At 39.5% G+C, this 72,089-nt stretch overlaps 1 protein-coding gene and 1 pseudogene across 1 annotated transcript; both read right to left on the reverse strand.

Annotated features, from left to right (window-relative positions):
• Nucleotides 1-5,231: 5,231 nt before the first annotated feature.
• On the reverse strand, nt 5,232-37,198 carry MINPP1 (multiple inositol-polyphosphate phosphatase 1). The gene is made up of 5 exons (XM_004607501.2): nt 36,400-37,198; nt 32,028-32,225; nt 28,066-28,163; nt 24,359-24,492; nt 5,232-6,933 (listed from the first exon to the last, which is right to left on the reverse strand). Exons 1-5 carry the CDS (start codon nt 37,013-37,015, stop codon nt 6,537-6,539), a joined length of 1,443 nt encoding a protein of 480 aa, XP_004607558.1. The 5' UTR covers nt 37,016-37,198; the 3' UTR covers nt 5,232-6,536.
• Nucleotides 37,199-65,760: 28,562 nt separating this feature from the next.
• LOC101536926 (60S ribosomal protein L23a-like) lies at nt 65,761-66,435 on the reverse strand (annotated as a pseudogene).
• Between the last annotated feature and the right edge of the window lie 5,654 nt (nt 66,436-72,089).

Below are 72,089 nucleotides of genomic sequence, written 5' to 3' on the forward strand. Positions count from 1 at the left end.
TAGCAAGGAAAGCTGCAAAATACTGTCCCTGCAAACACACACACACACACACACACACACACACACACACACATGCACACACACAGGATAGCACTTGGGTAGACTACAAAACTTGGGTAGATTATAAAACTACAGCTTCCTAAAATCACCAGATTAGAAGATGAGGCTCTCAATCTTCATAATGCAAAGAATGACAAAGTTACAAGGAGCAACATTTCATGAAGGAAGTAAAAAGCACTTATTTTTCTTACTAAGACTATTCTAACCTTCTCAAAATATAAGGAAAAGAGGAAGGAAAAAGGAAGAAAAAGGATCTAATGGAAGAGCTACTTTGGTTAGAGAAAAACCAGTAACCTTCCTGTCTGCAACAAAGAATGTGTCTTACTAGATAGGGATGTGGCTCAAGGGGTTGAGCCTGTGCCTTTGCATGTACAAGGCCCTAGGTTTGGTCCTAAGAACCAAGTATCCCCAACCTCTTCCCCTAGGTACCATGGAGTAACCCTAATAGTATTCCCAGGCCCTCAAGTACTACTGCTGGGTGACCCCACAACTGTCTCTTAACAACTAAATAGAACCTTTTCATCTGTCTGAATCAAGAGATATAATTCGACACCTTATATTTATATCGTTTACATAAAAAATATTTTTTTCTCCACAAGAAGAGTATTTGTTGAAAGTTTTTTAAAGCATCCAAACTTTTCAAGGAAATACTAAAGGTAATCAAAACTAAAGTTGGTAGCATAAAGTCTAATGAAATCTAAACATTTTCATCCCAACTAAATTTTCCTTAGAAGTTTCCCTCCCTGACTGAGAGAACATTCCTATTTGGTAGAATTTGGTGGTTTCAGATAGAAAAACCTGCTTGAGCTATTTCAGAGAGAATGTGAAAAAGAACTGGGAAGATATTTCAGTGGGTGGAGTTCAAGCCTGGCATGTTCAAAGCTCTAAGTTCCATCGCTAGTATCTCTCATCCCCCCCCCCTCTCTCTCTCTCTCTCTCTCTCTTTCTCTCTCTCTCTCTCTCTCTCTCTCTCTCTTTCTCTCTTTCTCACACACACACATACACACATCTTTAGTGTGGTCCTGATGGTCCTGAGTACAACTTAGTGAGCACCAAATTACTGGGCCTGAATACTGAATTTTTAGATACACAGGACTGAGTATTGCTGGGAGTGGTCCACGGACCCCCTCCCTCGCCTTCTGGGGTACCCCACACAAAAGAATATAAAATATTGAATATTCAAATGAAAAAAATTCATTATACTCAGAGTAGCATTCAGTTTGGAGGTTATTATTTTAACATACTTGTTCTCCCAGTACAACAAATAATGAACACAAACTGCTTAAATCTAAATAATAGCTTAATGAGTAACAAATACTGGATGACCGTTCTCATCTGTGGTATACAGAAAGAGACAGGGAAATGGAAGGTATCAAATGAGGTCAAGTCCTTGGCTCTGGGTGACACAAGCACGGTTGGATGCAATCCCAGAGGTCACCAGCGTACAGAGCTCCCTGGGTAAGCGCTGGTAGGGCACGTTAGAAGCAGCACCGCATTCTGGGCCTTCATTTCGAACTGATGGCCCTCGTGGTTGAAAATTGCTAGGAGGGGGCCCGGGACCTCCTCACCATCACTTGGGAGCCCCCCGCCCAAAAAATGATTAATAGACATCCCACAGCTGCCACCGAGTAGAGTCCCACCTGCCAAAGCCCGGCAGCCACACCCACAGCCGACAGCCACTGCCATGTAAACAGCCCAGCTTCTGCTTCTCAACTAGTCTCAGGAAAGATGCCAAACCAAACTGATGAAACTCACCACTACGCCAGTGTTACGGTTGAAAACTCTGGGGCCCCCTCAAGAGGCTGGTTGGCTGAGAACTGTCCCAGTTCTACAGGTCCTAGAACGAGCAGTTGCATACCTGGTCATGTGGCATCTTCAAATCCACAACACTGACAGCCCAGTAGTAGCACAGCAACTTAGATGGGAAAGTAGCACAGAAGCCAACTAGGCTGAAAAGCAAAAATTGTAACTCGGAACTAGCAACAAACAGCTCAGCAAATCTTCAAGGGCTTTAATAAGCCCACTGTGAGCTATCACACATTTTCACAAATTTTCTTTTACTATTAATTGATGACTGGAGCAATAGCACAGCGGGTAGGGCGTTTGCCTTGCACATGGCCAACCGGGGTTCAATTCCTCCATCCCTCTCAGAGAGTCCGGCAAGTTACCGAGAGTATCTTGCCCGCACAGCAGAGCCTGGCAAGCTCCCCGTGGCGTATTTGATATGCCAAAAAGAATAACAACAAGTCTCACAATGGAGACGTCTCCCTCAGGCAAAGTATGTCCTCAGTCCTTTGAGCTATCTATTTGGTCCCAAAAGAAGGTTTCTTTTCTTTTTTCTTTTCTTTTTTTTTTTTTTTTTTTTGCTTTTTGGGTCACACTCGGCGATGCACAGGAGTTACTCCTGGCTCTGCATTCAGGAATTACCCCTGGCGCTGCTCAGTAACTGATTTTTTGATACTTCTACTTACTGTACTGGAGCCATAGCACAGAGGGTAGGGCGTTTGCCTTGCATGAGGCCAACCCAGGTTGGATTATTCTGCCCCTCTCGGAGAGCCGGGCAAGTTACCAAGAGTATCCCGCCCGCACGGCAGAGCCTGGCAAGCTACCCATGGTGTATTCAATATGCCAAAAACAGTAACAACAAGTCTCACGATGGAGACATTGTGCCGGTTCGAGCAATTTGATGAACAACAGGACAATAGTGGTACAGTGCTACTTACCATTTTGTTGTAACAAGCAATATGAAATAAATTATTTTGTGCCTGCTAAGGGGGTAAGCTTGGAGGGTGGGTGGGAAACTAGAATAATGGTGGAAGGAAGGTCACACTGGTGGTGGAACTGGTGTTGAGTATGGAGTGCTCGAAACACTGTATTATGAAAACTCTGTAAACCAGTGTTTAAATCAAATTTTTCACAAAGATTAAGAAAATGACTAAGGAGGTTCTTTATTAATTGGTCAAAACTGTCAGCATTAACTACAGTTTCACTGTTATGAATACACTCTATTAGTCAAAGATTTCTTTTTGAATGATGAAGGTTTAGGCAATAGTCTGCTGTGCATGGGGGTTAATCCAATGGGTGATCCAGGGAACACACCGTGCTGTGAATTGAACCTAGGTCTCCCTCAGGCAAAGCATGCACTCAGTCCTTTGAGCTATCTATTTGATCCCAAAAGATGGTTTCTTTTTTTTTTTCTTTTTTGCTTTTTGGGTCACACCCAGAGATGCATAGAGGTTACTCCTGGCTCTGCACTCAGGAATTACCCCTCGCGCTGCTCAGGGGACTATATGGGATACTGGGAATCGAACCCGGGTCGGCCGCGTGCAAGGCAAACGCCCTCCCCACTGTGCTATTGCTCCACCCCCAAGATGGTTTCTTTTATGTTGAACTTTCAATCTAGTTTTACCGTGAGTCTTGCTTCCAGTATTTTCTGAGAGAAAAATAATACCAGAATACCAAAACTTCTCTAATATTAAAAATGAACCTCCAAACAAATTAGTATAAAAAAAATGAACCTCCATCTTGAAATATTTGACATGTCCACGACTGTATGAGAACTGTATTAATTTATAAGACTGTCAAATGACTGTCTTGCCCCACTGAATACTAAAACTAAACAATTCCCATAAAAGTTTCAGTCTATGCAAAGTTTCTGAATAAAAATTTAATGTGTCAGATGCCAGGTAAATTTGGTACAAAGTTTTAAAAAATAACCCCTTTGAAAAAACTAATTTAACTTTATATGCCCACAGAACTAATGAAATGATGGTATAAACTTGTGATAAATGATCAGATCTGTTTTTTTTAGTTTGTTGGAAATCTCATGCCAGGGACCAACCTAGAGCTCCATACATGCAAGGCATGAAATTTATTCTTAAGGCACAGCCCCAAGGTAAGAACTTTTCTAGAAAATTTTAAGATTCTGACAATAGTACAAGTTTCTAGATTCGACATGAAATACTGAGTTATGCTGGTGATTACCTCTAGGGAAGGGGTAGGGATAAAAGCATGAGGGAAGTCATGTAGAAGTTCTCTATTGCTCTTACTTCAATTTAAAACAAATGTTAGTGTTAATTTTAATAAAACAGAATGATGAGCATGAATGTTTATTATTCTTTTCGTCATTATATATGGGGTGGAGGTGAGATAATACCAGATCTTTGTTAAAAAATAAAAAGAATCAGTATTAATGCATTAGCAATGTCTTACCAGTCATATATTCCACGAATGTGGTACATTTGAATATCACTGATTGACAAAACAATGGTCTATGCACATTATAATTTAAGTACATAGTTGTCATACTATTTGATTTTTAATAAAATGATTTCTATTTTATTAGCACCGTAGCACTATCGTCCAATTAACGTCTCCATTATGAAACTTGTTACTGTTTTTGGCATATGGAATACACCACGGGAAGCTTTCCAGGTTCTGCCATGCGGGCGGGATACTCTTGGTAGCTTGCTGGGCTCCCCGAGAGGGATGGAGGAATCAAACCCGGGTCGGCCGTGTGCAAGGCAAACGCCCTACCTGCTGTGCTATCACTCCAGTCCGTTTTATTAAGAAGTCAAAATTTAGCCCGGTGGTCACCCAGCTTCCCACCCGTCCATGGTGCTCCAGGGACCATGACTGATCCTCATCAAAACTGGTGTGGTGAAGTGATCAGTCAAAAAAAAAAAGTGGTATGGAAGACAGTGAAAATTATGCCATTAAAAGCCAGGCAGTAATTCCGCAACCTCTGATGATCTCAGACTGCCAATGCAGTGAAGTTCATATATGGATCTCCTGCAGATACGAGAAAAAAAACTTGGGAGAATCTGAGGAATATAAAGAAGCATGCTCAGTACTAGTCTCAGTGAAATTAGAAACAAGAAGGGTATTTTTGGTACATTTAATACTAGAATCCATTTTATAACTCAATATTTTGACCATGTGTTCAAGTACTATGTGTTCAAGTACCATGAGAATGTGATTCTCTTTATGAAATTTCATTTTTTTGGTCTTAATGTGTCAAATAAATAAATTTATCTAAGAAAGTTAAAACCTGAGAAAATTTCTATTAGAATAAAATCGGTCTTTATTGCCTGATTTAGAGAGAGCTACATGAAATTCCAAGCTTTAATTACTGATTTATACCAATATGGAGAACAAACAACACGGCAAAATCACAAAAATTCCATTTATTATTATATCAAACACTTTCACAGCATTCAGCATAAACTATTTCTTGAAAATGGTTTCATTACTACTTGTAAAACTGAGCAAGTTGTGACAAAATCTTGAAGAAAAAAAAAATCAAAGACATTTTCCATAGAGCCAAGTATAAAAATAGAAACAAAATGACAGGATGAGAGACAAATGCTAAGCAATCGATTTAAGAAACTCTGATTCTACCCACAATTTGCTCTTCCACTGGTGTGTGTCTGCATACGTGTATAATAGGATAATAATTAAGAGATAATTACAAACAGGCAGTGATCCTACAGGAGCCCCAGTGATGACCCCAGACTCCCAATGCAGAGTAGAAGTTCTATATGGTTCTCTGTAGACAAGAGAGTGAAAAAAGACTGGGAAGAAGTCTGGTCTTACCAGAACATAATAACTTAAAGCATATTTATGATAAAATGTTCCAATACTTAATAAGTACTTTTAACATATTTCTTGACACATTTTATTTTCCTTCAGTGAAACGTTCTCATAAATCAGACTGCTTGTTGTTTTTTTTTTTCCTTTTTGGTTTTGTTGGCTGTTTTTTTTTTTTTTTTTGGTTTTTTATTTTGTTTTTTCTTTTTGCCTTCTGGCCACACCCAGTAATGTTCAGGACTTACTCCTGGCTCTGTGCACAGGTAGCACTCCTGGTGACATTTCAGGGACCATCTCGGGTGCCAGGTATCAAGCCCAAATCAGCCACTTGTAAGGCAAGTGCCCTAACCCACTGTACTCTCTCTCCAGTCCCCAGGCTGTTTCTTAATATTATTTCAAATTCTTACTTTTCTCAGGTGCTAGCATTCTTCCTAAGTGGTTCCTTCTCTCAGTAGATCTTCATTTTCATGATCAGACAATCCCAGCGTGCTACCTGACAAAGAGAATATTATAGCACAACTGGCAAAGGCCTTAGCTTTGTTACATCAAGCAATGAATTCTCCAACTGACATATTTGTTACTCCAGCACTTTCAGATCATATTCTATATCTATCCACATGAGGTTTCTTATAAGAATAACAATTTCTGTAAACATTTGCAGTACAGCTGTTTCTTTGAATAGATACTTCCCTTAAGCTAAATGCTCCAGAGAAATGTTTTCTTACATAACCAGGTGCAGACCCCCAAAAGAAACATGTTTTCCTGTGAAAAAACAGAAATGTCCAAGTAACATGAAAGCTTTCTGGTAAATCAGGATTGCCCACCAACTTCAAGCATAGAATTATGTCCCAGAGATTCCTGATGAATTGAAAATGTTCTTCGGCAACTCAGAGCTCATCAGATGTGGTGTTCATTTTTGGAGAAGCACATTCTTCACTGGTATGACAATCCTGAAGGATGTCCTTATAGTGGGTCTTCAGATCCTCATACAAACAAACAGTTTCTTGTGAGTAAGCCAATGGTAACACCTTTTCGTTCAGTAACATCTGCACTTGGAATTCTTCTTTAGGGGTCTTAGCATTTTCACAGTGGTAAAGCACAAAGATGAGATTTGAGGCATAGGGTACAATGTGACCACTTCGGAACTTCCGATGTGTTTGCTCCTTGTAATTGTAAGCTGTTAGCGGTTCCTTGTCTTTGAAGTAGCCCATGAGAGAAAGCAGTGGAAGGAGGGTCTCTGCATGACCAAACTGCAGGACGACTGGAGAAGAAACTGGCTGAGACCTTAAAAGAAAAAGCAAGATGTGTTCATAAAAATACTCATGTCACATCACAGGATATTATGTGCAGAATGAAGTAGTATGCCACTTCCCTGTGTTGTTTTAATCTTGATAAACATATCACATATCAATATAGATGAATTTCTGTGTGTTAGAGAGAAGACCTTTTATAGTAAAAACTCAGCTCCCAAACTCAGAATCACTGCAGCATTGCAAGTGCACCTACAGCACTGCACCTGGGCATTATTCTTTAGGTTTGAAGAGAACATTCTTTACTTATAGGCTAAGGAACCTGGAATAGATATGGATTTCAAAGCTTTCTGTAAATGAAACTGAACAAAATGGCTCTTATAAATACTTGTAAGTTCAAAGTGTTCTGAATGAGCTTGCAGTATGATTTTATCTACAAAAAATAAGGATAAGCAATATTCAGTACATTAAAAATAACAAATTCCAAGTATAAACAGAAGATAATAACTCACTTCAGTATCTTTTTACCTGGCATTGATAGGAAGTTCAGAATCAAGTCACAAAATGGTAGAGAAAAAACCTTTTCTCATACAATGTGTCTTTTATTGAGAGTGAAGTTCATACATTGCCAGAAATACGACAGCTTTTGATAGTAGGAAACATGTCACCTGTATCTCCCTAAGATTTCCTTGATTTTTTTCCCCATCAAAACCTTTTTTAAAATAAACAGCAGCCAATGACTACTAAGTCTTTTCCTAACTTTTGGGGGAAAGAGTATAACTATTATTCTTAATCTATTGAAACACAATCATCTGATTGCTATCAACGCACACATTAGATTTAATGCATCTGAACTTTCTGGAAGGACAGTCACATTTGTAGCCATTTTAATCCTTCTGAACCCCCATAAATAATCATAAGGAGCAAGGAAAATCGTGGAAAACATAACTACGTGAAGAAGTATTCTCCAGGAATTTCGAACAGTCTTACTATCTGCTTATCCTTTGTAGAGAGTGAAAGAAAGCAAAGGGATTATGCAGACAGGTCAGAGATATGATTCCCAAAAAACCATCAGCTTTCACCAGGAAGTGCTGTGAGTCAAACTGAGACAGCACTCAAAGTGTAGAAGGTTTAGCCCACTTTAATGTTTGGTGAGTGCAAGGGAGGTCTACCATTAGATCTGTCCTGAGCCCGGAGAAATCTAGCCCTGTGAACTCTACAAATTGTCTAATGCTCCATTCCAGTCAAGAACGCAGTCAGGAATGGAGAAACCATTCTAAACTGAGTTAAAGAGTGGGCAGTATAGCAGATGAGGCAAAAGAGTGAATTAAACTCAAATTATGGTGGGAAAGGTTACCACAAGCATAAAATCTCAAGAAGCAACCCATCATGTTTTTTGTTTTTTTTTCCTCTGTCTCTGTATCTCTCTTCTGTGTCTGTCAGTCTGTCTGTCTGTCTGTCTGTCTCTCTTGCGCACCCCTTCCTCTACATAAAATTATTTTATTCTCTTCCTGAAATTGTTTTCTATAAGGATAAACAATAGACCTGGAATACTGGATGGCAATTAGGGATGATTTTCTCCTTCCTGCAAAGCTGAGGCCACAGCTCCCCAAGAATTCAAGTGGTGGGGTCAGACCCCCCACACTGTGTAGATCAAGTAGACCTCAAGTGCAGCTTGAGTGTGAGGCTAGTGCCCCTGCCATGGAGGGGACAGTGGCAGACATTATCAGCCTGCACCTCTGCAGGCACTTCTCCAGAGCAATAAGGTGGGCTGAGCAGGAGGGCTGGAGCACTTCCCACTCTCAAGGACATAATGCAGTAAACACTTTTATTTAAGGAAAGTTACAAGAGATTATGATGCCCGTGGGCCCCACGGGTGGCTTATGTGAAGTGGGAATGAGAAAGACGGTCACTTTCTCTTCATCTGTCTCTGCCACCAGGGACCCAGGGTTACTGGGTTCTTGTCTCACCTCACAGAAAAGAATTTCAGGAATAGACAAGCAGTGAAGTAAAACAGATTTTATTCGGAGGTTTTTGAAGGGGAGGAGGAAGAGAAAGTGGGAGAGAGTGGGAAGTAATGTGCTCAAGAGAGAACCCAGACTTCTCCAAGGGCAGAGAGCGCCCCTACATACATTCCAGCATCAGACATGAAAGCATGAAAGTACACATCTCAAGAGGGGAGATGTGGGCTACACATGTGCTCGGGTGCCACCTGTGCTCGGCCACTTGGGTGCAAGCAGCACATGGGCTTGGGCAGCAAATCGCCCCATCATGTTTTAGCAGCATGCGTGCACACACATGGAGCTTTGAGAGGTTAGGACAGCTTTCTTTTAAATATTCAAGGGAACCAAATTAACTTTAAAACGAGCAACTGAAAAGAAAATTAAAAATATAAAGCAGGAACACCTCCTGAGAGAAAATAAATGTGTACCAGAAATATAATGCTAAGAAATATACAAAACTGCCACCTATATAACAATACTCATATTTTGAAGATAATTTTATAAAAGTTGCGTGTAAAAAAATAATAAATCAACAGATGCCTCCCCCTTAACTGGAATTAGGAATATATAACAGTAATTTTCACCCCTGTAGGTCAGAACTAGCCCACAAGTGAGTGGTTTAAAACCACTCATCTGGGTCTGGGAGACAAGTCAAAGGACTGAGTATATGCTTTGCCTGTCAGACACCTGGGTTCAGTTCCCAGAAAAACAGGCTCCCCTGAGCCCTATGAGGAACCATACCCCAAACAGAGAACAAAGATCTCAGAAGAGACCCCTGAGCACTGCCAGCTGTGACTTTCCTAACATCTCCTTAGTAACTCCCCACCAGCCTCCCCAAAATAAGCAACTCACAGGTTTAAAGTTTCTAAAAATATGAGATTATTTCCAAAGAAGCAGCCCCTTAAACCCAAAGTTACTAAGCAGTACCATTCAGACCACACCTACTTTTGATCTGACCTAAAAGAAAATCTTAAAATTTTCGCAGTATTTTAAAATTGGGAGAACATTTTTTAAAATCCAGAGTGTTTTTTTCCATGAACACCTGAGAGATCTGGCCACATATACTACGATTGGGCAATAATCTGCTAGGAGGAGTAAGGGAGGGAGGACACACACACACAAACATCTGCTGCACAAGACACGTCATCACTCACACTAAGGATGAAATCATTCCTTTGTTACTGGCCTGGTCCCTTTATACATTTGTATATATGCAAGCCAAAGCTAGTGTGACTGCCATAATATAAATAAAGCGTAATTTAAAAGGAATACACATTAAGAAAAACAAGTAATTTTAAATTATTGATTTACACACTATAAGTGTCTCTAACCATAAGGTTTTAACCTCGCAGCCAGTAACAAATGTATGTTCTGACCCTATAGGCAACTTCAATATTCTATTATATTCTCCACAACTCTATGAGGACACACAAGTAGTCGAAATGAAAGCAGAATACTCCTATTGTCTCACACTTTGGGAGCAGTAGGTTTTGGTTTTGGGGTCATACCAGGCAATGCTCAGACCGCACCCGTGGCTCAGTGCTCAGAGATGACTCCAGATGGGGCTCAAGTGACCAAAAAAAGATTTCAGGGATCAAACCCAGATCAGGCATGTATAAGGTAAGTATCATGCTTCCGTACTATCTCTCTGCACCTTCATTTTCTCTTTTCCTCTTGGTCTTGAGGTCATAATTAGCAGGACTCACTCTTAGTGTCGCTTGCAATGCCAGGGAATCAGAGGAGGATCAGAAACATGCCAGACAGGCGTCCTCACTCTGCTCCTGCCACCGCTCGACTAGGTTAGGGATCACTAACCCTCTGCACTTTTCCCAGTGGAGCAGTCCAACATAGGGACAAGGCATCATAAAATATTCCAGGTGAACATGCAATTATCATAAAAATTATTTTAAAACTATTTTACTTTTTTCTTTTTCTAACAAGTTCTCAAAACCCAGCAATACTTTACTCTTAAGGCATGCCTCAATTTAATTCAAACTAGACATATTTTGTTTGTTTGGGGGCCATACCTGGCGGTGCTCTGTGCTTACTCCTGACTCTGCGATCAGGGATCACAGGCCCGAGGGGCCATATGGGGCGCCTGGGATCGAACCTGAGTTGGCCAGATGCAAGGCAAGTGGCCTATATGCTGTACTCTGGCCCCAAGACTTGCCCCATTTTTAAGCACTGAATTCCATAAGCAACTTAAAGAGAGAGTACTGTACATATTTGGATACTAAAGTCACCAGACAAAAAACACAGTTAAGAGGGCCCAGAATAATAAATAGTATAGTGGACAGGGCATCTACTTGCATGCTGCCAGTCTGGGTTTGAATCTCCAGGCCACATATGGTGCCCTGAGCACCATCAGGCATGATTCCTAAGTGCAGTACCAGGAGCAGTAAGCCCTGAGCACTGCCAGGCGTAGGGCTCTCACCAAAAAACACAGTTAAGAAATAAGGTATGGGAGGGAGTCAAGAAACATGAAAAAGAATGTGAACGAATTATAAATTCAAGGTCCTATTAATTTCATCTAAATTACAGAATAAATTAAATCTACATAATGACCTAAATTTTAGTTTTAAATCTAAAGTTTCCTTTGGCTTAAATCTGAAATGTTATTTTCTCTTTGCCTTTCTGCCAGTTATATGTTAAAATCAGCTATTTTTGAGTGCATGAGAAAACTGTACTTTTAAAATGCTCACTGGGAAAGTTATGGCAACTAAAATAAGCTTATATGTTAGATTTACACAGGAAGCAATATTAACAAAAGTTATTGTTTTATGCCATTTGGTGAATCTAAACTTGAAAAAGTGTATTTTAGAATTCTAGGCAATTCTCAGTAGAAGGAAAGTTTTCAAATAAATGTTGGGGCTGAGAATAGCTAAAGAATTAAGGAGATGAATTGCATATTACCATATCTGACACCAAATATGGTCTACTGAGCACAGAGCTAGGAGTACACCCTGAGCAAGTGTGGTCCCAAACCAATCCCCGAAAAAACAAAGATAAATATCATGAGTATTAATTTCATATAAAGATAAATTCTATTTCCGAAGCTTTTAGCATATAAAAAAGAATTTTTAAAGGTCTGATTAAAACCTTTAACAAAAATTTAGACATTATAGGTTAATTATAGTCTACAGAGCAAACACAGTCTTCTCAAAATAATCTAAAAAAACTAACAACTCCCGTTGGCTTAGAAACCTGGTATGACTACAGGAATTGACAATTTGAAACTCTTTATAGGTTAGATTTTCTAAAATAACAAAATTTAAATATATTCAGCTTATAAGACAATGCCAAATCCATAGAAGAAACAAGCATAATTATTTTCTTTCTTTCTTTTTTTTTTTTTTGCTTTTTGGGTCACACCCGGCAATGCACAGGGGTCACTCCTGGCTCATACACTCAGGAATCACCCCTGGCGGTGCTAAGAGGACCATATGGGATGCTGGGATTCAAACTCGGGTCGGCCACGTGCAAGGCAAACGCCCTACCCGCTGTGCTATCACTCCAGCCCCCAAACGTAATTATTTTCATAGATTTTTTTTTTTGTCGTCTTTATGACTTGAAAGTGTCTTGCACATATAGTAGGATTTGCAACTACAGGGAAAGAAGCTGGCCAATATTACACATTTTAATACAAAAGGACCTGGTACAAAATGAATGTGATCAATTGCCTGGAACAAAATGAAGATAAGACTTTTCCAAGATTCATTTCTACCAAGTGCCAGATACCATAGTTGTTTCTTTTACAAAGAAAGGGAAGAAAGCTGGATAAGGAAGATGACAAAGTGAAAGTACAAAAAGTATTAGCTGAGAACTTCTGTACACTCAGAATGGAGTTAGACTCGAGATCCAGGAAGTTCAAAAAGTTCCAAACAAAATAAACCTAAGAAGACACAAACCAATACACATTAAACTTAAAATATCAAAAATCAAAGATAAAGAAATAGCAAATAAAAAAGCATTTTTTTCATTTGCTGTAAAAATAGCAAATGAAAAAGCAAAGAGTCAAAGATAAGGTACCCGTCAGAAAACGGGTACCTTATCAGTAGATTTCTGTCAGTAGATTTCTCAAAATAAATTCTACAATTCAGAAGAGAGTGACAAGATGAAAACTGTGATGAATGGAAAAGATTTCCAATGAGCAATACTACTCCCAGTTTGGTTATCAATCAGATTGATTTGAGGGGTAAATAAAGAACAGACAAACAACAATTTAAGGAATTATTCATCACCACTAAATTAGCCCTACTAGAAATATTATATATATATATATACATATATATATGTGTGTGTGTATATGAAAATCTTACTTGGAACTAGCAAGATATCTAAAAAATATAAAGTGTGGCAGAGAAGATAATAGATACTCTTTTTTATTTCAAAATTTACTAATACTTCTCTTGTTATCTGCAACTCATTAAATTTAGAGAACTTTAAGTTACAGATACAGTATCTTTAAGTTCTTAAGTATCTTTAAGTTCTTTAAGTAAATTAAAGTTCTTAAGTGTCTTTAAGTTCTAAAATTTGCTATGGTTCTTTTGAAAATAGATTTTATGCTGGACAAGATCTGAGTGTTAAAAATAGGTAAAGGGATATTCTTGATAACCTTTCAGTATCAATATTGCAAGCCACAATGAAGGAGGGAGGGAGAAAGCCAGAGCCAGAGAGGGAGAGGGAGAGAGAGAGAGAGAGAGAGACAGAGACAGAGACACAGAGACACAGAGAGACAGAGACAGAGACACAGAGAGTGAGCTGCCATAAAAGCAGGCAGGGGGTCAGGGGTGATGGGAAGAAACCTGAGGACACTGGTGCTGGGAAATGTACACTGGTAGAGGGATGGGTGTTGTGATACTGTATGACTAAACTGCAATCATGAACAGCTTTGTAAGGATCTATCTCACAGTGATTCAATAAAAAAGTAAAAAACAATTAAAAAATAAATAAAATTTTGAAGAAATTAAAATAGATCTTATATTTCTATCAGAAAAAAAAATTAAGACTTTGTATCCTTTTCTGTATTCCTGAGATGAACTGGATTGATTTGAGAATTTTCCCCCTTAAAAAATAAATATTTGAAAACTTCTGTGGCATTGTTCAGCTATTGATTTACAGCTTAATTTTATTATGACTAGAGAATATATTCTGCCATGAGTTAAGTTCTTAAAAAATAAAAGGAAATACTTCTAACCCACTCTGTGGCTCAGTATTACGTTGATACCAAAATCAGACAAATATAAGAAAAATAGATATAAATCAATGTCCCCCATGAAACATGCAAAATTTCTGAACAAAATATTAGCACATCAAATTCAACAATGTAGGGGCTGGAGTGATAGCACAGCGGGTAGGGCATTTGCCTTGCACTCGGCCAACACAGGTTCGATTCCCAGCATCCCATATGGTCCCCTGAGCACCGCCAGGGGTAATTCCTGAGTGCAGAGCCAGGAGTGACCCCTATGCATTGCCGGGTGTGACCCAAAAAGAAAAAAAAATTCAACAATGTATAGAAAGAATTATACATCATGACCAAGCAAGATTTATCTCTCGTGATAAGAAAGGCAAATTCAGTATCAAAAAATCAATGAACAGAATCTGTCTGTGCTCAGGGATCATTCCTGGCAGTGCTTGGGCAACCATATATGATGACAGGGATCAAACCTGAGCCGGCTGCATGTAAGGGAAGCACATTACTTGTTGTACAATTTTTCTGGCCTCCATTTGTTATTTTAAAAAATCCTCATCAAACTATGAACAGAGAACTTCCTCAACTTGATAAAAAACAAATAACGCTTAAAAAAAAAAAATCTACGGTTAACATCAGACTTAATGGGGAGAAACCTGAAGTTTTCTTGCTATGATCAGACATAAGTCAAGGGAATCATTTCTCACTTTTCAACATTGTTCTGGCAAGCCTAGCTAAAAATGGAACAAAAAGGAAATAAAAGGTTACACATTGAAAAGAAAGAAATAAAGTTTTCTTTTTTGGGGGGGGGTTACACCCAGCGATGTTCAGGGGTTACTCCTGGCTCATGCACTCAGGAATTACTCCTGGGGGTGCTTGGGGGACCATATGGGATGCTGAGAATAGAACTTGGATCAGCCGTGTGCAAGGCAAATGCCCTACCTACTGTGCTATCGATCCAGCCCCCGAAATAAGGCTTTCTTTTAAAAAAATAATTTAAAAAATCTAAAAAGAAATAAAGTTATCTTTATTTGCAGGTGATAATGACCATCTCAAAACACATGAAACTAATAAGCACATACAGGAAGCTACAAGATATTAGGTTGATACATAAAGTCAAATGATTTTTTCTATAAATAAAAAGAAATTTGAAATTTAAAACCCATTACCATTTATATTAGCACCCCCAAAATATTATACTTTCCAAAATGAAATAGGTATAAAATTGAAAACTATGTACAAGATCTATATGAGGTAAACTGGTGAGTTTCAAAGATCTCAAATAAAACAACAGAAGATACTCCAAGTTCAGAGACAGGAAGACTCAATATTGTAAAAACCCCACTTCTCAACTAATTTTTAGATTAAACAAAATTACAGTAAAAAATCTTAATATTTTGCAGACAGAGGGAAACTGACTCTAAAGTCTATATAGATATGCAAAAGATGCAGAATAGCCAACTCAGTATTGAAGTAAAAGAGGACTTATGCTACTCAATGTCCAGATATGAGTATAAAGCCACATTAAGAACAAACAGATCAATAAAGCAGAAAACAGAGTCCAGAAACACAACCATAAAAGTATAGTTAGCTGACCTTTGACAAAAAAGCAGAGGTAAAACAATAAAGCAAGAAGTCTTTTCAGCTAATGGTCTGGGAATACTGAATGAACATTTGCATGCAAAACTAGACACAGACTCTACAGCCTTAAAAATAAAAATTAACTCAAAATGGATTATAGACCTAAAGAGAAGTGTCCACTCTATGATAAAGCTTCTAAAAATTAACCTAAGAAAAACCCAGTCAATCTAGGATATGGTAATGACTTTGTTTTTAAAAAACAGGGCTCTCTACCCACACATGATGGGGGAAGAAGGGGTAATAAGATGCTGGGATCAAATTCAGGCATTGTGCCTGCTAGCAAATATGCTACTTTACTTGACCTATTTTGACGTGGTAATGAATTTTTAGAGATGTCAATACCAATGGGTTCATATATTGTTCATAATTGACCAAAATAACTAATAAATTGGAATTTCACTTTTTATAATTTGTACCCCATGAAAGTCAATGACAATGAGGATACAAATCACAAACTGTGAGACAAAAAAAAAAAATTGCAGAACACATCTGATGGGGCTGGAATGATGTGGGAAAGACGCTTGCCTTGTAGGCAGCCAACCTGGGTTCCATTCCTGGTACTACACACAGTCCCCTGAACCTGCCAGGAGTGATCCCTCAGTGCAGAGTGCCCCCCACATCCAGCCCCATCCTGGCCAAATGCAGGTTTTTAGCAGGAAAATGTTTTTTTAAAGGAGTTATCAAAGCAATCGGTAATGATGCATATTCAATACTTGTGGCATCTGTGGCTTTTAACTTTTGAGGACATAAAACTATTTGTCTGACAAAAATCACACAAAAGAACTGGGACATCATTCAAGAGAAAAGCAGTTATCTATTAAATACCTGAGTACAATTTTACAAGTTCAGACTCTACATTACCCAAATCCCTTTGTTTCACATTATAATTTTACCCCAAATGATTCAATTATAATTCTGTCCTACAATGATTTATACTTCTTACATCATGTCCAGAGAAGCTTAATACTTTTATCCAAATGAAAGTCTTTATTTAAATTGTCTGAAGAGATTAGCTAAATTTACATTTGAATTGTTTTGGGGGTACAGAAAACAATCTCCTCCACAATTTTCTGGAAGCCCAGGGGCCCCTCCAGGCAAGGGCCTAAAGATGCAGTGTGCTCAGGCCTACAATGCTGGGAAATATCGGGATCACCTTATTTAGCAGTGCTCCGGTGCTCCAGGGGCACATCTGGAGATGCCTGGGGAACACGATGCATCAGAGATCAAACCAGCCATGTCCTCACATGCAAGGTATGTACTTTAACCTTAGTAGTATCGCTTGGCCTCTGAAATTTATATTTTAAATTTACATAGTCTACATCAAATTTATAATAGAAAGGATTTTTTAATAATATGTATGCTCTTTGGGGCTGGAGGAATAGCACAGCGGGTAGGGCATTTGCCTTGCACGTGGCCGACCCAGGTTCGAATCCCAGCATCCCATATGGTCCCCTGAGCACTGCCGGGGTGATTCCTGAGTGCAGAGCCAGAAGTAACCCCTGTGCATCGCCAGGTGTGACCCAAAAAGAAAATATACATATATATATGTATATATGCTCTGCACTTTCCTATTTTTCTTTTCTGTGGTTTCTGTATTCTATCAGTTCTAATTCAGCAAACATATTTTTTCCCTTATTAGTCACATTTCTCAATAAACTAAATATATCCTCCAATTACAATGACTACTCTTTCTTTAAAACTAGTAGAAGAAAAACCTCCCCAGGAACAAGTAATGCAAAGCATGAATTAGGACAACTTAGAGCCTCTCTTATTCTCTGATAAAAATGCAATAAGCTTAGGATATCATATTTTCTGTGAAATGGCAAAGTCACTTTAGGAGAGGTATATATTCAAGGGGCCAAGGAGGCAGCTCCAGTTGTATAACACATACATGCCTTGTGTGCACAAGATCTCAAGTATGATCCCGGGAACTGCATGGCCCCGGAGCACCCCAATGTGGCCCTACTGGTTTCTGAGCACCACTGGGGTGTCACTGGAGGCCCCCTGTATTGTCAGGCCCAAGCAGTGATGAACATGGACATCAAACTATTTCATGCCCTGCTGGGAAGGCGCTTATTAGAAATAATATTTTTTAAAAAGAACCTAAAATATATGAACTACTATGAAAAGTACTAAAAAAGCAAATAAATAACACTATGAACATATACATAAAGAAATGCACAGTTGAAATCACTATGCTTTAGGGCTGAAATAAGTTCAAATCTTCTCATTTTAAAAATAAGAGGGAAGGGGGCCAGAGAGCAAGTACAGGGGGTAAGGCATATGCCTTATAAGCAGCTGACCCTGGTTAGATCGCTGACAAAACATTTCGTTCCCCAACCACTGGCAGGCTTGAACCCTGAGAACAAAGCCAGGAGTTAGCCCTGAGCAGCGCTGACTGTGGTCCCCAAACAAAATAAATAAGAACAGGGGAAAAGTGAATTGCCTAATGATAGCTAACACGATATGAATGTAGTTTATCAAATTAGCACCCTTTTTATACGTATATATACATGAATGTCTGTAAGGAACGTTTGTTGTGAGAACCAGGGATATGGCTTAGTGATAAAGCATCTGCTTTGCAGATGTGAAACTCTAGGTTTGACTTCTAGAACATATGTGTGTGTATGCATATACACACACAAATATATACATATATATAATGTGTGTATGTATACACATACATATGTATATACATATATATGATGTAAAGGGATGGAGAAATAGTATAGAGGTTAAAGCACTTGTCTTGCATGTGGCTGAGCCAGATTAGATGCCCAGCACTGCATATGTCCCATGGAACACCACTAAGAGACCCCTGAGTTCAGATCCAGGAGTAGCCCAAGCACTGTTATAATTCAAATACCCCCCCTTAAATATTTAGCTAAAATACTTATACACAATTAAAATGTAATAAGTTAAATTATATTGCAAAATAAGGGTTGATGATTATGTTTTCAAAGCAGGTAAATCACTCCAAAAAAAGGGGCGTGAAGTTACTCAAAAAGTTAAACCAGAAAACAACAACAATTTAAAACTTTCTAAGCTCTCAGTTCATGTTTCACACTCAACTAATATTACTCAGGGTGTGTTCTTAAACATGATCCAGGGATATCAAATAGTTCTTTAGACTGCGCATATAATCCCCCATACTTATGTAAGTGCAATATAATCAACAGGAACTGCCAGTTACTGAGAAGAAAATCACCAAGGGAAAAAGTTTTTTTGTCTTTATACATCTTGAAATATCAGTTCCAATGAAACATTTGGCAAATGTCAGTTTGACCAACTAAGACAAAAATGTAGAACTAAAATATTTTCTCAAGCAAAAAGACAAAGAAATGAAATTACTTACGAGAAAGAGAGAGGAGGAACATGGTGTGGGGGTAATGAACTACTGATACCAGATCAATTGCTGGCCTAGGACAGTGGGGTGGGTAGTGAGAAGTATATATTAGAAGATCCAAAGAACCTTTTATGTGATGGTTATTTTGTCAACCTAACTGTGGTGATGATTTCATGAGTATCATGTATGCATATTCAAGTATGTGCCTTTTATCTTACATCAACAACATCCCAATCAGGATGCCAGCAGGACGTGGTTCCGCAGTGGAGCACCTGTCTTGGACATAAGGCCAAGTGCTCCAACCCCAATACCACTCCATACTTCTTAGTACAATCCCCAGCACTGTCAGATGCAACTTAGCACTCCAAGTACAACCCCAGTACATTACAACCACGTGTGTATGTGCGTGTGCATGCACACATGCACAAGCATGTGTGTGTACACACACACCACAACCAACTATGCTAGGGCTACAATAACAACAAAAATTGACACGTTGAAAACTGACAGGTTAAGGTTACTGAAAAACACCTTCAGTGACCCTATCTCAAAGGCTCCTCCACCCATAAAGCTTTTACCAAATGTCACATTTCAAATTAATCCTGAGCCCATTCAACCTTAGTGCTGTTATTAGAAGTATTGTCCCACTGCACTTATTTGTGGAGTATAGAATAACATAACATGAAACTGACACCCAAGGACAGTAGACACAAGGGCCAGGAAGAATGCTCTATAGTTGGAAGCCTGCCTCATGAGCTGGGGGAGAAGGCAGCTAGAAAAGAGAAGGGATCACTAAGAAAATGATGGTTGGAGGGATCGGTTGGGGTGGGAGATGTGTGTTGAAAGTAGATAAAGGACCAAACATGTTAACATCTCAGTATCTATATTGCAAACCATAATGCCCAAAAGTAGAGAGAGAGTATGGGGGAAATTGCCTGCCATGGAGGCAGTGGGAGGGTGGGAAAGGGTATACCTGGGATATTGGTGGTGGGGAATGTGCACTGGTAGAGGGATGGATGTTAGATCATTGTGTGATTGTAACTCAAACATGAAAGCTTGTAACAGTATCTCACGGTGATTCAATTAAAAAAAAATTTTTAAATAAAAAAAATAAAAACAAAACAAAACAAAAGTACTGTCCCTACTGAAACATGAGTTCCTTGAGATAATAATTTAAACATTTTCTTCTTCATATACCCAGTATTGCTACATAATAGGCTGTGTCGAAGAGGACCAGCAGTAGCACTAAATCAGAAGCACTTGGAAGCCAGTTGCTAGGATCTAGGAGAGGAACTGAAGTGGTAGCATGGAGGAACAAGAACAGCGCACAGACTTATATCTAAGTGGATACATCCCTTCCTTTCCTCCCACTCCCACCAATGTGGTGAGCAGATATAGAAGATGAAGAAGACTGAGGGTCAAGAAGAGATGTGTAGGTTTTCACTTGGATTTTTGAGAGGAGAACTGCAGAACTGACTAAACTAGGGGCAATAAGAGGAACAGGCAGACTTCAATACAGCAAGCACCAACTGCATGGAGATGTGTTCTAGGCTCTGAAGGGAAAGCGGTTAAAGAAACTTCCAGACATCACGCAGGATCTATAGTCTACCAAACAATAGCATCTTTCTAGGAGGCAACTGAACACCTGAACCTGAATCCAGCAGATAGTCAGGCTACTTATACAAATATTTACCTTATTTAGCCAATATGTTTCAAGAAATAGCACTATAAAAAACAATGCCACATATACCTAAAATCCATGAAACCTTTGGATTTCAGCAAGTTAGCCAAAAAGATAGGAAGGACATTTTTAAGAACCTAGACCAATGGTCATTTTTAATTATTTTAAAAGACAAAACTCCCACCTTACAATGAACTAAATTGGGATAAATAATGAACCACTGTGGTTTTTAACAATAATTACTTGGTGTCACCATATTTATCTCAATGCTGCCACCTTAGGTTCAAATTCAGAACTACATGACCTTAAAACCCTTAGTTTATTCATCAGTGAAATCTAAAACTACTGAAGATTTGAGCCAATGAAAAATTAGGGAACAGAACCTGAAAGCCCCTTTTTGTTTGTTTTTTGAGCCATAGTCAGCTGTGCTCAGGGCTTTCTCCTGGCTCTACAACCAAGGACTCAGGGACCAAATGCTCCATCTCTTTGGTCTGGTCTCTTTCAATCTGAATCCTTTTTCTGGCCTAGCTGCTCTGGGTCATTTGAATAAAGGAGGCTTGTTTCTAATCTCAGGAAATCTATCAACTTTTCACCGTCTGAGTATGTATGATGTTAGCTGTGGGCTCATCATATATTGTCTTTATTATGTGAGAAATGTTCCTTCTTAGCCACATTGCGGAGAATTATCACAAATGGATTTTAAATTTTTGAAATGCTTTTCTATTTTTTGCATCTGTTGAGATGGTCACATGATTAACCACCAAACTTCCCCTTTTCTTTTTTTTTTTTATTAGTTTATTTTTAATTAGAGAGTCATCGTGAGGGTACAGTTACAGATCTTTGTGCTCATGTTTCCCCCATACAAAGTTCGAGAACCCATCCCTTCACCAGTGCCCATTCTTCACCACCAGTAAACCCAACATCCCTCCCCCCCTCCCCAGTCCCGTCTCCCCCCACCCCACCCTGCCACTATGGCAGGGAATTCCCTTTTGTTCTCTCTCTCTGATTAGGTGTTGTGGTTTGCAATAAAGGTGTTGAGTGGCCATTGTGTTCAGTCTCTATAAACTTCCCCTTTTCTTGACTGTTAAGACAAATTTCAGTGAAGTGGCTGGGTATGTGTCCTTATAATCCTACTTGAAACAGTTCAACTGTCTTATAAAATCCCCTATATCCATTTACAGTCCAAGCTTACCCCCACACTCACCTAGTCCCCTAGATCTGGATCCAGGCAACTACTTATTATTTTTGCGGGGTAGAGGGGATTGGGGCTACACCTGGCAGTGCTTGGCTTTGTGCTCAGTGATCAATCCTGGCAGGTCTCAGAACATATGTGGTACCAGGGACTGAACCTAAATCAGCTGTGTACAAGGCAAATGCTTTATCCAATGTACTATTTATTTTTCCAGCCCACCCGATCTATTTTCATCTGTCAAGTTTTGTCTTCTCTAGAAATCCTAAACAAACAGAATCAGTCAAAAGCCCCATGCAACTAGATTCTTTCAGCTCTTGTAGTCTTTCATTTTGTTGTATCTACCAGTAATTCATTCTTTTTATTGCTGAACAGTATCCTGTTATATGGCTGTACATATGTATATGTTTTACAGATATTTTCTAATTCAGTTTATCTTGTTATGAATCACAAGAATTTTTAATTTTGATAAAGTTCACTTCATCAATTTTTATATACTGTGTTTTGGGTATGATATCTAAGAGAATTTGGTAAATGTAAGATCATGAAGATTTGTCCCTCTATTTTATTATTATAGTTTTGATTCTCATATTTGGATTGACAATCCAATTTTTCTTCTGCAAGTTTTAAATTTTTATATTGTACATAAAAATCTATAATTCATTTTTGTGGTTAGTGAGAAGTAAAAGTCATTTTGCAAGAGTTAAGATAAACTGAGTACCAACTGCTGAAAACTCTATTGTTTTTTCCAATGTATAACTGGCATCTTTGTCAAAACTGATTATATATATTTGAGTTTATTTATGAACATTCTATTTTGTTAATCTAATCGTCTACGTCTATAATTGCATATAGCTTTTAAAATCAGGTCATTATAACTCCTTTTCTTCTTCTCAAAGTTACTAGGGAGCAGGGGGTGGCACCTGCTACATACCCAGTGGTCGTCAGTGCTATAAGGGCTTGTTCCTGGTAGTGTCCACAGTGCCAGGACAGAGCCTGGGCCTCTGACACACAAAGCCTGTGCTTCCATCCACTGCAATAGCTCAGTGGTCCCTCAAAATCATTTCAGTTTGTCCAAGATCCTTTGTAACTGTGTACATTTTAGAATAAATATGTCAGCTTCCAGGGTGAGAGCGGGAGTAGGGTGTTCACCCTGAGGTCGTCAGCATGCCATACAGACCCACAAGTCCACCAGGAGTGATCCTGAGGGAGTGGTCAGCCCAGGAGGAAGCTCTGCACACCACTGGGTATGGCCCAAGTACAACAACAACAACAAAAAGTCGGTTTCTACAAAGAAACCTATTTGGACTAGGAAAAACACAGCACTTCAACCAGCAAATGAATCTTCCAGCCTAACATAAAGATATACTACCTCTTTTCAGCCTTTGAATCTTCTTAAATTTCTCTATGTATATATTTACAGTTTTCAGAATACAGAAATAATTATTTTATTTATAAAACAGTTTTCTTTGAAAGAAATTTAGAAATGTGTGAGGTAGGAGATGTTCAAAAGAGAACAAGGGCTTCTCCAGAGGGGTAAAAATTTCAGAAATAACTTATTTTAATGAAATACCAATGGTTACCTTTCTACTTAAGCTTTACATCTGGCATCAAATTATAAAAAAAAAATACCTTGCAAAAGCTACTTAAAAATCCTTCTTGTCTAAATTAAGCTTATTGTATATCTTGTATTCAACACAGGACAAATAATAGACATCTATAATGTCCAAGGGTCATAAATCATTGTAACACTAATCAGGAAATAAGTTCACTCCCAGGGCAAAGATGGTATTTGCTTAACCATTCTGTCCCATGACAATCTTTGGTAGCAGAAACTCAGTACTCAACCAGGATTTCTTCTCTAACTCTTGCAAAACTTCCCCAAATTCCATAACCTAGAGTTATACCCACACACATAAAATCTCTCCCTGTACTATAGACTCAACACGATGGTCACTCAATACCTCTACTGCAAACCACAATACCCAAAAGGAGAGAGAGAACAAAAGAGAATGCCCTGTCACAGAGGCCGGGTGGGGAGGGAAAAGGAGTTGGGGGAGTGGGACGATACTGAGATCACTGGTGGTGGAAAATGGGCACTGGTGGAGGGATGGGTAACCGATCACTGTGTGACTGAAGCGCAAACATGAACATTTGTAAGTAAGTAACAGTACCTCACAGTGATTCACTAATAAAAAAATTACAAAAAAAAATCCCTCCCTGTATATGTATATATAGCATTACTATTAGCAAAATAAAATATACCAATCTTCAATCTGTCTCAAGACTAACTTGGTTTTTCAATGAGAATCTGTCTTTTTAAAACACCCACCATGCAACCCTTTCCAAATTTTATTTGGTGAAAAGAATACACATTCCTTTTTTGAAAATTTAAGTTTAAGTTTTACCTCTGTTTCTCTGCAACTGCTTTGTCCATATGCTGAAAGATATCCTGAAACAGGGTGCAGCTGGATCGACTATTGATAGTATATCCATATCCTCTTTTCCAATACTGCTTTAGATCATTTAAATATTCTAACACCTAAAATAGAAATTTCAAAACTCAGTACTAGAACATTGCATCAATGTAAAAGATTCTCTAATTAATGATTTTCTCAGCAAATGTTACACTGGTTAATTATTACTCTGCACAAAGTACAACAGTCTCAGCATTCCTAGTGTATAGTTGCTCTTTCAAGAAAATAAAGTATAGTACAAGATCTTAACACATAAAGACTTATGTGCAGACACGAAAGGAATCAAGGCAATGTAGAAGCAGATATGCAAGAGCAAATTAACAGCACAGTCAGAATCTGTTATCAATTGTTCAGGAGAGTGGGTTAAAGGCATATACTCACTTCCCCTTTCTTCTAAAATTGTATCAAGATGCTAGCAAAGATATATACAGCAGAAAGAAAAGAAGACATATACTGAAGACTATCCAGTACAGTACACAAAAGGCCAGGAGTGGATGAGGAATTTTTAGGTATTTCAGAAAGGTAGAGACCAAAGAGAAATTAATTACTTTAGTTCATGTATTAATCTGCCATGGGGAGAGAGAGAGTTTAAAAGGCTGAGCATGCTTTGCAGGCAGGAGTCCTGGGTTCATTCCCAGTACCACATGGTCCCCTGAGCACTCTTCGAGCATCCCAAAGCACCAAACCCATAGTGGCCCCCAAGTACCAGTGGGTATGGTCGCCAAACCATAATACATATTTTTTTACCCTCTGGAAATTTGTTAACACAACAATTAGAAAAATATATAAAGAAAAAGGCCAAGCAGACAAAATTTTAAAAGGAAGGCTGTTAAATATAAAATGAAGTACATTAATGTTCAGAATTTGTATTATTTTTACAAATTCTGTCAATTTGAAAATTTTTGAAATAAGTTGCAAGGGCAGGGGAAAAGGAGTTGAGTTCATAAGCAGTAAGAGAAAAAGGAGAGTAATCCTAAAAAGGAAAAAAAAGCTAAAAAAGCACCAAAGTGCTATAAACATTGTAAGTGTTATAAATATTGTACGTTATAGTTGTATTCTTGAGTCACCATGACTTCATCATTAAAGGAAACTAAAACATAGATTGTTACTGTGATTCAGGCCTTCAGTTCTAGGATATTTGTACTGTACTAACGACCTCTCAGAAGACAAAGAGAAGATGCACAAAGAAACAAGAATTAAATGTTTGAAAGGAAAAGGATTCAACAACGGGGATAATTCAGGAAAGGAGGGAGAGATTAAGTCATGTGCAGGTCAATAAGCAAGGACTAAATTCAAAATTAAGGAGCCACAAGGTGAAATCCTAGTCAAGATAGGAAAAGGATGAGATCAGGTGGCCAGATGAGCACATGCCAAACAGTCTAACTATAATAATGTGGGGAAATAAGTCATTGTTTTGCTAAACGGCATTTCTCTTTTGGGAGCTAGAGAGATAGGACCGGGGTTAAAGCTTGTAACTTATATGCAGCTAAGTCCAGTTCAACCCCTGGGCACTCCTAGGAATGACATAAACTCCATCCATCCCGCCACAAAAAGTAAATTTCCCTTTTGTCAATTCAATACCCATCAGTCATTTACACAATATTGAAAACCACTTAAATTGTGTATCAGTTCCTTTCTCAAAACAAAGGGAAGTAAGGTCTTCTGACACTAATGAATGGTGATCCTAAGTCTCAATTCCAACCTACACAGGGCTTAATAATAGTGTCCATTTCATCTTTAAAGTATTCCAGTTTAAAAGATAAACTTTATATTCAAGGATTTTAGGAGGAAAGTTTCTGAAGTAACAAGTTTTGGACATTTTAAGGAGATTAAAAACTGGGGACAGTGGGACCCAAAAAGTATATAGTCTGGTGGCTGGAGTGATGGTACAGTGAGTAGGGCGTTTGCCATACAACAAATCCCTTATGGTCCCTCAAACACCACAAGGAGTAATTCTGGTGGTGCAGAACCCTGGTAACCCCTGAGCAATGCCAGGTATGACCCAAAAAGCCAAAAAAAAAAAAAAAAGTAAATAGTCTGGAAGCAATATAGGATCATGGAAACCAAATATAATACACCCAGTATTACTGTTGCTCTGCTTCCAAGAGCAATCATCCTGGAAGAGCCAAGCCCCTTCTCCAACTCAGCTACAAAGCATAATCTCAAACTAGCACAATACTTCAAAATTTTCATCACCTTAAATGCCCATGCAAGTCTTCGAGTAACAAAATTAAGCATTTATCTTCAAACGTGCATTAGCTTCTAAATGACAATAAGAACATTTTCAAACTTTGAAACACATCTTCCTCTCACCTACCAGAATTCTATCCAACATCATTACCCTAGATATTTCAGAAAATAATGAACACATGGGGCCAGAGTGACAGACAAAGGGCGGGGAGTTTGCCTTGCATGCAGCCGACCTGAGTTCAATCCCCTGCACCCCATACGGTACTCAGAGTCTGCCAGGAGTTATCCCTGAGCACAGAGATAGGAGTAAGCCCTGAGCATCCTCTGGGTGTTGCCCAAAACAAGAAAAAAAAAGGGGGAGGAAAAAAAACCATGAACACTTTTCCTATCCTACCTCTCTGACTCCCAACATCATTGGTGAGAATTGCTTCCAACTAATATCACTATCTATTAGAGCTCCCAGGTGGGTGCCAGCAGTCTCCACGCCCGATCTGTGTCATATTAAGGGCACACACCACATCTCCTGAAATGCATGGCCACTTATGCGGCAACAAAATAGATCCATTCAACAAGTTAATGCTGCTCACAGCTATTCTTCCTGCCATTTTATAAGGATGGGCAGAGAAGACAGAACACAACCTCTAGCTTAATCCCTTGGCATCTTTCAGGAAGATTAACTACAAAGACTCAGTCCCAGCACAGCCAGAACACTAGAAAAACAATGGGGAAAACACATAGAAGCCCACTAAGCTCAATGAATGAAAATATTATCTCCAAAGACATAAATAACACTAGGGTGAGGATGTTCAGAGAGTTCAAAGTAATAATAGCAAAGGTAGTTAGCAAAGCATAATAAAGTATGAGAATCGAAATGAAAAAGCCACTAGTCAGAAACGACAGAAATGAAGAACATGGCAGGTGATATAACAAAAGTCAATAGAAGTTCTGAACAATAGATTAACAGAAGCTGAGCAAAATGTCGAGGCACTCCAAGATAAGAAGGGGGAAACCACGAGGAACAGCAGATAATGGAAGCCAGTCTGAAAAGAGATGAACAGAATACCCAGGAGCTATGGGATGAATTCAAGGGGAATAATATAAGAATCATCGGAGTCCCTGAAGAACAGGAAGGCAAATGTGAAGAAACAATAGCTAAAAAAATCTAGGTAAGAACCTGCCTGTATTTGAGGATTACAGGCACCAAGATCCAAGAGGCCAAAGAGTCTCAGTGAAAAGAGATCCAAAAAGGAAAACTCTAAGTCATATTATACTCAAAATGACAGAAATTGAAAGATAGAGACAGATTACTGAATGCAGCAAGATCAAAAATTGCTTTTTATTTTAATCTGTTTCAAGTAAAAAACAACAATAATTATGAGGTTTAAGAAAACAGAAATGGCAAAAGCAATTTTTGCATACTTACAATTTTTTTTGCAATTTTTACTTACCTTTGCATCATCTACGTCAAAAACATCACACCAAGGAGATTTAACACCTTTAATTGCCAGGTCAAATGAGCAGGTAAAAAAAGCTACCTGAATTAAATCTGGTAGGGGCAGGAGAAGAAAAAAAGGAAAATTTTGTGACTTCTCCTATTTTCTACAATTTTTCAAAGACTATGAAATGTCTACAAAATGCCATGTGCAGTTAAGAAAATCATATACTTGAAGAGACTGTTAAGACCATTCAGTACTACCAGCGTCTCAAAGAATTAAGATTTACTCCAGGGGTAAGGCAGCTTAACAGGCTGGTGCACAAGCGCTGCGTGCAGAAAGCCCAGGTTTCATCCCGAGCACTGCACGGCCCCCCTGGGTATGGCTAAAAGTGACACCCAAGCACTGTCAGGAGAAGGGCCTGACCACCAGCAGATGTGGTTCAGAAACAAACAAAAATGAAAAACAGTCTGTCGGGAAGAAACTATAAGGAGGTAAAAATTTCAGTCAATGAAACAGTTGTGAAACTCTGACTTTCTTTCTACCTTAAACAGGGTGGTAAAACAGGAATCAACTATATGATGGTAGAGGAAATGAGACTTCTAGTGATGAACATGAAATACAGACAGGCGAATCAAAATGCCGGACACCTGAAACCATTTTATTTAATTGAGGTATGAATCAGTTACCTCAATTAAGTAAAAACGACTTTCAAATATGTTTATATGCATTTTTCCTGCAAACTCACAAAAAATTTTACTGAAGCATTTGCTGTATGATATATAAATTACTTCTGTTCATATTAGAGAGAATGGGATGAACGGAGGTAACATTTTAAGTGTAGTCCCAACTTAAAAATTAGAAGCACTATAGCACTATAGTACTGTCATACCATTGTTCATCGATTTGCTCAAGCAAGCACCAATAAAGTCTCCTTTATGAGACTTGTTGTTACTGTTTCTGGCATATTGAATATGCCATGGGTAGCTTGCCAGGCTCTGTTTTGTATAAATTAATCTCAAAAAATCTTTGTAATATTCCTGTGAAGTAAGTGCAATTTTATATTCATCTTACTGAGAAAGAAACTATGCCCTTAAGACAATATAGGGCTCATGGAACATCAAAATAAGTCAAGATTCAAAAACAAACCAATTCCGGAACACATGAATTTAATAACTGTACTTATGCTGCCTCAAAAATATTTTCTAAGTTACCCTATCAATAAAACATAAATAATCCTGTTTATTCAGAGGCTAAATAAAAGTGGGTTTTTTTTGTTGATGTTGTTCTTAAATAATTAAAATGGTCACAAACAAAAATAATGATTAGACACTGGAATATAAGTGCGTTCTGAAATTCTGTACAAAAATTTAAAATGTGGGACCAGAATTAAAGACATTAAATGAAAAATACAAAGTTGAACAAAAATAAAATTTCAGGCCAGTATCACATGCTGATACCTATTAATTTAAAATTCTGTGAAACACTAACCCCTTTATGCAAAGAAACACAAATATAAAGAGAGGGGTGGGATGGTTTAAATGCTCAAAGAACAATGGTTAGCTCTGGGAAGAAAAGGAGAGGAATATGATTCAAGAGAAGGACCGAGGCACTTCAATTTACTTCAACAACTGAAGCAAACTATTAAAAACTAATTAAGTCGTGGGTATATCACTGCTCATTACATGAGTCTTTATTAGTATCTGTAATTTGGTCACACTGGTGTCAGAACTCAGGTGTAAAAAGGTTGAAAAGGCAGAGATGTACATATTTCAATCATGTTCTAATAAATAATTTTTAAAGCTCCAAATGTGATCCCAATGTACAGCTAGTTTAAGGAAAGAGAAAAAGTTATATTCCAAACATTAGTCTAGTCCTCTTCCAGTTTTGATCCTTATAATACTCAAGCTTGGGGCTGGAGTGATAGCACAGTGGGGAGGGCGTTTGCCTTGCACACAGCAGACTAGGGTTCGATCCCCAGCATCCCATATGTATGGTCCCCCAAGCACTGCCAGGAGTAATTTCTGAGTGCAAAGCCAGGAGTAACCCCTAAGTATAGCTTGGGTGTGACCCAAAAAGAAAAAAAAAAAAGAAAAGAAAAAACCTCAGGCTTGACAGAGTCTAGTATACTTTGTTTGCTTCCTAACATCTAAGTCTCCTTGGAAAATGATTCTCAATATAGTGAAATGCACAATCGTTGTTAATAGATTTAGCAATATCTGCTCAAGAAATTATTTCTATAAAATGTGGAAAAGAATCCCTATTTTAAAAGAAAACTTCTCTATTGCTAGGCAATTACAGGCTGGTCTTCTATCAGCTTTCACAAAATAATCATAGTATATATTTTTATTCTCAAAAGTGCCAAGTAGCCCATTAAATCCATTCTACTGAAATACCTTATCAGAGAATGGCTGTGCATGTTCTCAGCATCTCTAAGGTTTAATAAAAAGGCTTAAAAGAAAAAAATACTATTTTTTCACTTTCTAAAATGCATACTCGGGAACCAGAGTAATAGTATAGCTGGTAAGGCATTTGCCTTGCATGCGGCCGATCTGGATTTGATCCCTGGCATCCCATATCGTCCCCTGGGTATCACCAGGAGTAATCTGGCTGCAGAAACAGGAGTTACCCCTGAGTATCACAGGTATGACCTAAAAAAGCAATAAAATAAAATGAAATGCATGCTCTGGGGTCTGGAGCAATTACACTGCAGGTAAGGCACTTGCCTTGCACACGGCTAATTTAGGTTCAATCCCCAGATCCCATGCAGTCCCCCTGAGCACGGCCAGGAGTGATTACTGAGTGCAGAGCCAGGAGTAACACCTGAAAATCACCAGGTGTGGCCAAAAACCAAACTAATTTTTTTAAAATTTTTAATAGTTTATTTTTAATTAGTGAATCACCGTGAGGGTACAGTTACAGATTTATACATTTTTGTGCTCATGTTTCACCCATACAGAGTTCGATAACCCATCCCTTCACCAGTGCCCATTCCCCACCACCAGTAAACGCAGGGTCCCTCCCACCCTCCCCAGTCCCGTCTCCCCCCACCCCGAACTGCCACTATGGCAGGGTATTCCCTTTAGTTCTCTCTCTCTGATTAGGTGTTGTGGTTTGTAATAAAGGTGTTGAGCGGCCATTGTGTTCAGTCTCTAGTCTACATTCGGCACGTGTCACTCCTCCCCCGCATGACCTCTGACCACATTTTACTTGGTGCTCCCTTCTCTGAGTTGCCCAGAATGAGAGATCAGCCTCCAAGCCATGGAGTCAACCTCCTAGTACTTATTTCTACTATTCTTGGGTATTAGACTCCTAGTCTATTATTCTATATTCCACAGATGAGTGCAATCTTTCTATGTCTGTCTCTCTCTTTCTGACTCATTTCACTTAGCATGATACTTTCCATGTTGATCCACTTATATGTAAACTTCATGACCTCATTTTTTCTAACAGCTGCATAGTATTCCATTGTATAGATGTATCAAAGTTTCTTCAACCAGTCATCTGTTCTAGGGCACTCGGAAAACCAAATTAATTTTATATTTTTTTAAATAAATAAAATAAAATGCTCTGTAAAACATTAACAAGTACTTCTGAACATCTTCAAAAACTTAAAAATGTTTATCATTTTTCATTTGAACCACACTTCATGAGTAGGTAATTCATAAGATAATTTGTTTGATAAATAATGCTTAGAATTGAAGATTTGTATACATCCATCCACTCCCCCCAAATCTAGTACACAGTAAGAATCTTGTATACTATATAAAACTCAAAGATATGAATCTGACAACAGTAAACAGTGTGTGCAATTTTTTAAATCCAGACCATATTATTTCCTTACTGTAAATTCACTCACAAGATTTTAAAAGTAATAATTTTCTCTTCCTTTTTTTTTCCATTTTCAGAACTCAAAAACTAAAATCTTTATAAAAACTAAAATCTGGCACTTAAATAAATAACAAACGGCATATTACCTGCATTTAAATTGTTGACTGGCACTTGCAAAGTAGCTGCAACTTTATTTAAAATTTTCTGCATTTCTGGTCCATTTTTAAAGGCTTCTACATGATAAAGAGCAGTAGTATTTTTTTCAACTTCAGTTAAAAACTTCTCACAATGGTCAAAGAATCTCATTAATTTATCATTAATTCTTGGAGGTCCACATTCCATGTCTGAAAGAGGTAGGTTATACATATATATTAATTGAGATAAACATCGACTTCAAAGTATTGAAAACTTTCTTTTCAAGTATGACAAAGATTACAAAAATACCCTATGCATTCTCATATCTGGAATACATATTGCTCACAAAAGGGTAAAACAAAAAATCCCCATATGCCAGAAAGACAGTACAGCAGGTAAGGTAAGGCATTTACCTTGCATACAACTGACTCAGGTTCAATTCCTGGTACCATAAATGGTCCCCAGCCTGAGCACCATCAGGATACCTGAGTGCAGGGCCCAGAATAAGCCCTGAGCATTACCAGGTGTGGCCCAAATGCAAAACCAAAAATTTGTAAAGCATCATTTTTAAGTATCTGTAATTCATAAAGTTACTTGTTAAAAAGACTACAGAAACAGATTATCAACGATACTGTAACTTTCTAAAATATGTTACAGGGACAGACAGATGACAGAGATGGTACAGGGGAAGGCCCTTGCCTTGCACATGGCTGACCCAGGTTCTATCCCCAGCACCTGAAACTACCAGGAGTGATCCCTGAGCACTGAGCAAAGAACAGCTCCCAAGTACCACTGGGTATGGCCCAAAACCAAAATGAAACAAAACAAAAACAAAAGACACACACACACACAACAACAACAAGTAATTTTAGGTCTAGAGAGTTAGTACAGGAGATAAGGTTTGCATGTGGTTATAGCAGTCAGTACTTCATAATAAATTTATGATAAGTTTTGATAAAATAATAAAATTATGATAAAATAAAGATCATTGAAATAAATGTTTTCGTTTCTTTTTCTACTTCTTTACTTACACGAATTTATTTACATTAATTAGTCATAGTTTGCATTTTGACATACGATGTTTCATCATCAATCCTAACACCATTGTTTCCAGGTTCTCTCTCCAACCCAAATCCCTTCCTGCGTCCCCCAAGCCGGGCCTGCTATCTTTTAAATTTGGATATCAAAGTGTGGGTCCCACAATTTCAGTGTTGTTAACTGTGGTTTGGATATTTAGTTCTATCACTCCTTAACACCACCAATGTTTTCTTAAGGAAACAAACAGGCTTGCTCTTCAAGGCCAGGTTCTCCTTTGAACACTTGCTTGTCAATTATGTTTCTTTGCTTATTTTCACCCTGGAGAAGGCTGTATTCTCTCTCAAATATATACTTCTCCCTCTCTCTCTCTCCCCTTCTATCTTTCTAAATAACATTCAATAAAAACTACCTTGTTTCACACATACACACAAAAAAGAAAAATAACCAGCCACAAAAAGGTCATTAGAAATGTAAAGAAGTATCATATAAATACTGTTTCTAATAGGCAGAAATAACCTGAAAAAAAAAAACAACACCCAAACATTAGCCAAATTCCTAATTGAAGGGTGAAAGATAATTCAAGAGTTTGAAATATCTTCTGAGTATTTTATCAACCTTTTTAATCTGTTGTTTTCACAAAAAGTCCTGTTTTACACAACACTATTGTAATAACTATACCTCTTAAGTGTCAAGTCTTCTATATTTGATTGTGTTGGGTGCTATGGCTTGGTTTATTTGCCAACTAAAGCTCCAAGAAAACCTTTCTTTTAGAATCTGTAAAGTTACATAATATGCCCAATTTGGCAACAAATACTACTGGAAAAGGTATTCAAAACCATGTATCAATTCTTGAGGTGCCTAGTAAATCTAGTTTTGAGAAAAGTAAATCTAGTTCTATTACTTTGTTTTGGGTGTATAAAAAAATCATATATATATATATATATATATATATATATATATATATGTAAGCATATACGATCCTGAGAGATAATTCAACCACTTTAACTACATTCTTGTTACATTTTGTTGTCATACCCATCGGTGCTCAGGGATCATTCCTGGCCCTGTGCCCACTCTTATGGTGCTGGGGATCAAACCTGCATCTGCTACCAGCAAGGCAAGCACCTTACCCCTGGACCTATTTCTCTGACCATCAATAAAACATCATCCCTAGGGCAATGATCTTTGTTATCTTTTTTTGTGGTCTCAAAATATTATTTCCCAAGCACATCTGGGTATTTCTTCTGGTCTATTCTCTAATTATTTCTGTTCTTTAAACAGAAACAATGATATCTTGCTTTTGCAAGAATTATGAATCAAATTCCGGGGCCTCCCTCAAAAGTTCAGAAGTAAACAGCAAGGAAAACAATTGTCTGAGTTAATAATGAAGTAGCTCAGTAAAGGATTTAACCTCTGAGACAGAAAATGGTGGGTTTATCCTGACCACATTCTGACCTGTGGCTTTGGATTGAGAGGCAAATGTCAATTCTCAGACATCATTTGAAGGCAAACGTCATTCATTCCAGAACATCCAGGAGCCCTTTTTTAATGTTTACTATATTAAAGCAAGGTCTGCTTTCAACAGCCAGTCAACAGCTTTATGAGGCTTCTCACTGGCATTATTGGAGAAGACCTAGCTGTAATTAAAAGGCACAATTCAGGTCCACATATGCCTCAGTGGCAGAGCATAAAGGTTCAATCCCTGGCACAATCAATTGATACATTTAAAAACAGGTGACTACACCCAGGCTAGCCAACTGGGTTACGCACAGAATACACAATCGGTGGAAGAATCCCTGAGATGGGGAACTGAGTGAGGATGTCACTGAAGAAACAAGACAAGACTGTGGGCCTCAAATTAATTTTTCTTTAAAGTTAAGTGATGCCTCACCACAATTCTGACCTTAAAGTCAATCAGCAAAGTATTGGTACAGAACAGAAAAGCAGGTAAGGAAGGGAAGTGCCTTTGCACACAACCAACCCAAGTTCAATCTGCACCACATACAGGCCTCTGAGTGCTGCCAGGAGTGATCCCTGAGCACAGATCCAGGATTAAGCTCTGAGTACTGCAGAGTGTGCCCACCCAATGTTCTCACCACCCCCAAAAAAAGTACTGATACTTCTTCACTTCTCTAACACAACAGTGTAATGTGTTTCCTCTAATTTATGAAATGTTTTAACATAACATCCCTATGTCACAGGGCAAATTGGAGTTCAGCAGTACAACAGTTGAGTCCAAGCTCTCAGTTACATCCCCTCAGTTTGCTGCTATCATCTCAATTTTCTCCTCTGTTAGATAGGGGAGAAATATTTTCAAAGTCTGGGACCTGTTGTAAGGATTCAGGAAAGTTAATGTAAGGTGTACCTGGTGCAAGGCTCACATTAAATTGATGTTCATATTAGTCAGTAGTAGAAGTAGCAGTGGTAACTATTAACATATTTAATAGTTATATATGGTACTATTCAGGGGGGTACCAGAAGGCCCGGAATCTGGGCCTGATTCATAGGAAAGGCCAAACTGGAAAACATATTCTTGGGTGCTACTTCCTCACCAGTGAAAAAAAAGGCCGTGCTGGGAGAGTTCTCCAATTTTTAGAAAAATGGCACAGAACAGATTAGCAAAGTAAGGTTTGAGATCAGACCACAGCTACAATCAAGTAACTCAGAGGTTTATGCAAGAGCAAAACGGAAAGAAGAGTGACAACACAGGGTGTAAAGAGTGGCTTCCTAAAATACACTAGAGGTCGAGCACCAACATTAAAAAAAAAATATGCTAAGGAAAATACCCACATAGTCTGAGAAGCGAAACCTGATGAAGAAAGTTGAGGAGTATTATATGTAATATATATAATATATAAAGTATGTATATATATACATATATGTTTGTTTGTTTGTTTTTCAGCCGCACCCAGCAGGGCTCTGGACTTACTTTTGCCTCTGCACTCAGGAGTCACTCCTGGCAATGCTCGGGGGACCATAGGGGATGCCAGGGATCAAACCCGGTGGGCCACATGCAAGGCAAGCGCTCTACCCACTGTACTATCGCTCCAGCCCCTGGGATATGTTTTTAAAGCGCATCGAACCCGGCCGCAGAATTGGTTGTCAGGAAAGAAGAAAAAGACACGCTGGGGAGTTCGGAAAGGGCAGCGATTTCGTTTGAAAAAGGAGGATCAAACACCGGTTTGTTTCCTTTCCTACAGGATCCCCGACGTCTACTCGCACCTCGCATGCCTAAATACCCGCCCGCAGCCCGGGGAGGGGGCAGCAGGGGAGCGTCAGCGGGGAAGGGAAGAACGGGACGGGGACGCAAGAACTGGGCACGGGTCCGGCGGCCCTCGCGGTCACCTGCTACGTCGGGCGCGGGCAGCCCGGGGTGGTGGTGCTGCCACAGCCCCTGCAGGAAGGCGTCGCCGCTGTCCACGCAGCGGTGCTTGGAGCTGGTGATAAGCCGCAGGCGGCCGTAGTTCTCGCGGCTGAAGAGGGCCGGGAAGCGCGAGGCCATTCGCAGCGCCAGCTGTCGCATGTCCTGCCGGCCCTTCTCCACCAGCTGCCCGTCCATCCAGTCTGCGTACCAGAGCGGCCGGTGGGCCAGGACGGCGCCCAGGTCGCGGCCGGCCGCAGCGCCGCTCCCGCTGCGCGCGGGCGCGCGGCTCTGCAGCAGCCCGTGCAGATGCCGCAGCTTGGCGATCTGCTTGGCCGTGGGGTAGCGGGTGCCGTGGCGGATGAGCGCCACCAGCTGCACCGGGGTGCAGCTGTCACCCAGCCGCTCGGCGTCCGGCGGCCGCCCGGGACTGGCGTCCTCATAGCGAGTCTTGGTGCCGAAGTAGGGACTGAGCACCGAGACCACCGACTGCTCCGACTCCAGGAGGTCGCAGCGCGAGAGCGACGAGAGCAGCGCCACAGCCAGGGCAGCGGCAGGGGCGACCGACGCGCCGAGGAGGCTGCTGGGGCAACGGAGCATGATGAGCGGAGCCCACAGTGGGGGGACTAGCCGGCTGGGCCCGCCAGCTTCCGCTTCCGGGGGCAAGGGGCGGGCCCAGAGGGGTCTTCCGCCCGGGGTCCGCGCTCGGCGGAGCGGCGGTCGCGAGGTTGCGAGGGGCACGTGGGTGGCAGCGAGCAGCTCGGTGCCAGGCCCTCCCCGGGCAGAGAAGCAGGATCCCGGTGCTCTGTGATCAGGCGGAGCCTCGGCGGCCGCCGCCCGCGTGGGCGAGTTTCCTCGTCTGCGGCGCCTCGGGGACTGACTCGGCGGCCCCGCCTCGCTCCAGGCGTTGGAGATGTTCGGCTGCGTGTGCCCGAACAAGCCGGGACCGAGCCTCAGCCTCCAGGCTGCGGAAACGGCCACACCCGCCCTGGCCCGTTGCGGTTTTTCCAAAGGTGGCCTCGGAGCCACCAGACGTCAGGCGCGAGGCGGCTCTCTCCGGTGCCAGGCGTGGGTCCTGCCCCGGCCCGAATCCCCGTGCTCCCGGCCTCCCGCCTGTTTTGCGAAAGCGCCGAATGCCTCACGGCTGAGAAGAACTTGAACAGAAGCTCATTTCTTGAGGGAGGTTAACTCCTGCGCCTTCGGTGGGATCTGGACCTGGTACGGGTCGGGCCCACACAGCAGGCTGCCCTGCAGAAATTTCGGGCTCGTTGGTGCCTAAAGAGGCCACAGCAACCCTCATAACCTGCGTGCCTGGTGTCATAGCCTCGCAGGTTTCCTCCATCACTAACTGAGCTAATCAGCTGAGGGAAGCTCTCCGGGGGCCTCTGACCACCACGCCAGGTCCCTAACTCTCCTCTAATTACACACTGAAACAACAGGTTTCGCTTGGGGAAGTTAATTGCTCAGAATCTTTCACACACCACCCTCGTATCATGAATCTGAACACCACCTTCGTTATTCACTTAAATCCCAGTTTATAGGCCAATAGGCCAAAAGACTAAACATTAAAGAAATCATATGGTGATTCAAAACCGTGGAAGTTCTGACCGTGTTTGGAAGCAGCTTTTCCTTTAATGATACTACTGATCTTAGGGTGGAGACAGTACAGAAGATCAGGAACTTGCATGTGACAGACCCTGGTTCAAAACCTGGGTACCACATATGTCCCACCACCAAAACCCCAGAACCACCAGGGCGCAAGCAGTGCCAGGAGTAGATCCTGAACACCACCCTGGCCGCAAGACTCTTTCCCCTCAAGAAGATATTGCAACTTGGTTAGCTTGTATCTAGATTTCATCTTTCTTGATGAAGTGTCTCATACCCAGACAGCTGTCACTAAAAAAATAAACAAGTGTAAATCAAGATTCTATTTCAATTGTTGAAAATTTTAAGAGGTTCTGTGCCGGAATCAGTTTAGGATGACAGATGTTCTTTTCTGATACGTCATTTTGTAGAATGTCAATACCTGAATATCCATGGCGAGTGGTGTTTTTACAGTTGTTCAGTATTTAATGAGCATCCACCCCTTACAGACTTCCTTATGTTTTATAGACTTAGGAGTCTGATATTACTAAGTTCATTTACTAAGCATTTGCGCCAGTTAGGTCTCATTATACTTTCTTAATGTGTTTGCTCATAAGAATATGTGTCCATGAGTCCGCCCCACATTATGAAGCTGCCAGTTCCATCCCTGCCACTGCCCTACATGCTGCGTGAGATCAGCCAGGACTCTGCTGTTTAGAATCCCAGACACAGCAATAAATCCTGCAGCCTAGCTGGGAAGATAGCTCAGAGTATATACTTTCCATGCAGGAGGCTCGGGTTCCCCTGTGACCTAAAATATAACACCTCCCCCCAATAGGCATTTAATCCCCATAGAGAACTGAAATTAACTGCAAGCAATACAACAAGGATATGTCCCCAGTCATCATAACAATGAAAGGAAATGGTTCTTTAAAAAGTGGATCTTGTACTTAATCTTTTGAGTCTTCAGGAAATACCAAGTCTTCCCAAAGTTATCACTCCTTTGTAATGAATCAGTCTTTTAGAGTGATTACAAAAGTCTTAACTGCTTACAAAACGGTGGTTCACATTATTAAACTCTAAATTTGTCCATTGCTTGATTTTATTTTCCTCCCTTTAATTAACCATTTGTTAATTTTATGCTGGGTTTCAGAATTTGTTATGTAAACTTATAATCATTTTTATGTCAAGCCAATGAATCCAATAATAAAATTAAAGTAATGCCTTCAATTTATTTATTTATTTATTTTGGCTATGAAAAAAAAAAGCCAGATAGGGCATAGAAGAACAAAATATATAAGCTTTCTTTTTCTTTCTGTTATTTTCCTTTTGGACCACATCCGGTGGTACTCAGGGCTTAACTCCTGGCTCTGTACTCAGGAATCACTCATGGTAGACTGGTGTACCATATAGGATGCAAGCACGCTATCCACTGTATTATCTCTCCGGCTCCCAAGTACATAAGCTTTAGATCCAGGCTCCAAGCTCAGCCACTCATTGGCTAAGTGACTTTGGAAAATTACCTAAGTTGTCTATGCCTTGGTTTCATTATCTGAAAATTAGGAGTACTAGAACCTGAAATTGGTCCAATTCAAATTAAGAACTGGATTCAAAATTTAAAATCAATAAACTTCTGAGCAGACTTGCTGAGAATGTAGAGAATGTTTCTCAGACTAGGAAGACAACTCAAAGGACTAGAGCACATGCTTTTCATGCAGAAAGCCATGCTCAGTCTGGCATCACACACATGGTCTACCATTGTCCCCTTTATCATCATTGGGTGCAACCCAAAAACCAAAAAAGGATTTTTTCCTGTTAACTTGTTTGTCCCCAAAATCCTATGGAAAATTATGCCTCAGAATAAGCAGCACACAAAAGCGTTTATTGACCATCTTGCTCCCCTCAGCCTTTGTTCTAAGATGTACTTCCCAGATCTTATCCTATATAAACTTCTTCTTGGGGCCAGAGAGAGCTCAGTGGACTGAGCACATGTCTAAGTGGAATATAAAAATGTTGAAAACCGTATAATTCTACCAAGTACAGTTTCTTTTCTGATCAGTCACTACATTAAAAAATAGTTTTGTCACATAGGTCTTCTAAAATAGTCACTCTACTCTTCAAATGATGATATTATATAGAGATTTTTTAAGCTACACCCATCTATTATGCTGTTTTTAAAAGAAAGATTAAAGATGACTTTCTAATAGGAAACCAAAGCAAAAAAGATAAATTCAACCTATGTAAACATAGAAAATATTTCTGAAGTTAGACTTTCAAATCTTGTTTTCAAATTCTAGCTTTATAACATAAAAACTAGAATATTGTGAGCAAGTAAGCACATGTTTCTTTGAGGTGTTTTTTTCTGAAAAGAAGGGATAGGGATAATCTCCATGGCATGAAATTTTGAGAGCAGTGTTTCTCAGCCCAGGGCAAGTGAACCCCCAGAGTACTCCAAGGGAATCAGAGGTGAAAAACAGAAAATAAGGAGCCACAGTGCAAGATTGGGGCAAGTCTGTAGGATGGGGGACCACAAGAAGAAAATCGGGTTAGACAAGGACCACAGTCAGAAAAAGGTTGAGAAGCACAGGTTGACAGAATTAAGTGATATCATTTACATGAAGACTCTAGGAGTTTCTAAACCTAACTCTTAGTTATGTTTATTAAGCAGAATTAAAGTTTTTCTTGATATGCTTCTTCTTTAATCAAGTAAACGGACAAATGGCCATATTTTATTGATATCTATTATCTCATGACTACATTAAGTGACTTTGCCAAGAAAATTTCTAGTATCTTGCTGTCCTGCTCTCTTATCTTCACCAGTTGTTAGTCTTTGAATTTGTTGTTGCAGTATAAATTTAAAAAATTAAGAGGAGCCTATGATTCTGGACAGGGCTGAAGTGATCAGGTTTTAGCAGTCTCCTAAGCCTCATTTGATTGTGGAGGCTGGATCAGTAACAAATTCCACAGACTACAACTCTTACTCAAAAAGAGGCTCACCACTCAGCAATACTACTTCTAGGAATATACCCTGGAGGCTAAAACACACAGCAGAAATGCCATCTGCACTTCTACCTTCATTTGAGCACTATTCACAATAGCCAGTATGTGGAACCAACCTGAATGCCCAAGAACAGATGACTGGTTAAAGAAACTATGGTACATCTACACAATGGAATACTATGCAGCCGTTAGGGAAAATTAAGTTGTAAAATTTGCTTGTAAATGGATGGACATGGAGAATGTTATAGTGAGTAAAATGAGTCAGAGAAAAGAGGTAGACATAGAATAATTAGACTCATTTGTGGGATATATAATATCCAATACCCAAGGACAAACGAAACAAGGGCCAGGAAGATTGGTCCACAGTTGGAAGCCTTCCTCAAATGCTGAGGAAGAAGGCAGCTGGGATAGAAAAGGGATCATTATGACAAAGATAGTGGAAGCGACTATTCTGGATAAAAACTGCGTGCTGAAAACAGGTAAAGGAACAAACATGATAGCCTCTCGGTACCTATATTGCAAACTGTAATGCCCCAAGGGGAAGAGAGTGAGACAGAGACAGAGATAAAAAGGATAGTGCCTGCCACAGAGACAGGGTGGGGAAAGGGCAGAAGGGAAACTGGGGGCATCAGTGGTGGGAAATGTATATTGGTGGAGGGATGGTGTCGGAACACTGTATATCTGAAATCTGACCATGATCAGCTTTGTAGCTCTATCTCACGGTGACCCAAAATAAAAAAAAAACTTTTTTTAAAAAAGAGCCACGCCTTCACTGATAGCTAAGCACTATAATGTTTTCCAGTATCTCAAAGCTCAATTGAAGTTTCTGAAGTTGTTGCAATTAATGAATAGAGTTCCACTGTTTTCTTCTGAAAAGAAGATAAAGGGATAATATATGTGACACAGATACACAATGATGCTGGACCTGCTTTTTTACATTGTCTCTTACATTCTGCTAAGGAAGTTATTTTGCCATGATAAATATCTAATATCAGGGCATATCTTTATTTTGAAAATTTCTTCCATCAAATATTGGATCTAAATCTATACAAATTTTGAGAAACTAGTATATTACTTCCCTGTCCTCCTATCTTTTCTAGTTATATAAAGTTATGGTAAGCTAAATTCCCAGTATTCTTCTCTGCTACTTTTATGTAATAGGGAATAACTGTGTATTCTCACTTTTTAATCTTGTGCTATAATGATTTTCCTGCCAGATTGTTGCTTAGAAACATAATTTACTACACAAGTCCCCTCCATCTGAATATGTTTTATTACAACACAAAAATATTATCTTCCAAATCCTGGTAAAAACTCTCTTTTCTTTCCTCACCCCAAGAAAAAATATAGACATAACCCTTGGTTCTTGAATTTTTTCTGAAAATTTAAATATTACAAAATTTAAAAATCTCTCTGAACTTCTGACTCTCTAAGGTTATTACTATTATTAAGCTAACTTTAAAGTAATCCATATTTCCTTACCACTCCAAACAGACCTTTCGGAACAAGTTGTTGTTGTTATTATTATTATTATTATTTTGGTTCTTCACTAAAGAAACTGTATTTCATGGGGCCAGAGTGATAGTACAGTGGCTAGGGTGTTTGCCTTACAAAAGGCCAACACAGGTTGGATTCCTGGCATCCCATATGGTACCCTGAGCACTGCCAGGAGTAATTTCTGAGTGCAGAGACAGGAGTAACCCCTGAGCATCACCAGGTGTAGCCCCAAAAGAAAAAAATAGAAAGACAAGAAAAAGAATAACTATTTCACTTTGTCCATTAATATGTCGTTTCATGAGCCCATACATGAAACAATCTGCTTTTGTTTTTTGTTCATTGTTTTATTGTAGCATAAATCCATCTTTCTTAATTTGGGTTCTTTTGCCTATATTATCTATTAGTGATTATTAAAACTCAACAATACCTAAGTTGGAAAGGCAATATAGGTGTATGTGGATTAATGCTCTTGGTTACAGCCACTCTAGTAAACAGGATAGTTGATGCTCTACCTGAAGCAATCATTGTTTTACAAACACTCCTGATTACCTGATCTTTCTTGTCTTCTGACTGATTCTGTGCTCCAAAAGATAAACCAACTGCTACTACATTATTTGTTGTCTAATACCTTAAAAGCTGAAACCATGGTGAAAACATTTTTGATTCCCAGACATTTAACGCATATTTTACATTAAGTAGACTATACCCAGCAACTGTTTGTTGAAAAGGTGCATGGATGAATACATAAATGAATAGGCAGTGTGGAAGACTAAATTGTGGGGATAAGATTGTTTTATGTCACTTGCACTATAATTATTTTTATCTTTCTAACTATCTCTGTGACATATAAAGAAAAATATTTACAACACATAGTAGATGTGAAGATAAAAACAAAGAGGTTAGCTGCCTTACATGAAGTCACCCAGCAAGTACTCAGTAGAACCAATTCAAGAGTAATATCAGTGGAAACAAAGGTATCTTTGCGTTTCTCTTCGTAATGTTAACCCTGTACATGAAAAATGAATAGACTTCAAGAAGTATAATTTGTGGGGAGTCGTAATGATAGTATAACAGGTAAGTTACTTGTCATTAAAAGTGCTTTCCTTGGGGCTGGAGCCATATCACAGCGGGTAGGCATTTGTCTTGCATGAGGCAAACCCGGGTTCAATTCCCAGCATCCCATATGTCCCCTGAGCACTGCCAGGAGTAATTCCCTGAGTGCAGAGCCAGGAGTAACCCCTGTGCTTTGCCGAGTGTGATCCAAAAAGCAAAAAATAAAGTTAAATAAAATAAAAAATAAAAGTGCTTGCCTTACACGTGGCTTACTCAAGTTTAATTCCCTGAGCCCGCCAGAAATTGTCCCTGAGTGCAGTCAGAAGTAAGTCCTGAGTATCACCAGGTATGGACTAAAAACAAACAACAAAAAAAGTATCATTTGTCATTGGGAATAAGGAAAAATATTACACATCACATTATGCTAGTATTGGCTAACCATCCAACATTTATTTTTACTTCATCCTTGGGACCACTGTCTACATTTTAGAGTAAGCAGGTAGTTAGATGGTAGTCTTGGAGACAGAGGACAAGGAAAAGATAGTATAAATATTGAAGACCACTTTGTCCTTCTAAACTAAGACTTTAGTGTAATCAAGACACCTTGTTTTCTGTGGACAGAATTACCTTATTTGAGGTTCAACTGTGACCACACATGTATATGCAGCTGCAAAGTGTTGTAATTGACCATATTATATGAACTTCCACAGGTGTGCTCTCCCAGTAAGGAAAAATTGGATTCTCCCAAAACATATTCATTTTCTGTAGAAAGCCTAATAACTGGTATAAGTACTTAACAACTCCACTTAATTCCTTAAGTAATTCGTTCATGCTTTTCTTTATTTTGCTTAGGTTACCAATAAGAATAATGAAAGCCATAGACACCGAACTTCTGATCCCATCTCCTTGGAGCTCTCATTTAGAGTAATCCTGATTAAGAAACATAAGAACTGAAAGAGTTACAGGTAGTGAATTAAATGAATATCTGGAAATGGGTTAGGGAGTTGAAGTATAAAAGCTAAGCAAGACTTGAAAATGAAAATTGGAGAGAAGGAAATTCTTCTAAGCATATCATAGAAAACCAGTCTTAGTGAAAAATGGCTACATCTTTGGGAGAGTTGTGAAATTCACCTGACAGTAATGATACCACTTGTATATCTGTGTTCATAGCAGAATTATTCACAACAGTCAAAAGATGGATACAATATAAGATTTCATCAATAGAAACTGTGGTATTATATATATATGTATACATCTATATACAGTTACATATTCCACCATAAAAAATAATAAAGTGGGAGTGGGGGCGGGGGAAATCAAAGCAGTGGAACACAAACCTAATATATGTGAGGCTCCAAGTTAGAGCCCCAGCATCATAAGGCCCTCTTAGCACAGAAGATTATGGCCCTAGTGACACTCACTATTGCTATGCTTCATAGCACCTTATCCACAGAGCACTGAAACCTTGGGCTTCACAACCAAATTAGTATCACCTGGAGTGGTCCCAACCATCACTGGGTAAACCCTCCAAAATATGAAGTACCCTTACATAACATGGTTGAACATGGTTCATGTTCATGGTTGGACATGATTCAACCATGAACCTTAAGTTCAACTATGTCAGTAAGTGTAATAAAAACTACTAAGTATAATAAAAACTAGTGAGATTAATGAATGACATTAAAAGCCAAATGTTGTAATCCATCACTTAAACAAAATAGCTAAGATAAGAAAACTCACACAAAAAAGTAAATAGATTTGATGTCAACAGAGATTAGAAGCAGGAAGAATGAGAGTTACAGCTTAATGGATTCAAAGTCTGTTTGAGGTGATGAAAGGATTTTGTAAATAGAAGTGGTGACAGTTACACAGCATATATTTCACTAATAACACTTAAAATAACTAAAATTGTAAATTTTATGTTTTATCTACTATTACAAATATTATTACAGTTTTTAAAAATGAAAAAGCTTCCGTTGCAAATTGGTGAGTACATTGTTTGGGACTATGAAATAACTGACCCAGATGATCGATGTTATAAATAGTTGTTTGCTTCTCAGTTTAGCCTGTTTAATGTGAAGTATGCATTTGTCATAAAACTGTAGTAGACAGTTCTTTCAAAACATTGAAAATTAATCAAAACAGAAAAGCAGTGCATTAAATCAGAAAAAGCATTGATTGTATCAACTGGCAACACCTGAGGAAAAGTTGATTTCATTAATGGAAAATGAGACAACAGAAAATTATCTTTAGGTGCCAGAGAAATTTTAGAGCAGTTTCTAGAAGGCAAATAGTCTTACTTTAAGCCTGACTGTGATAGGAAAAATAATGGCCCCAATTTTATCCATCTCCAAATCCTTGGAACTTGTGACTATATTACTTATATGTCAAAAAGGACATTGAGCCTTTGGACCCTGCTGCGGAGCAAGCATGATGGAAGAACCCAAAAGCGCGCCCTTGGACTTCAAGCAGCCCACTGAACTAATTCCGGCACGGGATCGGAGACCCCACAGCGGGCTGAGACAGTGGAAACCGGGCATCCCCCAATTCTTTTAACCTCTCTCTCTCTCAACCCCTTCCTCCCGAGCACAGCGCAGGGTCCACGGCTTTCTGAGCGCAAAATGGAGACGCCGAGCCTCTCTCTAGGTTTCTCCATCTTATGAGCACCATAAAAGGGTAAAAGTTTGTAGTGATGTTATTTCTGGTTGTACTTTCCCTGGACTTTATACAGAAACCCAAAACCGCACGGCCGTGGCAGCAGCCAAGCGACCTGATGTCATCTAAGCATCAGCAATATGTAATGGTTCCTTTTTAATGGGTCGGACTTTTGTGGGAGATCCTAACAAGAATAGTAAGTCTTTTGCTGAAATATTGAAGGCAATCAAAGTGGTAGCCATCTCTCTAGACTGAACTAAGCTATATCCCCACGCCGGCTGAGAAGAAATATTCTTCTTTCTCGGGAAGAAACGCGGCGTGGCGTCAACCATAGTGTGATGTCCATTAAGCAAACAGACCTGGTGCGCGTGGGAATGGGATATAAGGGGGAAAATTATGTACATGGAACAGTGGGATGCTGGTGGAATCTCGAGCCGGAGCCGATACCAGCGCAAGACCTTTGGTTCCAGAAACTGCTTGCAGACACTCTACTAGACTATCAACTAAGCCAGAGCCCCACGCCTGCTGATGATGGGAAATAACCATCCTTTTCGGTTTTTTTCCCTTTGTCAGACAGCGTGGCGATTACTAAACAGGCGTGAACTCGGTGGCGCGGGGCAAGGGGGAAAAAGAAAAGTTATGTAACAAACAGCGGGACTTAATATCTCTATATTCTTAGCAATGGAGAACTATCAAATGCCTCCTTGGCAATAGGATTGTCTTTTTCTTTTTGGGGGGAAACCCCAACAACAGTAGTGAGTTGTGTGTTTAAACATGGAATGTAATCGAGATAAAGCGTAAACGAAGTGAAACTTATCACTTACAAGGGTGGGGACTGGGGAGGTGGGAGGGAGCGGCAGGTATACTGGGGGGGTTGGTGATGGAAGATGGGCACTGGTGAAGGGAAGGGTGTTTGAGTATTGTATAACTGACATAATCCTGAGAACTATGTAACCCTCCACATGGTGATTCAATAAAATTTTTTTTTTAAAAAAAGGACATTGAGGCTTCCTTTCTCAAACCTATATCTGTGCTTTGCTTGCTTTGTCAACTCTGAAATGTTCTTTCTTGAACACATATTCCTGTTTTTCCTTGTCCTCATGTCTTTCTAAATAAATTTTGTTCAATAAAAATTATCTGTCTTCACAGAGTGTTTTTCAAAATAGGCATGGTTAAGAATCTTGAGATGGAAAGGTTATCTTGGCTTAACTGACAAACCCAACATCATCATGGCTGTCAGTAAAGAGGCAAGGGTCAGAGAGGATGAAGCCCATGTGTAATTGAAGCAGGAAAAGGTGAAAGGGCATGAAGGGACAGCAGAGCAGAGATCAGAGTGATGCAAGGTGACTAAGCGAAGGACATTGGACAGCCTTTAGAATTTGGAACAGATGAGGAAATTGTTCCTCTCTACAGAGAATCCAGAAGGAAAACAGCCCTGCTGACCCATTTTAAACTTATCCCCAAGCCTAAGACAAGGATTATTATGTGAAGCCATTCTATAGTCTCTGGATGTTGGCTGTTCGATCCCCAGCACCTTAAAAAAGTATTTACTTGAAATATCCGGTAAGTAAAGAGAATGTTCTCTGTATTAAAACTCCTTTATAATGCATATTGTTTCAATATACACAAGGCAGTAAAGTGATTTATTTAAGTTTTTTGGATATATAGTATTACTTATGTGACCAGAATACATAATGTAAACTTTTGATATTCTAGAATCCTAAGGGACATTCTTTGAGTAAGAACAATGGTGCTTAGAATTGACAGAATTTTAACATTTTTTTATCTTCTCTTTTATATATGAATACAAAATTTTTACAGAAATTCAAAATTTTATTTTATTTTATTTTTTTAATTTTTATTTTTTTTTAATTTTTAAATGAATCATTGTGAGGTACAGTTACAGACTTACAAACTTTTTTGATTACATTTCAGTCATATAATGATCGGGTACCCATCCCTCCACCAGTGCCCATTCTCCACCACCAATGTTCCCAGTATCCCTCCCACCACACCCAGCCCATCCTGCTCACCCCGTCCTGCCTCTATGGCAGGGCATTCCCTTTTGTTCTGTCTCTCATTTTGGGTGTTGTGGTTTGCAATAGAGGTGTTGAGTGGCCATCATGTTCGCTCTGTAGTCTAAGCTCACGTCTCCCATCCTGAGTGGGCCCTCCAAGCACCTTTTACTTGGTGGTCCCTTCTCTATCTGAGCTGCCTTTTCCCCCAGCATGTGAGGCCAGCTTCCAAGCCATGGAGCAATCCTCTTGGTACTCATCTCTACTATTCTTGGGTGTAAGTCTCCCATTCTGTTACTTTATATCCCATAAATAAGTGCAATTTTTCTATGTCTGTCCCTCTCTTTCTGACTCATTTCACTTAGCATGATACTTTTCATGTTGATCCACTTAGATGCAAATTAGAAATGCAAAATTTTAAATGAGAGTAGGTAGAAATATTTGATTATTTGGAAGGTAGATTTTTTTAAAAGAACTTCCTTAACTCTTAATGCTTGGACTGATGACCACAGTGGAGTTCTTGCCCTCAGATCAAATCCCATTGATAAGGTATCTGTTCTTGACATGAACAATAACTGTAGTACTTCGAATTAATAAAATACCAAATGTCATAGAATGAAGAGGGTGTGGGCAGTAGAAAGTGATAAGGTGCTAGTCAGCCCTGAGTGGTTATTTCAGATACTGAGATAGAGCAGAGGAGAAACTTGTTGAAAGGTGCCAGGGAGGTGATATGCAGTCTTGTCAAGAACTGAAAATACTATTTTAAATAAATTCAGACCAAACTTGTTTTAGTTATTGCCACACTTCCTCCTTTATCTAATAGGCATTAAGGTGTCAATACTTGCTGGTGTTAAGACCTCAGAATTAACTCTAGGCAAAATTGTGAAACTTCTCTTCAGCCTTCTCATCTTTTTCTACTATGCTCTTTCTTGAGTTTTCTGCCTTTTCTTGCATTCTGTTGTTTTGGGAGATTAGATGTTAATAGTCAGGCTGTGGTGGCAGGGGTGGCAAAGCTGATTAGGATAACTGTTGACTGAATTCAGAGAAGTGAGTTTGTGTTTAGGAAAGAAGCAGCACCAAAGAATTTAATTCCCTTGCGTGACAATAGGTGGAATTATGGTGTCCTTTTCTGCTGTAATGATGTGTTTTGCTCTCATAGTTTGGAAAGAATGAATGCTTAAAAGAAAATAAATAAAAAGGATTTTATATTTTCCCACCACCATTTCCAATTGGTTGTTTTGGTTTTTTTCTAATTCTTTTTTTTTAATAAATTTATTTATTGAATCACTGTGAGAATAGTTACAAAGCTTTCGGCTTTAAATCTCAGTCATACAATGATGAAACACCAGCCCCTTCATCAGTGCATATTTTCCACCACCAAAAATTCCAGTATACCCTCCATCCCACACCCCCCCTTACCTGTGTGGCAGATAATTTCTATATTGCTCTCTCTCTACTTTGACTACATTCAATATTTCAATACCAGACCCACCATTATTGTTTGGGATTTTTCCCCAACACTCAGACCTGCCGAAAAGGCAACATTAGACTATTTGTTTTCTATTGCTGATTATGAATAGCATATGATGTCTTGGAATTTTGGAATTCTGAAATTTTTAATAATTAAATCTGGAGGGATTTCTGCCAGAAGCCTCTGGGTTCCGAGATTCATATGTGTGTCTCTGGGGTCATGGCCGTTAAGCAGCTTGATCAGTAGCTGAAGGGCTCTAATTTATTTTGGGCCTATTTGGCCTATTTTGCTTATTTGCAATGTTTGTATGTTTTTTAAAACTTATTAGAAAACTATTACAAAATGGTCAAAATTTAATGTTTCCATATATGGTCTTTCATAACTTTTGTAAAACAGGCAAATATGAGGTATGAAATGAAATTTTAAGTTACTTCAAACTTTGAATATTTGACATTTAGGCTACTTTCAACTTTACACAATTCCAATGGAACAGAACAAATATATCTACTTATATTTGTAACCAAGTATTTTCACTAAATCATTGCATTGCTTATAGGATCTTGAAGGATATAATATACACAGAAAGTGAGGGAAAAAGAATGCTTACTATGCAGTGGTTTGGGAATACCTATTTTATCTTAAGAACAGACTGTATTAATAGCACAGTGGGTAGGACATTTGCCTTGCACTCGGTCGACCCAGGTTCAATTCCTCCATCTTTCTCGGAGAGCCTGGCAAGCTACCTAGAGTATGCCATGGTGCCCGTTTCTGGTGCCCGCTCGAGCAAATCAATGAACAGTGGGATGACAGTGCTACAGTGTTATCTTAAGAACATCAGAGAAAAAGTGTCATTTGTTCTAGTCCAAGTCAACTAGTGCAAAAAATCAACCTAGAATTTGAAGAAAATATGATTTATTAGCTTACTACAGTGAGGAAAATCATACATAGAAGAACTGTGAGACATCTGACTAAATGGGAAAAGATAAATTGTCATAAGGTTCAGGGTAAGAATGGAATTTGGGTAAAGTTTAAGAGCAGCTATGAATAAACTTAAAGCACACGAGAGGTCAAAATCAGGTCTGGAAATGATTTAGATTTTATGTCCTAGGAAATTACAAAGTTAAGATAAATGTAGAGTTCTCTCTAAAGGGGGTTGGAAGGAGGAGAGACAACCTCTGATCTTAGTCGTACTTGGGAGTCATTCCCAATGGCACTCAAGGGATCCCAGAGTGGAATTTGGGGCTCCTACATGTATGTGTTCTATCCCTTTTAATCATTTCCCTATTCTTCAGAAACCTATATTTTTTGGGGAGGCAGAGAGGGCACACACCTCAGTGCTCAGGGGTTACTCCTGGCTCTGTGTTCAGGGATCAATTTTGGCAGGACTTGGACGACCATGTGGAGTCCCAGGGATCTAACCCAGGTTAGCTGTCTACACAGTGTATGCCCTGTCCTCTCTGTACTATCTCTCCAGACTCAAAGCCTGTTTTCTTAAGCTCTGTTCCTAAGTTTGAAATCAAGGGTGATCATCAATGACTACGTGTGTTATAATCGCCAGAAAATAATAGGATGTTTTAACTTTATTGAAATAATTTCATAAGGCAAAGCTTCTTCGAGTTTGATTTTAGAGAACATTTTCTTAGCAAGTAATGAGTAATAAAACTGTTAGAATCTGGGGGCTGGAGCGATAGCACAGCGGGTAGGGTATTTGCCTTACACGCATCTGACCTTACACGCAGCTGATCGATTCTCAGCATCCCATATGGTCCCACAAGCACCGCCAGGAGTAATTCCTGAGTGCAAAACCAGGAGTAACCTCTGTGTATCACCAGTGTGACCAAAAGAGAAAAAAAACACCTTAAAATCTAAGAAAAGTGTCCTTGGGAGACAGAACATGTACTTGGAATATTTTTTTCTGTAAACTTTGCAGCTGGCTTTCTCTATGTTTATTATTCTAGCAGATGAATGTTGTAACAGAGCTCTAAATCCCATCTAATGTTTGCCCTAAAGGAGAGATAACTTACCAAGAAAATGAACAGAACTCTCAAGGCTAAATAAATAAATAAATAAGGCAACATGAGGATTGTCAACCTGACAAGAACCTGTCATATTCAGGACTTCAGAAGCCAAAAAGAAATAATTTGAAGTGATATGTGAAAGGCAGGGATCAGATAATGCAGACTGGTGTTAATATAATTAAGGAGCTTACATTCATCAAAGAATATAGAGAAGGTACTAAATAATTCTAATCAGAGAAATCACCCAATCTTGATATTCTGAGGTGGAGAATGTATTGTACAAATAAGACTGTTGCAAGAGAAGATGCTGGTTTATATTAGGGTGACAGCAGCAAAGTACAGAAACAGAAATGGCAGATTTTGTGTAGAATTAAAGGTCTTTATGAGAGTTGGACTAGGCCAGAGGGAAGACTTAGGAGTAATTTTCGAGTTCTGGCTTGAATACCCAAATAGAGGGAAGGGTCATTAACTAAGATGTGGTGGATTGGAGGCCAGGTAAAATTGATGAAAAAAAAACTAGGGTACTGCTTCATACATCTTCAGTCTGTATGACATTCAAGTCAAGCATGAAAGCACTTGAATGTGTGGATCAGAAGACATCTTTGCATTGTTAATAAGTAAAAAAATGAAGAAGGACAGAAACAGAAAAACAGGGAGAGAGAAAGGAAGGATTTGGGAAGGCCAAGGCTTTGGAAGAATCATTAAATCCAGAACAAGACAGAAGGATGAAGGATCAGCAAAGTAGGGGCTGGGAGAAGTACAGTGAGTAAAAGTACAGCAAGTTTTGCATGTGACCAATCCAGATTTGCTCCCTAGCATCTTATATTGTCCCCCAAGCCCCACCAGGAGTAATTCCTGAGTACACAGCCAAAATCATCTCTGAGTATGCGCCCCCCTAAAAAAAATCAGCAAAGTAGATCAAGCACCATGAAAATAGCCAAATTCATTATTCAAAAGGTTGGTTTTATGCTTTTTTATTATCTCCCTTGTACTTGTGATCAACGAATGTAACAAAAGCATAACTATCCTGATCCAGTTTCTATTTCTTTCACTGGTATGTATTCTCTACATAAAATGCTTAGGCATTTAGGCGCATATGCTGCCTGAGCCCATGTGCTGCTTGTGCCCACGTGGCCGAGCACATGTGGTTCCTGAGCACATGTGTTGCCCTCATATCCTCCCTTGAGATGTGTACTTCATGCTTTTGTATCCAGTGCTAAGATGTGTGTAGAGCTTCCTCCACCCTTGGAGAAGCCCGCATTCTCTCTTGAGCGCGTTATTCTTACTATTCTCCCACTTATCCCTTCCTCCCTCTCCCACTTATCCCTTCCTCCCTCCCTCAGAAACCTCTGAATAAAATCTATTTACTTCAAAAAAATGCTTAGGCATTTACTTTACTGAAATGTCTGTGACTTGAGCAAGCAAACATTCATTTGTGAAGAGTTTGAAAAATACAGGCATATATTAAAATGTAAGTGCATGATGCGATATATTTCTTCAGGTGGAGATAGTCTGAAAAGTTTCTTTGGCAAAGTTTAGTCAAAACTAAAATTTAGAGCTTTTTTCGAGATCTAATGCTGTTTTACAGCACAGAATAGCAGCTACTCCTGAGTGTTGCTTTCCCTCCAAGCTTATAAGATCCAGGGAGGGGAGGGACAAAACATGTAGGGGGGAAAGGGGGAGAAAAGGCAAAGAACTGATTTTTCATTTTTTAAAAAAATTGATTAAAGAAAACAAATAAAATAATAAACCCTCAGTTACCATTACTCAACCCTAGTAACCCTACGCTCACAGATAAGCCTGCCCCTCTTGCCCACTCCTGTATGTGCCCACATTCTTGTATTACTTTAAAATTCCAGGTTTTCTATTTTCTTTGCAATTTTTGTTACTGTTTTTGGGCCACACTCAAGGCTTACTCCTGGCTCTGCACTCAGGAATTACTCCAGGTAGTGCTTGGAGGACCATATGGGACCTCAGGAATCAAACTCAGGCACTCAGGCAAGTGACCTACCTGCTATACTATTACTCCAACCCTATTTATAAGTACTTTGATATGTACTTATAAAACATATCATTTTAAATTTTTTATGGGGAAGGATGTTGTGCCACACCCAGCACTGCTTGGGGCTTACCCCTGGCTCTGTGTCAAAGATCACTCCTGGCAGTGCTTAGGGGACCATATGAGGTGCCAAAGGTAGAAGCCTGGTCGGTCACATGCAAGGCAAGAAGCTCTACCCACTGTAAAATCTCATCAGCCTCATAAAATATCTCCTTTTATAATATAATCATAATGTCATTATCTCATCGGAAAAATAATGTTGGGTTGGAGCGATAGCACAGCGGGTAGGGCCTTTGCCTTGCACGCAGGTGACCCGGGTTTGATTCGTTCGTCCCTCTCAGAAAGCCTGGGAAGCTACTGAGAGTATCTTGCCCACATGGCAGAGCCTGGAAAGCTACTCATGGTGTATTCAATATGCCAAAAACAGTAACAAGTCTCACAATGGAGACGTTACTGGTGCCTGCTCGAGCAAATCAATGAGCAACAGGATGACAGTGATACAGTGATCCTTAATGTCATTAAATATCCCAGGAGAATCAAAATCTCTGATGTCATCTTCTTTGAATGTGCTTTTTTCCCCTTCTTCTTCTCTTCCCTCCCTATTCCTTCTCCCGGTTACTGTTGTTATGATCACGGAGGCTCACACACACTCTCTTGCAGTGCTCACTCGCTCTGCTCTGGTGCTTGCTAAGGCTTGCACACTGTAGTTGTGGTGCTGCTTGCACTTGTGTCCACCAACGGTCACAGTCAATTGATTGTGGTACTTGTACACATTCTGGTTGTAGTACTCACTGCGGGTTGGTGAGGGCTCGAGGGCAGCAGGATAACACTCCTGCCCATAGTGTTCATACATCTTTACTTGTGGTGCTTGCCAAGGGTCACGCTAAATATGTTTTCTTGAACTGAGATATACAATCAAGGTTCATGTCTTGTCTTTGGTTATAAACCAAAATTCCTTATGGTTTATAACCACCTTTCTGTTCATTTGTTAAGTTTCCAGTTACGATTCATGAAAAACAGTTCATAGACTGATTCTAAGTGACTGTTTAGCCCATTTCCTGGAATGAGTCCAAATCCACAAAGAATCTCAAGGAGAACTTTATAGACTTCATCTTAACTGTTCACGTTCCTGTGAGTTGGGCAGGCTTCATCAAACTTAAGCACTGTCTAGCTTTAAAAATATGTCAACGAGAAGAGAACAGGCCCAAAATGGAACCACTTATGGTAAACTTTACGTCACCAAACTGAGGCAACTTAATTATACTTTCAACTCTACTAGAAATGGAAATTTAAACCAGTCATTCAGGAATTGCCTGATCAGCGTCAGTTAAGTAATCTGCCTGATTTCCTATAAAGAAAATATTCTTGCAATAACCAATTTGATTGTATGTCTACATTAAATTTCTTCTTCCTGTTCCCTCCTACCTATAAAAGTCTTCTTTATTTTAATAGAGGTCACTCTAGGTGATGCTCAGTTGGTGAGGTAGAGTGAGGGGCCACCAAAGTCCTAGGAGGGGTCCTGTGGTACCAGGGATTGACTTTAACACCTGACACATACTAGGAATGAATGTGCTTTAACACTTGAAATTTTTCTTCACGTTTTTTTTGATAGTTCATCAGAGCTCCTTTCTATCTACTAGATTAGATGCTACCGTTAATAAATGGATAAATAAATCAAATACTATTTTTAGTATGTACTCACATGGATTTTTATATTCAACTAGTACAAACCATCTAATACGTATACTCGATTTCTGTCTTCCCTTTCAATGCTCCTTTTCATTGGCACACACTCACTGTGTTCAGAGTGTGTGTTCAGAGTACTGACACTTACGTCTGGAGCCAACCAATATGGATTCTTAACAGCCCAATGTAGCTGTTTGCTAATCCCAAACCTAAGCTCTTTAAAAATAGTTTTTATTTAGGGAATTTGAAGAGAGAATGAGAGATATACATTAAGGAAAGAATACAAGCTTCTTTAATGGGAGGGAGATAGTTGATATTACACATCTTAAGTGGAGATATTGACATCCCACAATGGGAAATGTGCCAAGACTTTTCTTGTCAATCATTTAAAGCTTGTCAGTCATTTTTCACTTATGCCAAAGTTCTGTCGGCTGACTGATCAATGTGGTAAATTGAGCTCAGTCTGCTATTTATCTTAGGTAGGATTTGCATTTGTGTAAGTGTTCATTAAATCATCTATGTGTGACATCTCAAGACTAGTTAAGAAATTTTGTGTTGAGGGGATGAAGCAATAGCACAGTGTGTTTGCCTTGCACGCAGCCAACCCCGGTTCGATTCCCAGCATCTCATATGGTCCCCTGAGCACTGCCAGGAGTAATTTCTGAGTGCAGAGCCAGAAGTAACCCCTGTGCATTGCCAAGCATGACCCAAAAAGCTAAAAAAAGAAAAGAAAAGAAAAAAATTTTGTGTTGAAAACAATTCCCTCTTTTGATTTCCTTAAAAATCTTCAGTTTTGTTTAATCTGGTCATTGCATCAACCCCAAGGTCTACAGTGGAATTTTTTTTCCTCAGAAATAATTTTTGTGGATATTAGTAGCAATGGCAGAATTCCTGTAGCCTATTTTCAACAATCATATATATGCAGCTCACATGTAAACTTTTCATTATAAGCAGTCCTCTGTAAGCCTATGAAGAGTATGGGTCTGACATTTAGCAATCAAAAGCCAGGCAATATTCAGACATTGATTTAATTTTAAATTATTTATCATCGATAACAGTGGATTATTTCCAAACATTCCAAGTAAAGAACAAACCTGGAAAATTATGAAGCCTTTGCAATATGTAATTTAGAGTAAAGGAGAGGCGTTGTTTGGCATTGAAATTTGTTATCTAAGCCTGTCACACATGAACAGTCCAGAAGAATCTATGGGCCTTTTAAACTGACATTTGAGTCATATCTTTCAAACCATATAGAGTCTCAGGGAACGAGGGGGGTTGGAAAGAGGCCCCTTCTTTCTCTTTAACATATGCCCATCTTTTGAGGGGTGTAGCTCCTTCAGTCTCTCAAGGCCAGCCCTCTCCTTTGTAGCCATTCCTACCTCTTTGTACTCTGCTTCACCACTCTCAAGTTCCATTCATTCAGTAATTCTCAATCTATATTATACAATTGAATCTCCTGAGGGGGTTTGCAAATACACTTCTATCTTGACCCTGATCCCAGAAAGAGATTAATTGGTTCTAGAATGAGGTCTATTCTCACTTTCTCTTTTGCAATCCTACCAGGGCAATATACAGTCCATGGTGAGGACCACTGCCATCTCTGCATCAATTCCCAGTCTGCATCACTGTGAACTTTACTGGTCACTCTGGCTGGAGTAAGGGTCTTTGGGAACTCAGAATGGGGTACTTCAGAAATCATTAGGTCTCTCATTTTTGTGTTTCTTCTCTTCATTATTCAACTGAAACTACCCTCTTCCACCATCTTGAATTTCTTGGCTTTAATCAGTGTATCACTGTATCACTGTCATCTCATTGACCATTGATTTGCTCGAGTGGGCACCAGTAATGTCTCCATTCGTCCTAGCACTGAGATTTTAGCAGCCTCTCTTTACTTGTTCTTCCCAGTGGTGCCCCATTGGAGACTCTTTCAGAGGTAAGGGGAATGAGACCCATCATTGTTACTGTATTTGGCATATGAATACGCCACAGGGAGCTTGCCAGGCTCTACAAGCTCAGGATGCTCTTGGTATTTTGTCAGGTTCTCTGGGAAGGAGAAGTAGGCTATAAGAGGTCTTGGCACTTCCGGAAGCTTTGTTTTATAATCTCTGGGTCTTGGTCATTGATGGGATTACACGGGCTGGAGGCAGTTTGTGGGTGTGGCTGCCAAGCTACTGGAAAATTGGGGACCTAGGAGGAGCAGGCTTGGAGATCTCAGCCCTGGGTCCCGAACACCTGGGTTCCTCTGCCGGTTCCTTCATGCGTGAGGCTCATCCAAAAGTGTGGAGAGGGGTCTTGAGCATGGCTGTGGCTGGGTTCCAGAGGTCTTCAGCTCCTGGGGCTCTGCTCGGGGCGGGGAGGTAAACTCAAGCGGTGAAGACAGCTAGGCAAGGGGGCAAGAGACTCTTGGCTTTATATAACCTTTTATTACCTTTGCTTCAGTACTTGTATATCTGCAGAAGTATTTGAATTTAATATGATACTAACTCAAGAAATATATTTCTAGACCGAAAAAAAACCGTCTACCTTCATTTAATCTAGTAACTGCCACTCAGGAATTGTGTTAGAACAATCCAGAGGTGTGGCAGTATCCTTACACGCAATTAGTGGAGGGGTGCATCTATTCAATTCTCTAAAGAAGATAAATATCCAGTAGAGAACTTAGTAATTTAAAAAAAAAAAAAGAAAGAAAGGGAACAGTAAGCTAAATAAATCTGGTGACATCTAAAATTTGCTGTAATTTTCTCAAGACTTTTGAGAAGGTAACAATAACTTGGTTTTCTACAAGTAAGGCATTAAAGTCCAACAACAATATGTTTGTTTGTCTGTATGTTCAGAGACACATGAATTTTACTTATTGCATTTGTAGCCTTTGGCTTGGCCCTTAAAATAGTTTGATTTGTAAATTCTTTTATAATATTCTCCACAAAACCCTGATCCATCACTTGCACCATCTCTTTGGAAACATATGATGCTGAGGAACTTCTTCAGAGATAATCATGAAAAATTGAAATAGTTAATGTTGGCTACTTAACATTTTTGTAACTATTACAGCATAGCTACTGATCATTTCACTGATTGAAAGGTTCACTGTTTCACTTAACCTTTATTTATCTATTTATTTTGGAAACAATCTCAAATGATGCTCAGGAGGTTTGTGGGTTCTAGTGGTGATTTTCTCAGCCCTCCTGGACGGCAGTTTAATGCAAAGTTCTGAGGATATGATGTGCCAGAAATACTCAGCCCACCCTGTTGGTGCTGGGGACTCTCCTGGCCCACAGTGGAAAGTACTTAGAGGTCTCTCTAACTGCATATGGAATGATCTGAGGACCACATAGTACTGGGAACAAAACCTGAGTCAGGCATGTGCTAAGTCTGACTGCTACATTATCTCCAGACTCCATACATTTTACTTTTAAAAAATTGGATTTTTTTTCAGTGTTTGAAAAAAATTTATTTGAGGCACTGTGATTTACAACACTGTTCATAATAATATTTCATGCACACATTCCAGCACCACGTCCTCCACTGCAATGTCCACCTGGCTCCATCATTGTCTCAGTTCTCCCCCCAGCAACCTATTCCAGCCCCCACCTTTGGTTAAAACAGTTTTCAGTTCTTATTTCTATGATCATTTGCTGTTCCCTGACTATGAGTCTTTATATCCCACATGTAAGAAAAATCATTCTGTATTTGCCCCTCCTTCTGACTCAGCATGATACCTTCATGACACCCTCAAATTCCATCCATGATTTTATGATTTCATCTTATATTGGAACAGTATTCTATTGTGTGTATACACCCATGTACCACCGTTTGTTTTTATTGTTGTTTTTTCATCGAGTCATCTGTTCTTGGACAGCTGGCTTGTTTCCAGATTTTATCTATTATGACTAGTTCTTCAGTGAATACAGAATTATAAATATCTTTTCTGAGTAGAGTTTTTGGGCCCTTGAGGTCAGTGCACAGAGGTGGAAATGCTGGGCCATACGAAAGCTGAAAGTCTGTTTTCTTTGATGTATTCATAGGTTTTCTCGAAAAAGGTGAACCAGTTGTCATCTCCACCAGCAGTGGATGAGAGTCCCTTTACAAAAAAATTAGATTTTTTAACTGTCATCTAGATCAAATTTGTTAAAAGTATCACCTGTTTTAATTTTTATTTTTTTGCTTTTTGGGTCACACCCGGCAATGCACAGGAGTCATTCCTGGCTCATGCACTCAGGAATTACCCCTGGTGGTGCTAGGGGACCATATGGGATGCTGGGATTCAAACCTGGGTCAGCTGCGTGCAAGGCAAACGCCCTACCCGTTGTGCTATCACTCCAGCCCCATCACCTGTTTTAAAAGAGAACTATTAGATGCAGACTAGGAAAAAAAAGTTGGTATTTATGGTATCAATGGAACAGTTTTTAATATGTTTTCTATCATAAAGTCATGTTATGACCTTTCAGGGCCTACATTTTAAAAATCAAAATAAAATTCTTTGAGTTTAGCCTTTTTAAATATCCAACTGTGTCTTCTGGAAGTAGAGAGAGAAATCTTAGTAATACAAAGTGACATTGAGAAAATAATCTCACTAAGACTCAGTTTCCTCATCTGCAAAGAATGGTGAAGTTAACTCTCATACAGGATAATTGGAAGAATTAAATGAGATCAGGAATATTTGTAAAGTAGTAGGCATTTAACAGGATAAGTAAGTGGAAGCTAATATTATTTATAATGTCAGGCCTTCAGGGATAAGTCACTGGTGAACGTGTCTGCCTTGAAAACTCAAGGCTATCAGTTCAATTCCCAGTAGCATCCCCCAGGCAGAGAGCACAGTCCCAGCAGCACTGCCACGCTGGGATGCCTGTCACAACCACCAAGTGACTGACCCTCACAATGCTATATGTCACCCCTGATGAGCACTGCTACTAAGTCATGCAAGAGCATCTCCCCTTCTGCAAGCCAGCACTGACTGCAACCAAATATGTGCCACCCTGTCATCACTACAGAGTGGGGTGGGGTTGGGGATTTAAAAGAAATGACAAGGTGTGAGTTTATAGTAATATCACAATATTTTGCATACACCATCAACAAAAGCAATATTATCTCTAAGCAGAAAGTGCAAAATATCCTGCAGAGTTCTAAAACCTTAGCAGCAAAAGAGCCCTAAGGAAACAGTCAGTGTATCCAGGTAACTCTGCTCTTTTTCTTCATTTCTGGAAAATACTCTTCCTACCTCAAAGCCTCTTTACTCATTCCCTTAAAAGTTGAAAGTGTTGAAAGCTGTTACTCAAGCTAGTCACATGGCTGGTTTCTTTAGTTGTCAGCTTGGGGCCTATCAAAGACACAATGTCTGGTATGTATCGAGCAATGGCCAATAAATGTCTCTTAAAACAATTGATTAACAAATACTGTCCAAATCTTCTATTTTGTACATTAAAAAAATCCAAAATTTAGAATGGACCTTGGGGGACTGGACAGACCACACAGGGGTTCAGTGCTTGCCTTGCATGCAGCTGACCCTAATTCCATTCCCTGTATTACATATGGACCAGGCCTGTACTTGCTACTCAGCTTAGTCTGCCTTCTTCTTGCTTGATAGGGATGCCTTTAAAAACTGATAGTGAGGACCTTTGGCTCACATTGAGCTTCCAACAAGTGCCTAAAGTTCTAAGTCTTGGAGTTAGAGCGATAGTACAGCGAGTAGGGCATTTGCCTTGCACGCGGCTGACCCAGGTTTGATCCCCAGCATCCCATATGGTCCCCCGAGCACCACCAGGAGTAATTCCTGAGTGCAGAGCCAGGAGTAATCCCTGTGCATCACCGGGTGTGACCAAAAAAGCAAAAACAAACAAACAAACAAACAAAAAACCCCAACAACACTAGAATTCTAAGTCTGTGGTTTATACTTTAGAACTCATTGGCGTTGCTTAAGCAACAGCTTTCCAATTCCACAATCCAGTTACTCTTTTTCCTTATGCCTATAGTACTAGATCCATTGAATATTAGTTATTTCTTTCAACCCATAACTCACCACATGTGAAAGTGACAGGGTTAGTGGTGGCACTGCAGCAGCCTGCTGAAGCCCACCTCGGGTGAGTAGGGTTTCCTCAGACTGGCTACTGCATGAACAAATCAGAGAAAGCCAATCTCCCACTCAGATGTACAGGAACATGGTATCAACGACCTTAAGTTAGGCCCTTGCTGCAGGACCAGATGAGTCTGAAGGTGGTCCAAATGACCTACTGAGGGAGTAAGTAAGTCCCAAGAAACGAAGGAGAGAGAGGGAAGCAGAAATTGACAACCTGAAGTTGATAATGACATGGGTCTGGAGGGAGTCTAGTCAGAGCCAGATCCCAAGAGGGATTTGGAGAATGCATGCATGGCAAAGACAGTTACATGCCCAACCGTCAATCGTCAATCGTCAATCGCAGTGGGCTGTGATTATCTCCTATGGGGGGTGAGGAGGGCAAGCTTCCAAGTAATTTTCTGCAATTATTTGAATACAGTCTCTGGAGAAGAAAGTTAACTATTTGTATCTAACACTCAGCAACTAAGGGACGAATCCATCAGCCCACAGGAAAAGAAATTAATTTTGAGTAGGGCACTAACATCTTCAATAAATATTTACTCCCTGCTATACTTCAGAGACCCAGGAGGTAGCAGAAAGGAGTGGAGTGCTAGCCTGGCCTGCTGGGGGTCCCAGCTCCATCCCTGCACAGCACGCCTCCCTCCCCCTTCCCCTCCCCCCACCCACACACATCCAAGCAATGCAGGATGTGACTCCGTGGGGCTCCAGGGAAGCCCCTATTTTTTTAAAAATTGTACTTCAGAGGGAAGAAAAGTGATTTCAGTAGGACAGCAATTTCTACCTACCATTTGGCAGGGTGAAAGTTTGTACCTATCAGCGTGTATTTAAATAGGCACTCATGAATAATAAGAATAGGAATAATAATGAATGACAGGTTGAGAAGTATCTCTAAGCAGAAAATGCAAAATATCCTGCAGAGTTCTAAAACCTTCGCAGCAAAAGAGCCCTAAGGAAACAGTCAGTGTATCAAGGTCTTTTTCTTCGTTTCTTGTATAAACGTTTCTTGTATAAAGAGTGTATTCAAACAATAGTATAAGCAGTAATAGGGAATATGCAGTGATTGGTATTAAAGCTTTCTAAAGCCCTGGAGTTTTGAAGTGAAGGGCAAACATATTAATCAACTTTAGATGATATATATCAAGTTATAAGTTGAAGAGGGTAAATTAAACCATCAAATTTTGTCTGTTGGTATAATAAAAATGGCCATTTTTTTTTTTTTTTTTGCTTTTTGGGTCACACACCCAGCGATGCTCAGGGGTTACTCCTGGCTCTGCACTCAGGAATTACTCCTGGCGATGCTTGGGGGACCACATGGGATGCCGGGGATCGAACCCGGGTCGGCCGCGTGCAAGGCAAACGCCCTACCCGCTGTGCTATCGCTCCAGCCCCCGAAAAAAAAAAAATGGCCATTTTTTTAAGAAAGGTCACAAAGTAGGGGAAATGAGAGAAGAAATAGTGACCAAAATTTAGAAACTTGTAAGATAGCAACGAGTTATAAATGACCTCAGCAGGCACCCACGATTAGCAAATAATGCCCAGGGGCCAGACAGATGCCTTAATGGGCTGAGCGCATGCTTTGCTAGGAGCAGCTCAGACTGGATCCTTTGTACCACATATTCCCTTGAGTACCACCAGGAGCAGACTCCAGCAGTGAGTCGGGACTAGACTCTGAGCACTGCCGTGTGTGCCCTCCCGCCACCACCACCCAAAAATAAGCAAACATAAATAATCCTTGGCCAGAGGTAGGAAACTCAAGAAGTTATTTGTTTCACACTAAAAACCTTCAAAATTTTAGGAAGTGGAAGTGCCATATGCTTCTGGAAATGAGATGAAGAACATAAATTGAAATAAGAGTGCTTCCTTGAAAGTTTAAGAAATAGTCAAATTTTACCAGATCTTTGCCTGCCCTGGTAGTCTGTGCTGCCACACCCTTTTCTTTCACCAGAAAGGAGTGAAACAGGTTTCTGAGCAGGGACCAAACTTGTATATACATATATATGCATATATATATGCAAGATTACAAGAATGTTTACCCCTTGGCTGGATGCTGACTCCTTTCCAGCCAATCATCTTGCTCCAACCAGATCCAGAGATCTGAAAGGTAATTTCCTCTCTTCAGAAGGAACATTGGGGGATTCTTACCATTCCCACAGGTGAAAAAAAGAACCCTAAAACAATTACCCGAGAGCACCTCAACAAAGCCACTGGTCAGATCACTCTCCAATGACAGGTGCCATCATCAGTGAAATAAGAAGTTTTGTAGGCTGTGGCATCCAGGGAGTAAGATAGCTAATAAATCTTGAGGTTTTAATGGAGAATATATTGTTAACTTTTCATATTAAGTTCTTCCATTTACGATATAGAAACAACTGATATGCCAATCAACAGAATGAATAAAGAAAATGTATCACATCATTATGGAGTTTTACTCAGTCATTGAAAAGAAAGGGCTGTGCAGAAAGCTAAAGTGGTATAGAGCACTGTGTGGGACCAGGCACAGCCAGGGATGGCCTTGGTAACCTCTGAGAACCACCTGGCTGAGAACAAATGACCAGCAACACAGTCCAGAGTCTGTGCAGTGACCATGGTACCCAGAACTGCTGGTCATGGCCTCCTACAAAAACATTAATTAGGAGATCCAGAGCAGTCGCACACAAAAACGGCTCCTCTGCTCCTTAAAGACTATGATCTTGGAGGTCTACTAACCGATTTTGGCACCCAGTGGCTTCTTATAGAAATGCATCTAGACTGTGAACTGAGCTGAAATACCAGAAATCCAAAGCGCGCGGCCGTTCTCGCGCTCATATATTCTTGATTCTCAGCAATGAAAAACAAATTATCAAATGATACCTTTTCAGCAGGTTTGATTTGGGGGGGGGAATTCCAAATAATAATAGTGAGTTCTCTGTTGAAATATTGAATGTATTCAAAGTATAGAGAGAATAAAGTGAAGATCATTAGCCACACAGGTGGGGAGTGGGGTGGGATGGGGGGTATACTGGGGTTCTTGGTGATGGAGCATGTGCACTGGTGAAGGGATGGGGGTCTGATCATTGAGTGACTGAGAATTTAACCTGAAAGCTTTGTAACTTTTTCCATGGTGATTCAATATAAAAAAAATGGAAAAAAAGACATTAATTAATTAATGAAAAAAGAAAAGCAAAACCTGCTATTATAATATCCTGGATAGACATTAATAGCATTATGTTAAATGAGCTAAGTTTATGGAGAAAAATAAATACTATATAATTCAGATATGTTACCTGAAAATGAACACAAATAATGAAAAATTCGTAGACATAGAGAACATATTGGTGGTTGACAGGGACAGGGAGTGAAGATAGGTGGAAAGGAAAAATTCCCAGTCCTAGGTCCTGGAAGCATAAAATGCAGCACGCTGGAGTTAATGACAAGATAATGTGTATTTGATATTTGCTGAGAGAGTGGATCTAATTACAAGGGCGTGGGTGTAGTGATAGATGCTAGCTAAACATTGTGGTGACTTTTCACAATGCATACATGAATCAAATAATAATATTGTACACCAAAACTATGAACATTTTGTGTCAACAATATCTATTTTTAAATAGTAATAAGTCAAAAGGAAGAAATTAAAAAATAAGTGTTTGCTCGGCAGTTTGTAAGACTAAACAGTTATTTGAAGAAGAGGAAAAGATACACTAAAATTAACTAATTTGTTGTTTTGGAACACTGCTTTTACCTGAAAGTTCTGGGTTTGGGGGGCCCAAGCAGTACTTAGGAGGTCCAGGGCTCCTTCTGGTGGCTCTCAACCAGCCTCTGGGACAACAGTTCAGTGTAAAGGCCTGAGCCATGTCACCGCTCACTCCCACAGGATGCTGAGGGTTACCCAGACCACCCACCTATGCTCAGGGAACCTCGAGAGCTGCATCCAGCGATACTCAGGGGACCATGTGGTTGTGGCTCACTGGGGTCAGAAAATAAGCAATGTGTCCTAACTCCTGCACTATCTCTCTGGCCCCTGCTTTATGAGTTTCATAGAATAATTTGAGTATTTCAGCTCTCTACATAAATCACTGATCACATTTTAATAGATCCACTTGTGTGTGTTTTATGGGGTGAAAATGATGAAAAAATGAAAGAAAAAAAATTTTCTCTGGACAGTAGGATTTTTTTTCTAAATGGCCTAAAGTGGATATGTATTAATATTTTTTATGGTGAAAAAAATTGTATTTAGGTTAGCCAACAGTACTGTTTAGATGATCCCAATTTTGTTAGCAACATCCAAGGCATCATAATCAGGAGCCAGCTGAACATATGCCTTTTTCTCTTCATCAGCCTAATTGATGTAAACCTTGGCTACATCAATGTCATAGAGGTTCTTCACAGCCTGTTTAATCTGGTGCTTGTTGGCCTTGACCTCCACAATGAACACAAGTGTGTTGTTATCTTCTATCTTCTTCCTGGCTGACTCAGTAGTCAGAGGAAACTTGATGATGGCATAATGGTCAAACTTGTTTCTCCTGGGGGCGTTCTTCCGAGGGTATTTGGGTTGCCTTCTCAGCTGCAGGGTTTTGGGTCTTCAGAACGTGGGTGACGTGCGGTTCTTTTTCTTTTTCTGGCTGTGGACACCTTTCAGCACTGCTTTCTTATTTGTTTGTTTGTTTGTTTGTTTTTACTTTTTGAGACACACCTGGCAATGCTCAGGGGTTACTCCTGCCTCTGCACTCAGGAATCACTCCTGGCAGTGCTTAGGGGACCATGTGGGATGCTGGGAATTGAACCCTGGTCGGCCATGTGCAAGACAAATGCCCTACCCACTACGCTATCACTCCAGCCCCCATAGCACTGCTTTCTTGGCCTTCAAACCTTTGGCTTTGGCTTCAACTTGGGGAGGGGCAGGAGCTTCCTTCTTGGCTTTCAGCGCCATCTTCTTAAAAGAGCTCAATATTCTGTATCACTGTATCACTGTCTTCCTATTGTTCATCAATTTGCTTGAGCGGGCAACAGTAATGTCTCCATTCGTCTCTGTCATGTTCAGAGTCAGGAGAATGAGGCCCATTATTGTTACTGCTTTTGCCACATCGAATACGTCACGGGTAGCTTGCCAGGCTCTGCTGTGAATTTTCATAAGTATATAAAACTCAAGTGTTGAACAGTGTCTTATTCACAGTGTATATTGTGTGCTTTACTTAAAACATAAGGAGTGGTTCTGTGACACCTAGAGAATGTCCAGTCAGAGAATAACATGAGAAAATAAAGATGATCTGTTGATCTATATTTGGTAAGACATGATGTGTGATTGGTGTATCAATGTCCTTGTGAAGTTAAGAAAAGTTAATCATCAGGAAATAAGATTATAAAATGCAGAGGATAACACTGGGAAAAATCACAAAGGAAAGAACTATGAATTGCTTAAAAAGATGCCATGACTTGAAAACATGGCACCTTTTAAACACAGAAGATGAGGAAAGACATGAAATACCTTGCTTTCATTAGGACAGACATCCAAATCAGAAAAATAGCTCCATCCAGGACAAGAAAGCTACTCAATGTGGGGTCAGGAAGCTAGATAGAGAATCATTTCATATTGGGACTAAGTGGAATACTTAGAATCTAGGACCTTTTTTTATCTCAAAAGAGTTGGAAAAGAGCTCTGGAGTTCAATTAAATGCATGAGCATATATGAATCAAATAGATAAATTAAAACTGAGTGTCAAATATGTAAAATACCTGAATGTATTTTGTCTAATCTAAAGTGAGATAAGATCATGTTTTTAGTTACCTGTGTGATATAGAAATGTAGGGATATAGTTTTTATAGATTCTGATTTAGTATTTGACTTCATGAGGCTAACAATATTTAAAAGAAGAAAATGTTGGAGAAAAATTAATATGAGAAGTCTTTAACATTTTGGCACCTTTGGTTGCTTGCTGGGATTGAATTGCACAAGTGCACTAGAGTTACGAGCAAGAAGCTTTAGGGGACTTACTTGGGTTGAGAGTCAGATGGATACCAGCAGTTAAGAGGTTCCACTCTGAACCTCTTAACCTCTTAGAAGCTCACTAGAGGCTTCCACTCTGAGATAATTGTGGTACAATAACTTTTATGCTCAAAATTATCTTCTTGAAATGGGAAATACGAATACCTCAGAGGTTTGGAGAAGGCCCTCCAAGCAAACCTCCCACCAAGTGTTACAGTGCCACCTAGTGGGAGAAAAGTTACCTACGGGTGGTAGCTGCAAGAGAGACTAGTTAGGGGTTTACTATAGCATCTTTATTTCATTGGAAAGTTTTTTTTTTTTTATGCACAGGGGTTACTCCTGGCTCTTCACTCAGGAATTACTCCTGGCGGTGCTCAGGGGACCATATGGGATGCTGGGATTTGAACCCGGGTCGGCCGCGTGCAAGGCAAACGCCCTACCCGCTGTGCTATCCCTCCAGCCCCTATAGCATCTTTATTTCATCGTACACCAAGCATGCTAAGAAGGAAATAATCTCTACCATCCCCTTCAACCCAGGAACAAAAACTTGTTCTGGGGAGTATCCAATACACTGGGATTTACCAATACAAAAGGTAAAGATCCAAGTTTACTATCTAAAACCAATCATCCTAGAAAGATGTTCACAAGAAGACACTCTGTAAGATGAGAGAGCAGTACCCTGAAGTTTGGAATACTTGAGTGAATAAAATGAAAGCTGAGAATTTAAGAGATATTTTGCTCCACACATAGTATAGCTTGGAAATAAGTATTTATTTAGGATAAACTACATGATAGGAGCTTTCTATAGTCAGTCAACTCTCAGGGATGCAAGGTCTAAATGAAAAGATAGTGATTAGTTCAATTTTAGGAAACTGGGAAAATTACAGGTACAGGATGATATGAATGAAAAATTATTTATAGCGTGAAGTAACGTCCTAAATACATTGCTATCAGTTTCCTAAAAAGATTTCAATGTCTTCAGTTTTCAGCATTTATTGAAGTAGATGGTGTATGAACTTTTCAGGTTAAAAAATGTTTTAGTATAGGTTTATCACTGATGGTTTCTTTTCTTCATGAATATCAGGAGAGGCATTCAATTTGCAGATTATGGAAAAATTATGAGAGTCAGGAACATGTTAATATTTCAATGCAAGATTTCCTTATATAAACTCATGTACAATTAATGGCAAGTTAGTAACATTTGTAAAAGCAAATATGATGATTATGGCTAGATCTAATAATATTTATATACCATTATTTATGTTTTCTTCATGTAGACAGGTACTTTATTTCTTAGAAGAAATTATTTACATAGCCCCAAAATAAAAATTTTGAAATGGTTTTATTTAGTGAAGTTTCTCTGGTTATTGAATATTTTATATAAATAAATGAATATTAATGCACATAATAGCTCATCTGAAATAGCTTTCCAGTTCTTTAAAATGTCTGACGCATTTTCCTAACATAAAAATACTCAGGAAATTTTGCTTTTGTGGTTTTTAGAAGAATAGGAAAATTAATCATCTCCTAAACAAAAACAGAAATATAATTAGCTTAATAAAAGTGTGACATTTTCCAAAGAAGCCTTTCTTCCAATAATATAACTATTTGGGGAAATCATAAGACTGGAGCAAGAAAAAATATGGAAGATATTAGACTTCTCTAACCAGTGACTGTTGAGTATTAGGAAATGAATGTGATGTCTATGTGGTTTTTTCTGAATCTGAATGGAAAAGAACAGTGTGTGAAATGAAAGTCCTGCCCCTTATTAATAAAAGTCAGTTTTATTCTTTTCATTTTGTCTTCCACACTTCCCTTTTCCTTGTTGTTGCAGTGATCAGGGGATCACACACATGCCTAGCTGTGGTGTTAGTACTTTTATTTTCATCATTGAATCACCACGAGATACACAGTTACAAAGTTGTTCATGATAGGGTGTCAGTCGTACTAAATTCCATCTCCCCTCCTTTCACCAGTGTACATCTTCTACCACCAATATCCCCAGTTTCCCTCCTGCCCCCCTTCCTAGCCTATCTCAATGGCAAGCACTTCTCTCTCTCTCTCTCTCTCTCTCTCTCTCTCTCTCTCTCTCTCTCTCTCTCTCTCTCTCTCTCTTGCTCTCTCTCTCTCTCTGTCTCTGTCTCTGTCTCCCCCGACCCCCGCCCCGTTTGGGCATTATGTTTGCAATACAGGTGGTGCTAGTACATTTTTCACATGGCTCTTGCCAGTGTTTGCACACCAGGTTGCAATACTCCCATATTACCAGCTGTGGTGTTCTGCAGGGGCTACACATCTGAGACCACACATATTACAATACTCATCCTTTTGTTGTTGGGATGCTTGTCAAAGGTTGTATTCCTCTTTAGCTGTGGTGCTCACACACATCTGGCTATGATGCAGCCAAAAATCCCAGGGGCACCCAGGATCACAGAGCTTACAGCTGCCAGACACCACCAGCAGAGCCATTAGTGGTGGCACTGGGGATTGAATTCTCAGTGGGTGCCCTGAATAACCATGGAGTTATTCCCCCGGGACTCAGCAATGGTCTGGTGCAGAGATTGCAAACAGGAGTGTGACTGATTACAGTTTGTGTGAAGAGAAGAGGCTGTATTTCATTGTTTGTTTGGTTTTTTTCATGTTCTCAGTTTCCTTTTCAACTCTTAGTTGCACTTGGTACGGAAATGGATTTTGCACACAGCCCCAGAAGTTTGATTCACCTGATTTGGAGCCTAGAAATAACTTGGTTTAAAACTTAAAGAAATTTGGGGCCCGAGCGATAGCGCAGCGGGTAGGGTGTTTGCCTTGCACGCGGCCGACCTGGGTTCGATCCCCGGCATCCCACATGGCCCCCCAAGCACCGTCAGGAGTAATTCCTGAGTGCAAAGCCAGGAGTAACCCCTGAGCATCGCTGGGTGTGACCCAAAAAGAAAAAAAAACAAACAAAAAAACTTAAAGAAATTTAAGAGCTGGCCAGGGATGTGGTTCATTAGTGAGCATAAGTCTCACATGTCTAAGGCAAGGATTCAATTCTTGACACTGAAAAAAAATTATTTTAAGTGCTAACATCCTCAATCTGCTCTTCAATCTTGCCGTTTCTTTTTTTATTATTCTTTTTATTTTTTAATGAATCACCATGAGATACAGTTACAGACTTACAAACTTTCGTCATTATGTTTGTTACACAATGATTGAGTACCCATCCCTCCCCAGTGCCCATTCTCCACCACCAATGTTCCCAGTATCCCTCCCGCCACCCCCAATCCAACCCCACCCCACCTCCGCCTCTGTGGCAGGCACATTCCCTTTTTTTCTCTCTCTCCTTTGGGATGTTATTGTTTACAATATAGGTACTAAGCGGCCATCATGTTTGGTCCATAGTCTACTTTCAGCATGCATCTCCCATCCCGAGCGAGCCCTCCAAGCATCACTTACTTAGTGGTCCCTTCTCTATCTCTGTTGCCTTTTCCCTCAGCATGTAAGGCTGGCTTCCAAGCCATGGAGCAATCCCCCTGGCCCTTATCTCTACTATCCTTGGGTGTTAGTCTCCCATTATGTTACTTTATATTCCACAAATGAGTGCTGTCATTCTATGTCTCTCCCTCTCTTTCTGACTCATTATACTTAGCATGATACGCTCCATGTTGATCCACTTATATGAAAATTGCATGATTTCATCTTTTCTAACAGCTGCATAGTATTCCACTGTGTAGATTTACCAAGGTTTCTTTAACCAGTCATCTATTCTCAGGGACTCGGGTTTTTTCCAGATTCTGATTTTTTCAGATTGACTTGTATGTTTATTGCAGCACTATTTACAATAATGCTGCAATAAAAATACAAGTTAATCTTGCCATTTCTTAACCTCTAGTTCTGGGACAAATTAGTTTTAAATGATTGTGTATAGTTTTCATTTGAGATTAAATTTTCTAGGAAAATTGCAATTTCTCACATTGATAATATTTACCATCTATTACATTGAAAAACCCGACACTGCTATGTGTTACCCCTATTTGAAGAAATAGACATTTTCCACCATTGAGGGAGCTATTGTGCAAAATTTCATAACATGTGGTGGGGATAAGATGTCTGAAGTTTGCTTCATATATATTTTTCAGTTTTGTGTAAATGTATGTGTACATGTGTGTAGAAAATAGAAAATCTAGGTATTTTAATGCAATAACAGTGTTAAACTAATTGCTTTTGAGACTGTAATTATATATGCGAACATTTTTCCTTCAGTATGTTTCTATTTATTTTCTGATTTTTCTTTTTTTGCAATGAACTGCCTTACTTCATAACGAGAAAAGAAGCACAATTATTTCCCCCCCAAAAAATTACTGGGTATTTAGATGAAGGACAGATATACCCTATGTAGTTTTCAATAAGACACAAACCAATTGAAATACTATGTGCTAAATACTATGTGCACAGACCTTATCTTCTTTAGTCCAAATATTTTAAAATGTGCAAATCCTCTTGATAATGTATTACTCAGTAATTTTAATCAGACTTGTGACTTTTAATAGTAAGCTAAAAACTGCCACTGTCACTGTCATCCCGTTGCTCATTGAGTTGCTTGAGCAGGCACCGGTAACATCTCC

Source organism: Sorex araneus, chromosome 11 (genome assembly GCF_027595985.1).
Source record: "Sorex araneus isolate mSorAra2 chromosome 11, mSorAra2.pri, whole genome shotgun sequence".
Lineage (NCBI taxonomy): Eukaryota > Metazoa > Chordata > Mammalia > Eulipotyphla > Soricidae > Sorex > Sorex araneus.

What these genes read in the sequence shown, in the direction of transcription:
- MINPP1 (XM_004607501.2), bottom strand. Translation starts at nt 37,015, where the DNA reads ATGCTCCGTTGCCCCAGCAGCCTCCTCGGCGCGTCGGTCGCCCCTGCC. An exon ending in GCCCGCGCCCGACGTAGCAG is followed by an intron (nt 32,226 to 36,399) that starts GTGACCGCGAGG and finishes TACCTCTTTCAG; the next exon opens with ACATGGAATGTGGACCTCCA. An exon ending in TTGACGTAGATGATGCAAAG is followed by an intron (nt 24,493 to 28,065) that starts GTAAGTAAAAAT and finishes TTTCTATTTTAG; the next exon opens with GTGTTAGAATATTTAAATGA.